This window comes from Rhinoderma darwinii, chromosome 3 (assembly GCF_050947455.1).
Source record: "Rhinoderma darwinii isolate aRhiDar2 chromosome 3, aRhiDar2.hap1, whole genome shotgun sequence".
Taxonomy (NCBI): domain Eukaryota; kingdom Metazoa; phylum Chordata; class Amphibia; order Anura; family Rhinodermatidae; genus Rhinoderma; species Rhinoderma darwinii.
This window is the reverse complement of record NC_134689.1, coordinates 301391704-301463792: the sequence shown is the minus strand read 5'-3', so window position 1 is coordinate 301463792 and position 72089 is coordinate 301391704. Positions and strand designations below refer to the sequence as shown.

At 46.1% G+C, this 72089-nt stretch overlaps 1 protein-coding gene across 1 annotated transcript; it reads right to left on the bottom strand.

Moving 5' to 3' along the window:
- Positions 1-32440: 32440 nt before the first annotated feature.
- On the bottom strand, positions 32441-54405 carry IDH2 (isocitrate dehydrogenase (NADP(+)) 2). Its single transcript, XM_075858143.1, has 11 exons — positions 54151-54405; positions 46171-46262; positions 39125-39290; positions 38074-38234; positions 37817-37960; positions 35698-35834; positions 35384-35535; positions 34639-34751; positions 33668-33765; positions 32888-32980; positions 32441-32790 (listed from the first exon to the last, which is right to left on the bottom strand). The coding sequence occupies exons 1-11, from the start codon at positions 54257-54259 to the stop codon at positions 32703-32705; spliced, it is 1353 nt and encodes a 450-aa protein (XP_075714258.1). The 5' UTR covers positions 54260-54405; the 3' UTR covers positions 32441-32702.
- Between the last annotated feature and the right edge of the window lie 17684 nt (positions 54406-72089).

Here is a 72089-nt window from a genome sequence, read left to right as displayed (position 1 = left end):
GCCGCTCCCTCCGGTCCGTCCGCTCCCGCTGCTCCAAGTGCACAAGTCCGGAAGCCGCGACCGGAAGTAAAATCAAACTGATGTAAAAAAAAAAATTTGGGTGACACTGTTCCTTTAAGCAAGACAACTTTATACCCATCTCTCTCAGAGGGGAATCTGTGAGCGAGCCAATACTAAGGAAACTTAATGGGCTCTGCATCCCAAGTTGCTGAATTTGGGAATGGAGGATATACGGCAAATCTGAATTTGCATATGACGCTTGGCAGGATATAACTTCTTTATTACCCGATGCAAGGACAAAGATATTCATCAGTAGGGTTACCCTATAGCAAACTAGTGGTGTTAGTGGTTTAGGAGGATAAAAACTGATAAGACTCCCTTTTGATGTTGTTTCAAGACTAGACCTGATCTAAATTTTAGATCTAGAAATTCCAATGCAGTTTCGAAGTCAGGAAGGTGTCTAAGAGCAGACTGCTGGAAAATCAATTCTGCAACTCTGCAGTGATAGCTAATTTAACATCATAGAATGAACTATGGGCGTTAGGCTTAAGATTTTTATCTTGTTAGAAATCCAAAATAAGGGACATATTTGGTTTATCGATAGGATCCTGATGTACCCCAGCAAATCTAAAAAATGCTTTCCATACCATAAGAAAGAAGTCAGATGAGACACTTTTTGCTGGCTAAGAGGGTAGTAATTACTAGATCAGAAAGCCCTCTATTTTTCAGAATAGCCTGTTCATCTCCAAACTGTTAGATTTAGGGCTTATTCAGATGAACGTACAATACGCCCGTGCAACGCGCGTGATTTTCACGCGCCTCGCACGGACCTATGTTAGTCAATGGGGCCATTCAGACTGTCCGTGATTTTCACGCAGCGTATGTCCGCTGCGTAAAACTCACGACATGTCCTATATTTGCCTGTTTTTCGCGCATCACGCACCCATTGATGGGTGCGTAAAAACCGCGCACGGCACACGGAAGCACTTCCGTGTGCCACACGCGATGTGCGTTACGGTAGTCAAAACTATGAATGAAAACAGAAAAGCACCACATGCTTTTCTGTTTACAAACATAGAAACAGAGTGTCATAATGATGGTGGCTGAGCGAAAATCACGCAGCCACGCATCATATGCTGCTGACACAAGGAGCTGTTATGGACCTTTGGCGTGCGCAAAATGCCGCGTTTTTTGCGCGCGCAAAACGCACACGCTCGTGTGAATCCGGCCTTAGACTGTGTACTGGAAGGAGCATTATTGGGCCCTAGGAAATTAGATCTAGCTGGGAGGATCCATGGTTGGTCTATAGACATTTTCCTCAGCCAGGTAAACCAGGGATGTCTTGCCCAGAATGGTGCTATGAGATTGAGGCTTTGTCTTCCCTGATTTTTCTTATTATCCACGGAATCAAACACACAATGGAGCAAAAGCTTAGCACCTCTCCAGAGTCCAACACTGGGCCAAGGCATCTATTTCTAAAGGATTGTCCTGCGGGTTGAGAGAGAAGAACACCTTGACCTTCCGGTTCTGTTTGGTAGCAAAGATCTATTGAGGGGAGTCCCTACTTAAATATTATCATTCGAAACACTTCTGAATTTAGCATCCATTCTGACTAGCTTATTTGCGCTCTGCTCAAGTAGTCTGCTACCTGGTTGCCCTGGTCTTTGAGGTGTACTGCCAAGAGCGATTATGTGTTTCTCTACTAGGAAAATATCCTGTTTGTAAGGCCCTTGATCTGGTTCTCCCTTGTTTGTTTATATCAGCTACGGCTGTGGTGTTGTCTGAATATATTTTCACATTGCAGGCCTGATAGGTTGGGAAGAGCTATCTGAATAGCTTGTAGTACCACATGAACCTTTTTGAAATTTGATGATTTATTTAACTGTGTACTTCAGAGTAATTGGTGGAAAGAGGCATTGAAGTGGGCTCCCAAGCCCCAAAGGCTTGCATCTGTAGTTATAGTTACTGCCTGAGAGGTTACCCAAGGAACTCCCTTCACTAGATTCTGTAGCCACTATATCAGAGATCAGCATGCATCTGAGGAGAAATATAATGGGCAATCCAGAGAACGCTTGCTTTTGTTCCAATTTGGGGGTATCCAATTGTAGGGGAGAAGAGCTGAATTGAGCCCATTTTATTGCCAGGCTACATGATGTTAGGAGTACCAGAATATACATTGCTTGTCTGAAAGATGTCAAACGGAAAAGGATTAATTCCAACACTTTCTCCCTCACCAGAAGAGCTTTTGTCATATCGAAGAAAGGACATCTGTAAAGGATCTGCCAGGCACAGCTTCGGGGTTAACGCCCATAGATAATCAGTCTGCACCTGCTTCTATGTCTGTGAGACTGACTCCATCTAGTGCCTATCACAGCCTGGCCAGACGGAGCTAGCTCCCGCCCTCTGTCTATTTATACCTGCCTTTCCTGTTCCTCCTTTGCTTGTGATTCTTCTCGTTTGGTTTCCTGGCCCTGCTGCAGCTTCTTGTACTATTGTCCTTGCTTCATATTGACCCCGGCTTGCTGACTACTCTCCTGCTCTGCGTTTGGTACCTCGTACACTCCTGGTTTGACTCGGCTTGTTTACTACTCTTCTGCTCTGTGTTTGGCACCTCGTACTCTCCTGGTTTGACTCGGCTTGTTCACTTCTCTTGTTGCTCGGTGTTGCCGTGGAAAACTGCCCCTTTCTCCCCCTAGCTCTGTGTACCCTTGTCTGTTTGTCTGTCGTGCACTTATTGAGCGTAGGGACCGTCGCCCAGTTGTACCCCGTCGCCTAGGGCAGGTCGTTGCAAGTAGGCAGGGACTGAGTGGCGGGTAGATTAGGGCTCACTTGTCTGTCTCCCCACCCCCATCATTACATAATCACAAGCCCATACCTAGTCTACCCTGTTCCCTGACACCACTATGGACCCCCTTGAGACCCTGGCTCAGCAAATGCAGGGTCTCTCCCTACAGGTCCAGGCCCTGGCTCAGAGGGTCAACCAGCCTGATGCTACCATCGTAGTCCCCCTCACCTCACCTCTTGAACCCCACCTCAAGTTGCCCGACCGGTTCTCAGGGGACCGGAAGACTTTTCTCTCCTTTCGGGAGAGTTGTAGGCTCTATTTTCGTTTAAAACCCCACTCCTCAGGTTCTGAGAGCCAGCGGGTGGGTATAATTATGTCCCGGCTCCAGGAAGGGCCCCAAGAATGGGCCTTCTCCTTGGCTCCTGACGCCCCTGAACTTTCCTCCGTTGATCTTTTCTTTTCTGCTCTCGGACTCATCTATGACGAGACTGACAAGACTGCTTTTGCCGAGAGTCAGCTGGTGACCTTACGTCAGGGTAAGAGACCTGTTGAGGAGTATTTCTCTGACTTTAGGAAGTGGTGCGTAGCTTCTCGGTGGAATGACCCTGCCTTAAGGTGCCAGTTTAGGTTGGGTCTGTCGAACGCCCTGAAAGATCTGCTAGTTAGTTATCCCTCTTCTGACTCCCTAGACCAGGTTATGGCTTTAGCGGTACGACTTGACCGACGTCTCAGGGAACGACGACTTGAACGTCTTGATGTTTTCTCCTCTGACTCCCCCATGATGCCTCCCGAGGTTCCGTTTCTTCGTTCCTCCCCGGAAGACTCGGAGGTACCTATGCAACTCGGGGCCTCCGTGTCCCCCCAACAACGTAGAGATTTCCGCAGGAAAAATGGTCTCTGCTTCTACCGTGGGGATGACAAGCATCAAGTGAACAACTGTCCTAAGCGTAAGAATGCAGCCGGAGAACTTCCGCGCCTAAGTGATCATCGGGGAGGTCACTTGGGCGCACAGGTATTTCCCGTAAATATGAAACGTAATCAAATCTTGCTTCCCTTTCAGTTCTCTTTTGGTGGTAGGTCTGCTACCGGCAGTGCCTTCGTGGATTCAGGGTCTTCTGCTAATATCATGTCTGTGGAATTTGCTATGTCTCTAGCTATGCCTTTGATTGATTTGCCTAAACCTGTCCCGGTAGTGGGTATCGACTCCACTCCTCTTGCTAATGGTTATTTTACACAGCATACCCCTGTTTTTGAACTCCTTGTTGGCTCCATGCATTTGGAGCAGTGCTCTGTACTGTTAATGCAGGGATTATCGTCTGATTTGGTTTTAGGCCTTCCCTGGTTGCAGTTGCATAATCCCACGTTTGACTGGAATTCTGGGGACCTTACCAAGTGGGGTAATGAATGCTTGACGTCATGTTTTTCTGTTAATTCTATTTCTCCCCCTGAGGAGGTGAACACGCTACCTGAGTTTGTTCAGGACTTCGCCGATGTTTTCTCTAAGAAGGCCTCCGAAGTGTTACCTCCTCATAGAAAATATGATTGCGCAATCAATTTGGTACCAGGAGCTAAGCTCCCTAAGGGTAGGATATTTAATCTCTCTTGTCCCGAACGTGAAGCCATGAGAGAGTATATCCAGGAATGCCTGGCCAAGGTTTACATTCACCCCTCTACTTCTCCGGTAGGTGCTGGCTTCTTCTTCGTAGGGAAGAGGGATGGTGGTCTTAGGCCATGTATTGACTACCGAAGCTTGAATAAGGTCACTGTAAGGAACCAGTATCCCCTTCCTCTGATTCCTGATCTCTTTAATCAGGTTCAGGGGGCCCAATGGTTCTCTAAGTTTGATCTACGGGGGGCGTATAACCTTATCCGCATCAAAGAGGGGGATGAGTGGAAGACTGCGTTTAACACGCCCGAAGGTCATTTCGAATACCTCGTCATGCCCTTTGGGTTGTGTAATGCTCCCGGGGTCTTCCAGAATTTCATAAATGAGATTTTAAGAGACTACCTGGGGGTATTTCTTGTAGTGTACCTTGATGACATACTTGTGTTTTCCAAGGACTGGTCCTCCCACATTGAGCATGTCAGGAAGGTGCTCCAGGTCCTTCGAGAAAACAAACTGTTTGCGAAGACCGAAAAATGTGTGTTTGGGGTGCAGGAGATACAATTTTTGGGCCAAATCCTCACTCCTCATGAATTCCGCATGGACCCTGCCAAGGTCCAGGCTGTGGCGGAATGGGTCCAACCTGCCTCCCTGAAGGCGTTACAGTGCATCCTGGGGTTCGCTAATTATTACAGGAGGTTTATTGCTAACTTCTCGGTCATCGCTAAGCCTCTTACGGATCTCACTCGCAAAGGTGATGATCTCCTCCACTGGCCTCCTGAGGCTGTCCAGGCTTTTGAAGTCCTTAAGAAGTGCTTTATCTCGGCCCCGGTGCTGGTTCAGCCCAACCAAATGGAGCCATTTATCGTGGAGGTTGACGCGTCCGAGGTGGGAGTGGGTGCTGTCTTGTCCCAGGGTACCAGGTCCCTCACCCATCTCCGTCCCTGTGCCTACTTCTCCAGGAAGTTTTCACCCACTGAGAGTAACTATGATATTGGCAACTGCGAACTCTTAGCCATTAAATGGGCATTTGAAGAGTGGCGCCACTTCCTGGAGGGGGCTAGGTACCAGGTCACGGTCCTTACCGACCACAAGAATCTGGTTTTCCTAGAATCTGCCCGGAGGCTAAACCCGAGACAAGCTCGTTGGGCGTTATTTTTTACCAGATTCAACTTTGTGGTTACCTATAGGGCTGGGTCTAAAAATGTTAAGGCTGATGCACTGTCACGTAGCTTCATGGCCAGCCCTCCTTCGGAGGAAGATCCTACTTGTATTTTGCCTCCAGGTATAATCATTTCCGCTATTGATTCTGATTTAGTCTCTGAAATTGCGGCTGATCAAGGTTCAGCTCCCGGGAGCCTTCCTGAGAACAAGCTGTTTGTTCCCCTGCAATTCCGGCTAAGGCTACTTAGGGAAAATCATGACTCTGCATTATCTGGCCATCCAGGCATCCTGGGTACCAAGCACATCATTGCCAGAAACTATTGGTGGCCTGGGTTGCCTAAAGATGTTAAGGCTTACGTCGCCGCTTGTGAAGTTTGTGCTAGGTCCAAGACTCCCAGGTCCCGACCTGCGGGCTTACTCTGTTCTTTGCCCATTCCCCAGAGACCTTGGACCCATATCTCCATGGATTTTATCACCGATTTGCCTCCATCTCAAGGAAAGTCGGTAGTGTGGGTTGTAGTAGACCGCTTCAGTAAGATGTGCCATTTTGTGCCCCTCAAGAAACTACCCAATGCTAAGACGTTAGCTACCTTGTTTGTCAAACACATCCTGCGTCTCCATGGGGTCCCTGTCAATATTGTTTCTGATAGAGGGGTACAATAATTTGTTTCATTGTTTTGGAGAGCCTTCTGTAAAAAGTTGGAGATTGATCTGTCCTTCTCCTCTGCCTTCCATCCTGAAACTAATGGCCAAACTGAGAGGACTAATCAGTCTCTAGAACAATATTTAAGGTGTTTTATCTCTGACTGTCAATATGATTGGGTCTCATTCATTCCTCTCGCCGAATTTTCCCTTAAGAACCGGGTCAGTAACTCGTCAGGGGTCTCCCCCTTTTTCTGTAATTTTGGGTTTAATCCACGGTTCTCTTCCGTTTCACCTGGTAGTTCCAACAATCCCGAGGTAGAGGTCGTTCATCGAGAACTGTGCACAGTCTGGGCTCAGGTTCAGAAGAACCTAGAGGCGTCCCAGAGCATACAAAAATCTCAGGCAGATAGAAAACGTTCTGCTAACCCCTTGTTTATGGTCGGGGATCTGGTGTGGCTATCGTCTAAAAATTTGCGCCTTAAGGTCCCGTCCAAGAAGTTTGCTCCCCGGTTTATAGGGCCGTACAAGGTCATTGAAGTCCTCAATCCTGTCTCCTTCCGACTGGAGTTGCCCCCATCTTTTCGAGTACACAACGTGTTCCATACCTCCCTCCTTAAACGCTGCTCCACGTCCTTGGCTCCCTCGAGGAAACCTCCGGTCCCTGTTCTCACCCCTGAGGGGGCAGAATTCGAGGTGGCCAAGATTGTGGACAGCAGGATGGTCCAAGGCTCCCTCCATTACCTGGTCCATTGGAGAGGATACGGGCCTGAGTAGAGGACTTGGGTACCCGCTCGGGATGTTCACGCTGGGATATTGGTCAGGAGGTTTCACCTTCGTTTCCCCAGTAAACCAGGTCCACTTAGAAAGGGTCCGGTGGCCCCTCATAAAAGGGGGGGTACTGTAAAGGATCTGCCAGGCACAGCTTCGGGGTTAACGCCCATAGATAATCAGTCTGCACCTGCTTCTATGTCTGTGAGACTGACTCCATCTTCCACCACTCAGGATGGCAAGCTTAGGAGTGGGAGAGCCTATCACAGCCTGGCCAGACAGAGCTAGCTCCCGCCCTCTGTCTATTTATACCTGCCTTTCCTGTTCCTCCTTTGCTTGTGATTCTTCTCGTTTGGTTTCCTGGCCCTGCTGCAGCTTCTTGTACTATTGTCCTTGCTTCATATTGACTCCGGCTTGCTGACTACTCTCCTGCTCTGCGTTTGGTACCTCGTACACTCCTGGTTTGACTCGGCTTGTTCACTTCTCTTGTTGCTCGGTGTTGCCGTGGGCAACTGCCCCTTTCTCCCCCTAGCTCTGTGTACCCTTGTCTGTTTGTCTGTCGTGCACTTATTGAGCGTAGGGACCGTCGCCCAGTTGTACCCCGTCGCCTAGGGCGGGTCGTTGCAAGTAGGCAGGGACTGAGTGGCGGGTAGATTAGGGCTCACTTGTCTGTCTCCCCACCCCCGTCATTACAACATCTGATTCGTTGAATTAAGAGGGATTCCCAGAAAAAAACATATTTTTGATGGTATGAGATTTGACTTCTTTAGATTTATGTTCCAACCAAAACTTGATAAGATTGAACAAACCGTCGGAAGGGGATTTTTCCACAGAATCTACAGAATTTCCCACTATCAAAAAAAAATCATCCAGGTATGGAATGAGCAGAATATCCTGTTTTCTGATAAATGTCATCTCTGCTATCAGTTTAGTGAAGATCCTTGGAGCCTAGGAAATCCCAAAAGGAAACGCTCTGAACTGAAGAGGAATTAGGACCTTGTTTACTACTACCGCTAACCTCAGGAACCCCTGATGGGGTTGGAATATTGGGAGATGGTAGTAGGTGCCTTCCAAGTTACCAGAGGCCATTATACAATTTGGAAAAAGGAGACTTACTGTGGAAGAGAGACTAAATACAGAATTTCTTTTGTAGAAGAGAAACATGTTTAGTGCTTTCCAATTTATTTGAAAAAAAAAAAAGGGGGGGGCTGGATAACCGTTGCCTTGTTCTACCAGAGGGACTTGAACCAAAACTACCTTCTCTACAAGTGTACGTTCACACGCAATGTCAAAAACAGCTGAAAATTACAGAGCTGTTTTTAGAGAAAACCGCCTCGGATTGCCAGCCGTTTTTGAACCTGAAAACTTTTGGAGCTGTTTTTGGAGTTTTTTTTCCATTGACGCAATGAAAAACAGCTAAAAATTTACAGATTTACAGCACAGCGAGATCTCGATGTAAATGACAGTTTACAGCAGTGGTCTCAAGCACACGGCCCCTGGGGCTGTCATCTGCGGCCTGCGGGACACAGAGACGCTAGTATCGGCTCTGCTCCGACACTCTGGAATTCCGTGACCGCTGTCCACATATGAACAGCGATGTCTAGGGCTTCCCCAGAGCCGGAGTCCCGTGCAGAGCACTAGTATCGGCTCTGATCCGGGACTTTGTGGAATTCCCTGACATCGCTGTCCATATATGGACAGTGTGTCAGGGTCTTCCCCAGAGCGGAGACCCGGGAAGAGCGCCAGTATCTGCTCTGCTCCGGGACTCTGTGGAATTCCCTGACATCACTGTCCATGTTTGGACACACGATGTCTGGGGCTTCCCTAGAGCCGGAGTCCCGGGCAGAGCACTAGTATAGGCTCTGCTCTGGGAAAGCCTCTGACATCGCTGTCCATACATCGACAATGATGTCAGGGGCTTCCCCAAAGCAGGAGTTCCAGTGATGTCAGGAGCACAGCTGGAGTCCCAGGAAGAGCCTACTAGCGCTCTGCCCAGGACTCCAGCTCTGGGGTTGCCCCTGACATCTCTGTCCATATATGGACAGTGATTTCAGGAGCAGAGCTGGAATCCCAGGCAGAGAAGCGGCTCTGCTCCGGGACTCCAGCTCTGGGCAAGCCCCTGACATCACTGTGGCAGCATCTGCGGAGGGCGCTGTGGCGGCATCTGCGGAGGGCGCTGTGGCGGCATCTGCGGAGGGCGCTGTGGCGGCATCTACGGAGAGCGCTGTGGCGGCATCTACGGAGGGCGCTGTGGCGGCATGTACGGAGGGCGCTGTGGCATTATCTATGGGTGTGTTGCATTATCTACAGAGGGCACTGTGGCATTATCTAGGAGTGTGTTGCATTATCTACAGAGAGCACTGTGGCAGCATCTACAGAGGGCACTGTGGCAGCATCTACAGAGGGCAATGTGGCAGCATCTACAGAGGGCACTGTGGCAGCATGTATAGAGGACACTGTGGCATTATCTAGGGGTGTGTTGCATTATCTACAGAGGGCACTGTGGCAGCATCCACAGAGGGCGCTGTGGCAGCATCTACAGAGGGCACTGTGGCAGCATCTACAGAGGGCACTGTGGCAGTATGTACAGAGGGCACTGTGGCAGTATGTACAGAGGGCACTGTGACTGTATGTACAGAGGACACTGGCATTATCTAGGGGTGTGTTGCATTATCTACAGAGGGCACTGTGGCATTATCTAGGGGTATGTTGCATTATCTGCAGAGGGCGCTGTGGCTGCATCTGCAGAGGGCGCTGTGGCTGCATCTGCAGAGGGCGCTGTGGCTGCATCTGCAGAGGGCGCTGTGGCTGCATCTGCAGAGGGCGCTGTGGCAGCATCTGCAGAGGGCGCTGTGGCAGCATCTGCAGAGGGCGCTGTGGCAGCAGCTACAGAGGGCGCTGTGGCAGCATCTACAGAGGGCGCTGTGGCAGCATCTACAGAGGGCGCTGTGGCAGCATCTACAGAGGGCGCTTTGGCAGCATCTACAAGGGGAACAGTGGCAGCATCTACAAGGAGAACAGTGGCAGCACCTACAGCGGGCACTGTGGCCGCTCCTACAGAGGGCACTGTGGCAGCATCTACAGAGCGCGCTCTGGCAGCATCTACAGAGGGCGCTCTGGCAGCATCTACAGAGGGCGCTCTGGCAGCATCTACAGAGGGCGCTCTGGCAGCATCTACAGAGGGCGCTCTGGCAGCATCTACAGAGGGCGCTGTGGCAGCATCTACAAGGGGAACAGTGGCAGCATCTACAAGGAGAACAGTGGCAGCACCTACAGAGGGCACTGTGGCAGCTCCTACAGAGGGCACTGTGGCAGCACCTACAGAGGGCACTGTGGCAGCACCTACAGAGGGCACTGTGGCAGTATGTACAGAGGACACTGTGGCATTATCTAGGGGTGTGTTGCATTATCTACAGAGGGCACTGTGGCAGCATCCACAGAGGGCACTGCAGCAGCATCCACAGAGGGCACTGTGGCACTATCTAAAAAGGGGCTGCCCAATCTTGACATGTGTGTCTGCCAAACGCTGCTAACTGAGCCACCGGACTGCATTTAGCGACACTTGAACTGGAAAACTGGATTGTTGAAATAAGCACATGGAGAAATATCTCAAATTTCAAACCTACCGGTATTATTATAGTAATGTATTATTATTATTATAGTAATATAGTGTTATAGTAGTTCAAATAACTAATTGATTAACAATAATTTTGTATTGTATCAAATTTGAAAGTAATGCGGCCCGTCAACTTCCCATTTTTTCTGTATGTGGCCCACTTACCCGGCCGAGTTTGAGACCCCTGGTTTACAGCGTAATCTCGCGGGACTACGCCTGCTGTGCTGTAAATCACAGAGAAGTGCAGTGAAGTGGTCAGGATTCTGAATACACATCCCGCCCTGGCTGGAGGTAATGTATATTGATTGTCATGACACTGCAGTAATGATAGTGTTTGTGTATGTGGCAGCACATAGCGATATAGCTATATCGCTATGTGCTGTATAAATGAATGGAGAGAAGTGTATGACGCTGATTGGTCAGCGTCATACACTTCTCTCCACAACGCCCACTTGGCCATATAGTAAAACACGCCCAGTTGTCCATTGAGAAACTCATTAGCATAAAGCTAATATAGGTCATAACTCCATCAAAAATGATAGTTTTTCTAAATAAAAATCACTGCTGTAATCTACATTACAGCACCGATCACTTTATGTACAATATAGGGAACTTATAATGTGGTGACAGAGCCTCTTTAAGCCATATAGCCTTTCTTGCGGAATGAGACAGGGGAGAAGCTTTAGCAGATAACCTGACCCCGCATCTGCCAGGAAATCCACCTCCCTGGCCAGGACCGGTATAGAGGGAAAAAATACAAAATGTACAAATGCAAGAAAGAAAAGCACATACAAACTGTGCACACCCAATGAGATATTTAGAAAAGAGGCAAAAAGCTATTTTTATTATGAATTCAATGCACACAATTAAAAAATACAAGCGCTAAATGTCCGTAAGGTAATACAGGACAAAAATCCACTGCCAGAAATTCATAGTCCCCAATAAGACACCCAGGGCAGGTTCTACACCACATCCTTATGATGTTTGTTGTTTTTTTTTTGCATACAAACAGTTTTATTTTTTTACTGCCACTTTGTGACACACATTAGGCCTCATTCACACGGCAGGGTTTCCCGTCCGGGTGCCGGCCGTTCATAAATCGGCCGGCACCCGGCTGCATTAGGAATGATAGACCCCTAATGGGGCTATTCACACGACCGATTTTTTGACGGCCGGAAAATCCGGCCGTCAAAAAATAGGACATGCTCTATCTTTGCCCGGGCACCCTGCCGCCCGGCTCCCATACAAGTCTATGGGGCCGGGTATTACACGGCCATCACCGGAATGTGTTCCGAGTGATGGCCGGGTTTCCCGGCGCTTGCGCTCTATCTCCTCCTCCTCACAGCGCAGAGTGCATGTGAGGAGGAGGAGTTGATGCCATTCTGACGAATGGCATCGCTGTACACTGTGTTGCAGGGCCGGGGTGTACAGCAGGTGGAAGGGAGCGCTGCGCTGGCTCCCTTCCCCTGCTTGTTAAAAGCACCCTGGCTCGGCGACACCTTCGATGGCGCCGCTAGTAGTAGTAGCAGCAGCAGCTGCTGCTGCGGCGGCTGCTACTACTACTGTAGCGACGCCACTATAGCAGAGCAGGGAGGTATCTCCCCGCTCTGCTATGTGCTAGCCGCACTTTAGCTCCTTGAAGGAGCGGAATCCCCGTGTTTTCGGGGATTCCGCTCCTGGACAGAGCGCTTGATGTCTCTGTCCATATCTGGGCAGTGACATCAGGGGAAACTCCTGAAGCGGAATCCCCGAACACATGGGGATTCCCCTTCAGGAGCTGCCGCTGATGTCACTGTCCGGATCTGCCCGGCCCGGCACGGATGCATAACTTTATGCAAACCGGCCGGGCAAAATGGCCGATTTTACCGGCCAACACTCGGGCTCGGGAACGACCCGGTCGTGTGAATCCCGCCTTAGTTAGGATAGCTTACACACAATAGCCTTTTCATATCATGCTTACTTTGCATACACATTGCTCTATCATCTTGTCACAGGAATTTGACTACTCTCTTGTAACAGTAGTGTGTACCTAGTACCAGTTTATTTTCTGATCATACAGCATTTATAGGTATAGTATATTTATACGGTTTTCATCTGCAGCAAGTTATGAGCTTGCTGATCTTTCCAGGTTATGCATTTTTCTTCAGAAAAATATATGAACCTGAACTGAAGAGACAACTCCGATAAACCAGACTAAATGTAGGCAGCTTCGTGCATTTATTGTATGACTTGGCTCTAGCATTGCGTCTTATTGGAGACTATGAATTTCTGGCAGTAGTTTAGTCCTGTAATCCCTTATGACATTTAGCTCTTGTACTTTGTTTTTTAAATGTGTGTGCATTGAATTCATAAGTCTTTTTCACAATATCGCATTGGGTGTGCACTGTTTGTATATGTGCTTTTCTCTTGTACCTTGGTCTTATCTCAGAATTTGGATCTCCCAAATGAGCTACATATCAAAAAGAATGGGCAACACAGGTGACACCTATGCAGGTCTTGAGGCTGGGTTCACACGACCATGTTACGTCCGTAATGTACGGAACGTATTTCGGCCGGAAGACCCGGACCGAACACAGTGCAGGGAGCCGGGCTCCTAGCATCATAGTGATGTACGATGCTAGGAGTCCCTGCCTCGCTGCAGGACAACTGTCCCGTACTGTAATCATGATTACAGTACGGGACAGTAGTTCCACGCAGAGGCAGGGACTCCTAGCATCGTACATAACTATGATGCTAGGAGCCCGGATCCCTGCACTGAGTTCGGTCCGGGTCTTCCGGCCGAAATACGTTCCGTACATTACGGACGTAACATGGTCGTGTGAACCCAGCCTCAAGGTTACTGCAGAGGCCTCCCACGTTTTTAAGGTACGGGTATGTGCACACGATAGCAGGCATTTACGTCTGAAAAGACAGACTGTTTTCAGGAGAAAACAGCTGCCTCGTTTCAGACGTAAATGCTCCTCCTCGCATTTTGCGAGGCTTCACTGACAGCCGTAAATTTTGAGCTGTGCTTTATTGAGTTCAATGAAGAACGGCTCAAATTACGTCTGAAAGAAGTGTCCTGCACTTCTTTTGCCGAGGCTGTATTTTTACGCGTCGTCGTTTGACAGCTGTCAAACGACGACGCGTAAATGACAGGTCGTCTGCACAGTACGTCGGCAAACCCATTCAAATGAATGGGCAGATGTTTACCGACGTATTGTAGCCCTATTTTCAGACATAAAACGAGGCATAATACGCCTCGTTTACGTCTGAAAATAGGTCGTGTGAATCCAGCCTACTAGTCATATTTTTTTGCCCAAAGGGTCAGACAAGGAGAGGGGAACTCTTTCTAGACATCTTTTGGATAAAGCCCCCAGAATAGATGGGCGTAGACCTTAGAGCATGACATCCTATATAGAACAGGATTCCCTAGAGTCTTCGATATTCATGGTTACCCTCACTACCTTTAGCAGTTGGGTCCATGTAATCGGTGAAAAATAGATTCTCTAGCGGGTTAGATGCTTTCTGGACGTACCGCGTAATCGGAAGTACACCTGTAATCTCTTGCCCCAGCCCCGTACCAAACATTCCAGCCAAGCAGCCTGTCCTGCAGGTGAAACGGCCAAGGCGCAAGGGGAATAACTCTACCAAAGGAGGTCAGAGCATGGCCCAACCTTCCATCTCTAAACAAGAAAAGCGCCGCCCAGGAAAGAAAGGAGGCCTGCCTTGGACTAAATGCTGCTCTCAAAATACTTACGCAAACCGAAAATTCCAATAAAAAAAAAAATTATAAAATTCCACGGGGGGGGGGGGGGGTCGGGGTCTGCAGCCCTACAAGTGTCCTTAGTTACTGGAATTTTAAACGGTTAACATGCTATCCCATTGGGAGGACGGGAAACTTAAAACTGGGTGTATGGAGAGGTGTCTACTTATCTTCAGATTTCCTGTCCATCAAACGGAATCTCCTCGCCTGGGGCACTGTCATGGGTTAGGGGTAAAATAAAGCAAGGGTCTCTATCTGGCAAGCTGGGCAAATTCCCTTGCGAAGTAAACCTATTTCATCTGAAGCAATACCCATGTGGGTCCTTTAAGAGTGCTTCCAGCGTGGCCAACCTGGTGTCCAGGGAAGCCAGGGGGCAAAGGCACTAGAAGGACCGACCGCCTCACTATAATAGCTGGGGTCCATGGGTGTTTGGCTTAAATGGATCACATTAATATTGTTGAAAACTTCATTAATCCACCCTGTTTGCAAACCTCTAACAAGGTATATGGGCATCTGACAACCTCCCATCAGTCAGACACTGATGGGAGCGTGTGGAAGAGAACTGTTCACAATAACCTAACATCCCCTCCCCCTACTATGTCCTCCTCAGAGGAGAACTGAAAGGAATAGACACAAGAATGTGTAGGAAAAAAGTTGGCAACTCATTTATCAATGTTTTCCACTACACTTTTTTTTTTTTTTTTTGACAATTTGGAAAACCATGGCCAGACCCACTCGCTCCATGTTTGCCAACAGGGCACACGCTGCACAGGGGAATACTTATCCACTGCTTGAATGGTGCACCAATATTAAAACTGATGCCAAATGGAGTCCCATACAATCTGTCAGGATGCATTTTTCCCCCTATTACTTTAAAAAAAAAAAATACCTATTTTAAGTTTGTGTATTTTCACATGTAAACTTTTAGCGCTTAGAAGTAGGGTTGTCACGATACCAGAATTTGGACTTCGATCCCGGTACTTTGTGTAGTATTGCGATTTCAATACCAAAACGATACTTTGCCAACAGTAATAAAAAAAATAAGTTCTTCCTTTTGCTGATGTGAGGCACAAGGTGCGATGAATTTTGAATGTGCCTTACATTAATAGTGATTAACCCCATCATGTTTCTCAGTCATAATGGGTTAATGTGTAAGGTACATGATTGGGTTAATTACTATTAATGTGAGGCACGAGGTTAAATTCATCACACCTCACAATAAGGGCAGATTCAGACGAACGTTTCATTTTTGCGCGCGCAAACAAGGCGGCGTTTTGCGCGCGCAAAAACCACTTGGTAGCTGCGTGTGTCATCCGTGTATGATGCGCGGCTGCATATTTTTCGCGCAGCCGCCATCATAGAGATGAGGCTAGTCGACGCCCGTCACTGTCCAAGGTGCTGAAAGAGCTAACTGATCGGCAGTAACTCTTTCAGCACCCTCGACAGTGAATGCCGAACACAATATCGAGAAACTTTAAAAAAAAAAAGAAAAAGTTTGTACTTACCGAGAACTTCCCTCCCGGCCGTTGCCTTGGTGACGCGGCCTTGGTGACGCGCCTCTCTTGACATCGGGCCCCACCTCCCTGGATGACACGGCAGTCCATGTGACCGCTGCAGCCTGTGCTTGGCCTGTGATTGGCTGGAGCTGTCATTTGGACTGAATTGTCATCCCGGGAGGTCAGACTGGAGGAAGAAGCCGGGAGTTATCGGTAAGTCAGAACTTCGTTTTTTTACAGGTTCATGTATATTGGGATCGGAAGTCACTGTCCATGGTGCTGAAACAGTTTAACTCTTTCAGCACCCTGGACAGTGACTATCTCCTGACGTCGCGTACCGGAAATTTTTTTGCCGGGTTCGGCAAAAACGAGTTCCGCCGAACCCGGTGAAGTTCGGTTCGGTTGTCCGGGTTCGCTCATCTCAAAGACACTCCGTTTGGATGTTTGGAAACAGAAAAGCACGTGGTGCTTTTCTGTTTACATTCATCCTTTTGACAGCTGGTGCGCTATTTCAGTCGGTTCGCACGGAAGTGCTTCCGTGCGACCTGCGTGGTTTTCACGCACCCATTGACTTCAATGGGTGCGTGATGCGCGAAATACACGGAGATATTGAACATGTCGCGCTTTTTGCGCAGCTGACAAACGCTGCGCAAAAAGCACAAACTGTCTGTACTGCCCCATAGACTTGTATTGGTCTGTGCGTGGCGCGTGAAAACCATGCGGCTCGCACGGACCCAATACACGTTCGTGTGAATCCCCCCTAAGGGTAGGGCCACACGGAGAAGCCCTGACACGGCCGCAACGCAGCTAACAACCGCGCCGGCACCATGTTCAGTGCAGCTGTCATACAGCTCGTTAGTAGCCACACGTTAACGCGGGTAAACAGTCTCTTTATCTGCACGATTTTGCAAATTACAACTTACCCCCTAGTCATTCTCTATGGCTGCGCCGGAAAAAGCCGAACACTGCACTCGGCTATCTCCGGCGCTCCCAGAGAATGAATGGAGCGGCAGTGCGCATGTAACCGGAATAACAAGGTATTTGACAGCCGCTCCTATAGTGCCAGCGCGGTTGTTAGCTGCGTTACGACCGTGTCAGTGCCGCTCCGTGTGGCCGCACCCTCAGTGAAAGAAAGCAGTTTATTTTATATTTTTACAGCATACACATCATAAATGACGCAAAAAAATCGTTGTGCAGGTTATTACGGCCGTGCCAATATTGTATGTGTATGTTGTATGTATGGAGACTCATTTTAATGTTTATTGTAAAAATGGTGTATGTGTATTTTTTTTAATTTAACATCACTTTGTTTTTACTTTATTTTTAGACTTTAATGTACTGGCATATATCTATATACTGATAGTACACAGGCATATATCTATATACTGACAGTACACAGGCAGTTAGAACATACCATATTTCCTGTTAGGGCATACTTGGGTAAGACAGCCCTGGGGTCCTTCAATGGACCCTGGGCTGTCTGCCCATATATTGCATGTCCCTCAAACGCGTCACAGGAATTCCCTGTGATGCGATCCCAGGGGCATCCCCCTTCTCATTTTCCCCTTGAATGCTGCGGTCAGCTTTGTTCGCAGCGTTCAGGGGAAGAGCGTCGGAGATGAGCGGTTTCTCTCATCTCCGCTGTTAGAGCCGGTCTGCGGCTGTGTAATACAACCATTGCCCAGGTCCTGACAATAAATGCACACGCAGTCAGCACGAGGCTGCAGCCGGCGCTAGACTAATGAGTGGCAGTGCAGGCACTGAAGACAGAACACGGGGGTGTTTTGCAGTGCGTCCGCCATGTTCGGTCTTCATTGCTGGCAATTAGTGCAGTGCCAGCCGCATCACATCATGCTGACTGCACACACTTGTCAGGACTCAGGAGCAGGGCAATGGCTGTATTACACAGCCACAGCCCCGCTCATACATTCATGAGTTACATTGCCAAGCTGTGCGGCCACAGAGCTAAGTATCGAAATACATGAAATAACGGTATCGAACCGTTTAAGGGTGCGCGGTATCGAAACCGTATCGAAGTTTTGATGCATCCCTACTTAGAAGTACTGGAAACATCCTGCTACTATCTCAAGTGAAAATGTTAGAGGGAGTTCACACTTTTTTTGACAGACAAAACGCACCAGAAAAATGGCCGAAAATGCCTAACATTGATTTCAATGGGAGGCAGAGGAGTTTCTTTCCCCGCGAGCGGAAAAACCGGCTTGCGGGAGAAAGGGACATGCCCTATCTTCGGGCGTTTACGCCTCTGACATCAATGGAAGGCCGAGAAAGCGTATTTTGCAGCGTTTTATGCCCGCAGCGCGCAATTGTCGCTGGCGAAAAGTGCTGCGAATATCGTCGTGCAGGCAGAAGAAAATCTGCCTCAAAAGTCGAAAAGGAATTTTGAGGCAGATTTTCCTCCTGCAAAAAACTCAGTGTGAACCCAGCCTAAGGCCTTATTCATAGACGTGTCCGTTTTGCGCAAAAAAACCGCTGCGTTTTGCACGCACAAAAGGTCCATGTGTCATCAGCATATGGTGCGTGGCTGCGTGATTTTCGCGGAGCCGGCATCATTTTGACACTGATTTTATGTTTACAAACAAAAGCACAAGGTGTTTTTCTGTTTTCATGCATTCATTTTACTACTGTAGCACGAATCACACGCGGCATACAGAAGTGCTTCCGTGTGCCGAGCGAGATTGGCACGCACCCATTGACTTCAATGGGTGCGTGCTGCGCGAAAAACGGCCAAATATAGGACATGTCGTGTGTTTCACGCAGCAGACATACGCTGCGTGAAATTCACTGACAGTCTGAACGGTCCCATCGAGTAACACCGTTTCGTGCGACGCGCGATTTCCACGTGTGTAGCACGGACATATTATACATTTGTGTGAATAAGGCCTTAGGCTGTGTTCACACAGTTTTTTTGCAGGAGAAAAATTGTGCCTCAAAATTCCATTTGGGATTTCGACCTTCCTGCAGTGTTTACCACGTTTTTCGCTCGCACCCATTAATTGCTACGGGCAAAAAAAAACTCTACGAAACACACTTTCTCTGCCTCCCATTGATGTCTATGGGTGGTCAGAGGCGTAACCGCGCAAAGATAGGGCATGTCCCTCCCTTCCTCCCGCAAGGCGGTTTTACCACTCGCGGGAGAAAACCGCCTGAAATCAATTTCGGCATTTTCGGCCGGTTTTTGACGTGTTTTGCGCATCGGTTTCCGCGCCAAAAAACTCGTCAAAATACTCAGTGTGAACAGAGCCTTAAAGTGAGCTATGGTGTTTACAAATTCAACCGTTAAATTTGTAGCATACGTTACTTTTCTAATCACTATAGCCGTATCCAATTATATTATATGTAAAAAAACAAGCAAAGTGTCAATACAACCTAGTGTGCTCGAAGCTGAGGAATGCCGCACAGCAGAATGTCCGTATTAGTAAATATGCCCCATTTGATTAGAATGAAGATGTAAAAACAGGTTAGTTTTTAACCAGTTAGTGACCGCCAATACGCCTTTTCACAGCGGCCACTAATGGGATTTATTTTGATGCATACGCCTTTTCACGGTGCTGCATCAGAATAAACAAAGTCGGGAGCCATTAAATCTCCCGGCTCTCAGCTACCAGAGGTAGCGGAGGGGTGGGTGCAGCCCTGCTCGAACGGGTGAGATCGATATCCGTATCGATCTCCCCCGTTTAACCCCTCATATGCAGCGCTCAATAGCGAGCGCCGCATCGGAGTGGTTTTGGAGTGAGGGAGGGAGTTACCTCTCTCATCGCACCGGCAATAAGATCGCCAGGTGTCGTGTCTTCTATGGCAGCTGGGGGCCTAATAAAGGCCCCCAGGTTTGCCTGTAGTAAAAGCCTGCTAGGCCATGCCAGATGCAGGCCGTAATACACTGCAATACAAAAGTAATTAGTATTGCCTAATCTTTGACTTCAGTAGCCGTATAAGCAGCACAAGGCCCTAGTTTCCTCATCTCCGCTGCATCTACTGGGTCCACCTATGGGGTCCAGCAAATGACGAATGTCGGGTATTTAGTGAAATTCTACTGGACCTAAAAAATTAGTCTGGGCCATCATTTATCATCATTGCGCTTGAGTCATAACGTGTTATTTTTCCGTTGACGGAGCTATGTGAGGGCTTGCTTTTTGTGGAACAAGCTGTATTTTTTATTTGTTCCATTTTGGGGTACATGTGTTTTGGTTTCCTAATCTCCCAAAAAATGAATAAATAGTGGTAAAAAATTAATCGCATCAATTCTAGCACGGTTAGGGTATGCTCACATGCGGAGTCAAAAACGTCTGAAAATACGGAGCTGTTTTCAAGGGAAAACAGCTCCTGATTTTCAGACGTTTTTTAGCAACTCGCGTTTTTCGAGCTGTTTTCAATAGAGCATGAAAAACGGCTGCAAAATCGTCCCAAGAAGTATCCTGCACTTCTTTGGACGAGCCGTCATTTTACGCGCCGTATTTTGACAGTGACGCGTAAAATTAAGGCTCATGGGAGCAGAACACCGTAAAACCCATTGAACGCAATGGGCAGATGTTTGTAGGCGTATTATGGGCGTTTTTTCAGGCGTAATTCGAGCATTAAAACGCCCAAATTACGTCTGAAAATAGGCTGTGTAAACATACCCTTACGGTTTTTTTTTTTACAGTGTTCACCATGCAGTATAAACATGTTAACTTTATTCTGTGGGTCGATACAATTACAGTGACACCAAATTTCTATAATATTTTTTTGTTACACTACGTTCCCACACTAAAAATACTCTTTTCTAAAAAAAAAAATCATGTTTTAGTGTCGCCATTTTCTGACTGTCATAACTTTATTTTTTAGTGGACATCGCTGCGGGAGGGCTTGTTTTATGCGTGACGAACTGTAGTTTCCATTGGTACCATTCTGCGTTACTTGCAACTTTATTACATTTTGTTTTGAGAAAAGAGGACCAAAAAATAAAATGCTGTCAGTTATTTTCATTAAAAATGTTACGGTGTTCACCATGCGGTAAAAATTATATTTTTATAGATCAGGCCATTCCAAAAGCAGTGATCCCTATTCTGTATAGTTTTTTTTTTTCATGTTTTCATTTTTTTCTAATTATAAAAAGGACTTTATCAGGGAAACAGGGCCATTGTTTTTATTGATTGAATATTTTTCTTTAACATTTTATTCTTCCTTTTTAACTTTTTTTTTTTACACTTACCTGGGGACTTGAAGATCTGATCATCTGATATTCTGCTCCCTAGTACAATACACTGCACTACTTATGTAGTGCAGTATATTGTAACGGTCATTCTTCATCTGACAGTTAGCCTATTAGGTCCTGCCTCAGGCAGGACCTAATAGGCTTCCCTACCTAGGCAACCAGGAAGCCTAGCAACGGCTTCCTGGTTGCCATAGCAAACATCGCGCCACCTGGGATAACTGCCATCGCCGCTGTTGCAGCGGGATGTCAGCTGTGTAAGACAGCTGCTGAAGATGACACGCGCACCACTCCTGTACCCGCTTCATCTACAGGGCGTGACTGTACGCCCTATTGCGGGAATGCACTGTAAATCAGGATGTACAGTCATGCCCAATAGGAAGGGATTAAGCTTTCAAATAGGCTGGTCATAAGGGGTTTAGTCAACAACACATGCCTGTGCAAGTAAACCCAAGCTAGATTCTTCCCAGTGATGGAGCCTTTTCTTAGAGTCCGGCTGCATTCTCTCACCTAGAAGTTACAGTGCTCATTACCAGAATCTGAACACTGATTACATGGAAGAATTCTGTCTGCCCATAGCACTTCAATAGATCACTACTGAAGTCTTCCAGCCAATTATACATTGCAGGTCTAAAGTACCTAGAGATACTAAAGAGCTGGATGCCAAAATGAAAGGGATCACCTAGAGACCAATACTTAACCCCTTCCCTCTTTAGCCACTTTTGACCTTCCTGATAGCACCTCATTTTTCAAATCTGACATGTGTCACTTTATGTGGTAATAACTCTGGAATGCTTTTACCTATCCAAGCAATTCTGAGATTGTTTTCTCGTGGCACATTGGACTTTGTTACTGCCAAAATTTGCCCGATACATTCAGTATTTAAATTGTGAAAGACACCAAAATTTAGCGAAAAATTGCAAAAATTAGCATTTTTCTCAATTTAAATGTATCTGCCTGTAAGACAGGCAGTTATAACACACAAAATTGTTGCTAATTAACATCCCCCATATGTCTACTTTAGTTTGGCATTGTTTTTTTGAACATCCTTTTCTTTTTCTAGGACGTTACAAGGCTTAGAACTTTAGCAGCAATTTCTCATATTTTCAAGAAAATTTCAAAATGCTATTTTTGCAGGGGCCAGTTCAGTTGTGAAGTGGCTTTGAGGTCCTTAGATATTAGAAATCCCCAATAAGTCACCCCATTTTAAAAACTGCACCCCTCAAAATATTCAAAACAGCATTTAGAAAGTTTCTTAACCCTTTAGACATTGCACAGGAATTAAGGCAAAGTAGAGGTGAAATTTACAAAGTTCATTATTTTTTTCCAGAAATTCATTTTGAATCAATTTTTTTTTGTACCACAGAAGGTTTTACCAGAGAAATGCAACTCAATATTTTTTTTCAAAATTGTTTTTATTAACATCTTCCAATAAGGGGTACAAAAAGTAGAAAGGGGAGGATGGGGGCTGAGAAATATACAAGACATTGAAAAAGATCAAATAATGGGATAAAACAATAAATAAAAAAGGGAGAAAAAAAAAAATATATATATATATATTAAATAAAATTAAAGAGAAGTAAACAAAAATAGGGGGGGCGGGGGGGGGGAACAAAAACATAACAGTCATAACCGTTACTATTAAGCTCATTATATCCATAATTCCAATAAGTCAGGTGAGGGGATCTACATATCAAGCAAATGCAGGGTCTCCCCTTCTCGTCGGGTTTTCAACCCCAGCGTGATGATAGCATGGGCATGGAACCAGCCAAATACCCTGTGCCAGTCTCACCGATATGTTATCCAAAAGCTTTCTCCGAGAAGCGAGATCGCCAATAAGCAGATCAGAGGCGTGACCCCCGCAGGCATCATAAGAATCCGAATCCCCGACAACTCATCATCTCGCAGTGAACACACGTTACATTATAGGTGCGTCCCCCATAAGTAGCTGCTCGTTAAACCATATAGTGGAGTCAAAGCAGTGTTTTATTTTAATTTGCACGTTCCGCGCGAGGAGTGAGATAAAGGATTCCCAAGTATTGAAAAATTGCTTGACCTTTTGCCCTTTGTGGAGAGAGGCCTCCATCCAATCCATCTTCATCAGATAGGAAAGCTTGTCAAGAAACATTTTGAGCGGCGGGGCCTGATCATGAAGCCAGGTTTGTAGGATAGCCTTTACCCCCGCTGCCGCCACGTAGTGCAATAGTCTGTGCGCCCCGGGGGAACAGTGGTGTGTATCAGGGTCCAGGTACCCAAAGATTGCCCATAACACTGTGTTAGGAACAAAGTTTGTGAGGTGTTCAGAGGTGAATACTTGTATTCTGGACCAGAAAGTTTGGATATTTGGGCAGGACCATAGACAATGATAGAGGTTAGCCTCCGGTGTGTGGCATTTGAAGCACTGCGATGTGGGATAGACGCCTATTTTGTGCCCTATATGCGGTGTTAGGTATGACCTAGGGGAGACTTTCAATCTCATCTCCAGGAAACGAGCCGAAGGGAGAAATTTATGTGCCTGTGTCAAGGCCGCTAAAATGGTTGTGTAGGTGAGCGTGTGGTCATCTGTTTGCCATTTGGTTAGGGGGGTTTGAGTTTGAGAATAATCTAAGGGAACGTGGATAAATTGATAATTACAAGTGATTTGACCCCTGAGGTAGTTTTGTTTTGAAAAATGATGTCGCAGGCATGGGTTCCATTCTTGGTCAGGTATCGGTGGTAGTATCTTTGTTAAGTAGCTTTTGACTTGCATATAGCTAAAGAGATCAATCGGGTGATCCGGAAACTTAGAACATAGCTCTGTAAAGGAGAACATCCTACGCTCTTCTATGTTCACAAATTGCCCCACAGAATTGAGCCCCAGCCTGTACCATCTGTGGAAGACGGCAGCAGGGTTACCACTCTGAAAGTCAGGGTTACATACCAAGGGCATATGAAGAGATAGCAGAGGAGAAAGATGAAAGAGAGATCTCATCTTCTGCCATGCCTTCCATGTAGTAAATAGTAAGGGGTTGGCCCTTGTTTCCCTCGTCAGGTTCCCATAAGGAAGATGCAAGAGTCCTGATAAAGCGTTCCCCATGAACAATGCCGAGTCTAGAGGTGAGGAGGTGTATACGGAGGTGTTGTGGATCCAATCAGAGATATACCGATATAAAGCTGCCAGATTGTAGTGTTTAATATTGGGGAAGTTGATCCCCCATTTACCCCTGGGCTGCTGCAGGATGATGTAGGCTATTCTGGATCTTTTCCCGCCCCAGATAAAGGTTCTATAGAGATAGTTGATTCTGCGCTCGTCTTTGGGTGTGAGGTAAATTGGGAGAGTGTGGAAGAGGTACAGGAGGCGTGGGAATTCTGTCATTTTGAGTAGGTTAGCCCTGCCCAGATAAGAGTGTAAAGTGTTTCCAGGAGAGGAGCGTCTTCTCCAGTTCCGTTATATAGTGGGATATGTTGGTGCTATAGAGTGCGGACGGGCGTTTCGTGATTCGAACTCCTAGATATGTGAGGGCCTGAGAGTTCCATTTAAATGGGAATTTCCGTGACCACAGGGGTGTGGAGGGGCCTTTCAGCAACATCGCTTCTGTCTTATCCAGGTTCAGAGTGTAACCGGACAGTCGCCCCACCCCCTCCAATTCACTCAAAAGAGGGTCTAGAACCTGTTTGGGGTTTGATACGGCCAACAAAATATCGTCAGCAAAAGCGGCCACTTTTAGTTCTATATTACGTAGTTTAATGCCCTGAAAAGTAGATGTCTGGGAGAGATGGCGCAAGACGGGGTCCAAGGCGAGATTAAAAAGGAGGGGGGATAGGGGACAACCCTGCTTGGTGCCCCTAAAAATGTCTATCGGAGCTGTGTTATGCCCAATGACAGTCACACTAGTTGCACACCCGACACGAAGAGATTGCAGGAATTGAGTAACAGTCGATCCAAGGTTCGTTCGCTCCATCACCTCATCGAGAAAAGGCCACGCGACAGTGTCGAAGGCCTTCTCAGCGTCAAGGCTCATCAGCATGTTAACTGGTTGATCCTGCTCCATGACTGTGGCAGCAACAGCTGATCTTATATTCTTGATACTAGTCCTGCCTTGTGTGAAACCCATTTGAGCTTCGCATAAAAGGTCGGGGAGAACAACCTGGAGTCTGTCAGCCAATATCCTTGCCAGTAATTTATAATCTTGATTGAGTAGGGAAATTGGCCGATAGGATTGGGCCAGAGACGGGTCTTTATTTGGTTTTGGTAAGAGAACTGTGCGAGACTCTGTGAATCGGTCAATGGGCATTTGGCGTATAAAGGCGTCGTTAAATAAATTAGTGAGAGTGGGAATTATTTGGGGGGCCAGTATTTTATAATATTCCGCCGGGAATCCGTGCGGACCCGGTGTTTTGCCATTGGAGGTCAGAGAGATGGCCCGTCGCACTTCCTCCTCCTGTATGTCCGAATTCAGCAAAGATTGCTGATCTTCAGATATGGAGGGCAGATTTATGGTGTCCAGAAAGGTATTGATATCTGGGAGGGATGCCGGGGCCGCTCTATAAAGGTCTTCATAATAGTCAGAGAAAATCTGCGCTATATCAGAAGCATCGGTGACAAGGGAGCCGGTGGTAGGGTGCCGCAGGGACAATATGGGTTTGAATGGACGTTTTTGCTTAGTGAGTGTGGCGAGTAATTTTCCAGTTCTATTTCCCCATCTATAAAATTTATTGTCTGTGTTTTTTTACCTGCCAATGGGATTCCTCGTGGACAAAAGTGTCTAGTAGATGCCTGGCCGTCTGATAAACTGTTTGGTTATACGCAGAGGAATCTGCTGCATATGTGCGCTGAGCGGTCAGTAAAGCCTTGTGTAAGGCGTCAAAGCGCTCCCTTCTCGTTTTCCGCCTACGGGACAGATAGCTGATGACATGACCTCTCATTACAGCCTTAGAAGTCGCCCACAACAAGGGGGAATCATCAGTATGAGAGATGTTGTCGTCCAAGAATTGACTCCAATATGTTTGGAGATACTGTTTAAAGTCATCAGAATCTGCCATGTACGCAGGAAACCTCCATATTCTAGTTCTCACATTGGATGGGGATAAGGATAATGACATTGTAATTGGAGCATGGTCTGATATGGTGATTGGATGTATACGTGAGGAGTAATGTGCCTCAAACAGGGGGGAGGATATCAGAAAGTAGTCAATACGGGAGAATGTTTTATGGGCTACAGAATGACACGTGTATTCTCTCGCCCCAGAATCCATCACCCTCCAGGGGTCGCACACATTGAGGGAGTCAATGAGAAGAGTGAGGGAGGCGGTCGCTACCTGGGACTGGGGTGTAGAAGGGGACCTGTCTAGTGTGGGGCATTGTACAAGATTGAAGTCACCTCCAATTATTAAGCGACAGTCGGGGAAGCTCGTTATGATTTGGAGAACCTCTGGGAAAAAGCTTTGTTGGTCGTGATTAGGGGCGTAAATGTTCACCAGTAAATATGCTATCCCGTCTATTAAGACCTGTAGTATTAGGTACCTGCCTTGAGGGTCTGCTATGGAGTTCTCTACAGTGTATTGAATGTCCCTTCTGAAAAGTGTCGCGACCCCCCGCGAAGAGGAAGAATGTGAGGCAGAAAGGCAATCCGCTAGCCACGGGGCTTTCAAGTTGCTTTGCGTGCCTGATCTCCAGTGAGTCTCCTGAAGAAAGATAATGTCAGGGGAGAGTCTTTTGAGATGATTCAGCACTTTTTTCCTCTTCAGGGGCGTGTTCAGTCCTGCTACATTCCAGGAAAGGAATTTAATATGAGGATGGTTACTAAAAGTGTCAGGGTGTAGTGTGTTTGGGGTACTCATCCTGTGTCGAGGTGGTAGATTCGGATCAAAGGTAGTGAAAGCCAGATGCTGCACCCCACGGTGCCAGCGAGCCGCGAGTACAGCCCCTTCCCACTGATGCCATTACAAGCGGGAGTCACGCCTCCCATCACCTGAAAAAGGATAAAATACATGAGCGAGCATAAGTAACACAAAAAAAACATAGAAACAACAAAAGGTATAGCGGCATTAACCAGTAACTGGTGTTCTGCTGTGAACACAACTGCCGCAGTTTGCGCTTTAATTCGCCAAGGTAAGCGAAGTAAGCACATGTCCATTAGTAGGAGGGCTAACTTTTCCTCTCAGAAAGTCTTCATTATCCTTCATCCCGCACTTCCAGATGGAGGCCTCTGCGGGCCAGGACCGGATCCTCAAACATCAGCGTACGGTCCCCCATTTGCACTTTCAGCTTGGCCGGGAAGAGGAGTTGAAATCGAGTGTTCTGTTCGTGCAGCAGGCGGCAGATTGGAGCGAAGGCTTTTCTCTTCTGGGTGACCATCGCCGAGTAATCTTGGAAAATCAGGATTTTGGAGTTATTCACGTGGAGGTTCCCCTGCTGCCTGTACGCTCTCAAGACTCTTTCTTTTATCGCCCAGTGTAGGTACTTGGCGATTACCGGACGTGGCCTATTGTCTCCCGCATTCCCCCTGGTTCTGGGCGGTCCCAGCCTGTGCACTCTCTCAATCATGAGGGGGTCGCGTCCCAGGTCAATGTTGAGGGCTGTGGGTAGATCTTTGGTGATGTAGTCCAGCAGCTGGTCGTTTGTCACGCTTTCAGGGATGCCCACGAAGCGCAAATTGCTGCGCCGATCCCTATTTTCTAGATCATCCAATTTATCTCTCAGGGCTTGGGATGTGGCTTGACTTTGCCTCAAGGCGACCTCCATTGTGGCGATAGAATCTTCCGCTGTATTAAACCGTGTTTCCATATCTGCTATTTTTTGTGAATTTGAAGTGATTTGCGCCAATGCAGAATTTATGGACGTGTGTAAGACATCCAGCCGCTTGTCGAAGAGAGGAAGCAGAAGTTTGGAGACCTCCTGTGCCACTAAGGTCGCCTGAAGTGAGTCAGTTTCCGAGTCATGCGAAGGACTGTTCTGTGGGGTTAGTCTGGGTGGCGTGACGTCGTCATCAGGAAGACGTTCTGGGCTGAACTGATGTTGAGAGCTGGAACCTCTGTTAGAAGATCTGGGAGTCTGTTTATCCCCCTTCATATGGGTTTTGGATTTCTGCATTTTGGAGGACGGGGGTATCCCGGGCGTCCGGGTGGCACAAGAGCGGGCAGGTTGATCTCTCAAAGATTTCGTCAAATATTTGACCATGTCACGCTCCCCTATCAGGGGGGTAGCACGAGAGATTTTACAGACAATGAACAGGCAGCAGAGGCAAATAGAAGGAAAGTAGCCCACAGCACGTTACATCATTACAGATCCATCAGCATGTGCAGGGGTTTGGAGGGATCTTTATAACGAAACATAGTGGGTTCAGCAAACAATGTCCCGTGCAAACGATGAAGTGAACCAAGGCGGGTCAAAGGGGGAGTTTCTGACGCGCAATAAATCCTCGATTCTTCCTACAATGTTGACGTAGTGCACACAGTTAGGAGAGTCGCGCTGAGTAGTCCCTGGCTGGGGGTTACACCGGGGTTCTCCCCCCGTGCGATGTGTATACCAGTCCCTGGGCAGTAAGAATGGACGTCAGGCCCAGCAGTGCCACCCGCGAGATCGTGCCCGGGTGTTTTCACGTGGGTATTGCCCCACACAAGATATTGGTCTGGGTCACAACTTTGCTATTTGGGGGTCCTCACCTGGGGTCTGCCCCACTTCTCCCTTTCCCAGCACTTTTCCTATCAGGCTGCAGTTGCCTTTATCCGCCACAAGATGGCAGCAGAGTAGTGGCTTTTCAAGATGGCGGCCAGGGCTTGGCTTCTCTCAGGTTTGCCTCGCGCAAGATGGTGGCCGGGATCTTCCCCTGCCAGATTAGCAATGCCCTTCGGGGTACAATGATGGCCAATCGGGGGGTCACGCAGCAGTCCACAGGGAAGATCTCCCTCCCCCTTATGTCCTCTTCCTCCCTTCTCCTTACCGGCCTGTTTGGTGTAGGTGCTGCTCAGCCACAGTCCGGCCTCGCCTCCTCCAAGATGGCCACCAGAAGGATCTTCTTCTGCAGGAGACCCAGGTAGGATGATTTGTGCCAGCTGTAATATCACTTTTGATGGCGGGTCACCCTGATCCACTGTCTCCCCTAGCAGGGGGGATCCCCAATCCAGGGCTCTTCTCCCGCTGGGCGTTTGTCTTCAGCCGCGTGACTGGGCCAGGGACACCCGCACTTCTTTCGGCGTTCCACCGCCCACGACTCCGGGGCGATTCAAATCGGAGCTTCTCTGGGGTCTCTCCGAGCCCGTGTCAGGGGAATTGCCTGCAACGTCCCCCGAGGCAGGATGGCCAGGATACAGCCCGGATGGTCTCAGGGTACAGAGGAGCTCTCTCTAAAAGCCGCAACTCAATATTTATTGCTCAGGTTCTGCAGTTTTAGGAAATATCCCACATGTGGCTCTAGTGTGCTACTGGACTGAAGCACCAGCCTCTGAAGCAAAAGTAGCACCTAGTGGATTTTGGGCCTCCTTTTTATTAGAATATATTTTAGGCACCATGGTCAGCTTTGTAGAGGTCTTGTGGAACTAAAAACAGTGGAATAGTACTGTTTGGGGTTTTGCAGGTATTTCAGTTTATAATGTGGTGGCATACGTAATGTGTGCAGAGAATATCAGGACATTATAAGGGGGGTATATAATAATTGGGTAAATAATACAATTATCCATAGATATGTGTTACGCTGTGAAGCGATCCGTTATGCACAGGCCGGTGTCGCGCTGATAAACGGTTTTCTTTCTTATCCCCTTTTGTAACGCTCTGCACCTTTTGAGGACTTCTCCTTCATTGTTTGGGAAATATTGCTGGGAAAGTTTTGCGCTGGTATAATACGGGCGACCCTCGCTTCCAGGGATGTGCTATGTCCCTTCCTAGTTCCTAAATACTAGGGCCCTGAAACTGAATGAATGTGCTCCTACGGCCTGCGCATTGAGATGTTTTTTTATCACCGCATTACTAGTGCCATAACTTGGTACCATTTTAGAACACATACGACTTTTTGATCACTATTTAATTTTTTGGTTAAGGAAATTACCAAAAACAAGCAATTCTGGAATAGTTTTTTTTATTATTTTTTTTTCGGCATCCACAGTGCGCCCTAAATTACATGTTAGCTTTATTCTGCGGGTCGATACGATTACGGCGATACCGAATCTATATAGTTTTTTTAATGTATTGCAGCTTTTGCACAATAAAATCACTTTTTTTATAAAATCGTTTTCTGTGTTGCCATATTCTAAGACCCATAACTTTTTTATTCTTGCGTGCACAAAGCTGTGTCGGATTATTTTTTGCGGGACGAATTGTCGTTTTTATTAGTACTATTTTGGAGTAAATGTGACTTTTTGATCGCTTTTTATAGCATTTTTTTGGAAGGAGATGTGACCTAAAAACAAAGAATCTGGCATTGTTTTTCATGGTTTTTTTTACGGCGTTCACCGTGCGGGATAAATTACATAATAGTTTTGTAGTGTGGGTCGTTACGGACGCGGCGATACCAATTATGTATAGTCTTTTTAATTTTTACGGTTTTTCCCATAATAAGACTTACTATGGGAAAAAAGTCAGCTTAGCTTTTTTATTTTAAACGTGTGTTTTTATTGTTTTACGACATTTTTATTAACTTTTTTGACTTGTCCCACTAGGGCACTTGAGGGCCTGATGCTCCGATCGCTACTCTAATACACTCCACTACATACGTAGTGCAGTGTATTAGCGCTGTCAGTTATTCACTGACAGCAAGCCTATGAGGACACGCCGAAGGCGGGTCCTCATCGGCTTCCGTACAAGGCAGACTTGGACACCATTATCTGGCCTCCGATTGCCACAGCAACCCAGCGATTACGTCTATGGGTTACCAGTCAGGTTAAAACTTATGAGATGCTGCGCAATATCGAGCGCAGCAACTGAGGGGTTAATCAGCCGGATCGGAGAGTAGCTCCGGTCCTGGCAGTTACAGGAGGGTGCCAGCTGTATAATACAGCGGTCACCCCGTGGTGATGGTGCCGGCTCTGCTACTGAGCCCGCACCATCACTGCGACGTACTGCGGTTTGCGTGAACACCTTCCCGGCAGCGCCGTATATGTACGGCGGATGTCGGGAAGGGGTTAATCTAACAGACCCAGGGAAGCAGGGTGATAAGAAGTTAGCTGGTAAGATCAGAAATCTTGTACATACTATAGTATTAAGGCCAGGATCACACCGTTTTAGGCTAAACTTTGAGCCAAAGCCAGGAGTGGATCCAAAAAGATGGAAAGGCAGAGGAAATACTGATGCATCTCTAAGTTTGTCTACTTCTGCGTTTGGCTCAAAATAAAACTGCAAAGCTTTTTTGCTCAGTGATCCAAACCTAATAGAGAATGCAAAATAAGTAGTCTATATGACTGAAGTCCAATTTCACAAGGCGATAAATGCAAATCCCATATTGACAATCCCTTCTTTAAATTAAGACCCAATGAGCCTTGCACTTCTGTATATTTTCAAAATGCAATATCCTACTATGCTTTGAGGTGCAAATATGCACGTTTACTTTACTTGTCATGTTTGTTTTAAAATTGGAAAATCTTTGTGAAAAATAATTTTGAAAAAAAAAAACAAAAAACTTAAGACGCGATGGCAATTACCTTAAACCCTTGGCTATAAGCAGTTATTGCTAGGGGAAGCAGCAAGGGGGCAGTGCAGGAGAATTGTGGCATTACAAACCGGCCATTCAAATGACTGCGCCCAGGTAATACATTGATCCTACTGATCAGGAGCCTCTTGGCAGCCCTCTGCCTAATAAAGCAGTCTGAGCTAGCCCCATCCCCCATGCTATTACTGTGCCTCAATAGAGCACATTGACAGGGACCATGTCAATGGGATAACCATTTAAATCAAAACTGCAGGTATATTAAAGGCTTCCAACCTCCAAGGAAGTCACTGTATATTCTGCTATCATATTTTTTCTGCAGTATGAGGCACTCACTAAACACATCTAAAAGCAACACCCTTACAGACTTCGGAAGGCAAGCATGCAATGCCCGCTCTTTGCGCACATAGCAGATTTTCCATCCTGCAGCGGAAAACTATTGCAGACAAGTGAAGGACATTTAAAAAAAAATCTCATCTACATGCTGCTTAACATTTTTTCCACACCAAAATCAGGGCATGCTGTGAATTGTCAAATCTGCAGCAAACATCCAGAACAATGTAGAAGGGATGAAATCGGAAGCAAAATCTGCACATAACATGCAGCTTTTGCAGCAGAATCGCTGTTGAAAATCTACTACATGTGGTGGTTAACCTTAAGTGTCCAGTTGGGCTCATGAGCAACCAATGGGAATTTACAAAAAAAAAAAAAAAACAAAGCAAAATACCTTCATGCTTCCATGAGTTTAGCATGGCAAAATGCCATGACAAAATTCTCAACCAATTTACAAGGAGAAGTTTGTGAAGGTTTTAATTGCTATACATGGCACCATCAGAGCAAGATGACAGATACAAAAGGTGCGGTAAACTGGAGTCCAGCACTAAACACAGGTGACTAAGACCTGTCCCGAATCTGCAGCGGTGCAGGGTGTTTAATACAACCAGCATTATACGGGTTAAAAAAAGTTTGTTCAAATGTCACTCTAAAGGAGACTTCCTATATTGAAGAGGTTAAAAATGAGGTAAAACTGTCTGGCCATTGAACTAGTGCGAGCTTCATTTCTTCCCCAGTGCTTTGTCCAGGTTGTTCTTTATAGCGTCCAGGAAGTCTGTGGTGTTCACGTAATGCTCGTTTATTCGGACGCTGCAGAGAAAACAAAGAACAGCAATGAAATGGAAGTTCAATGTCAATTTTTCTTTGGCCTAAAAAACCCCTAAGTGTTGAATGAGCAGCCACTTACTTGCTTAAACCATGAATACAGCCTGCCAAATCCTTTGTCATTACACCACTCTCAACCGTCTCAACACAAACCTTCTCTAGCTTCAAGGCAAAGCTGTAAGAAAGGAACATTCAAAACTGCAATAAGTAAAACAAAGGCTGGAGATATTACAGATTCTAGTCAATCAGCTGATATCCTGAGGACTATCTGGACTCCTGCAGAAATTCTGCCAAGGTACAGAAATTAATACTTCCCCTTCAAGCATAAACTTTATTCCTTGTATAGTGATTAGTTCTGTAGCGAATAGTTATGAGTTTTAATTTTGCACGATTTTAAGATCTCTGCTTCCTGCCAGTGCTGGGTCTGTAACACAAGGTCCTCATTCATCAGGCTTACTACAATGTATCCGGTCTTTCTTTCCTTCACTAACATTAAGAGGCGTACAGGCTGAATAGTAAGTCTATGAGTCCGTACACCGATTGCTCATCTTTCCGAGGAAAGCCAAACAGAGGCGATCCGAAACAAAGCGCTCACCTGAGCACTTCTGCACGTTTGTCTTAGCAATAGTGGTGGGTCCCAGCGCTAAGACCCCCACTGATCAAAACATCTGATACGTCACTATGTCACTATGACAAGACCAAGGTTTGATGAAAGTTTAGTTACGCTTTAAGTGACAACCCCCCCCCCCACCCCCCCAAAAAAAAAAATCCTTCTAGAAAGAGTTGCTGCTTTAGTTTAAATAGTCTAGGCTTTGACTGGTATGAACAATTCACAAACAACAATTTTTTATAAAAGACTTACTCAATCAGATCCGGATTTCCATCCAACTTTCCTCGGTGTTCCAAGCCCCGGGTCCATGCAAAGATGCTGGCAATGGGATTTGTACTTGTGGGACGACCCTTTGTGTAGCAGGAAAAATCCAAATGGATGATTTTGTAGAATCAGAAGGGATAACTTGTGCACATGTTTCTAGTCTCCAGTAGGAATTATATTTTATAATCATAAAGGGTAGACTACATCAGGTAGTGCCGGATTTACAAGCTCCAGACAGTAGGGAAAACATGCAGATAAGCGATATTAGTCTCACCACTCCATGTGGGTTATGTCCAGCACAATCCGCCTGGTCTTTACCCACAAGGAGGATAGTGCAGGACATAACCCACATGGAGTGGCGAGACTAATATTGCTTCTCTGCATATTCCTAGTGTGTGGATTTATATATACAGAACTACCTGATGTGAAGCTCCAAGTCTACCCTTGATTAGATTTGTTTATGGTTGAAAAACAAAATATATAAAGCAAGCAGGAACTGGATGAGGGACTTGTTTGAGCAGTTTTAGTCACTGCTCTGTCCAGTAACAGCCTGTTCACACCTGCGTCTGTTTCCATTCTGCCCAGTCAGAGAAGCAGAACAAAAATTACCAGAAGCGCCAGGTCTGTTGTATGACGGACACATCAGCGCCCAATGGAACCCATTGACTTTAATGGGTTCCGTCGGGCTTCCATGGCCAGAAATAGCGCGGCATGCTACGCTACTGTTCCAGTATTTTTGGCTGTTCGCTCCAATGAAGACGTAAACAGACACTTAACTGTTTTAACATTAAATGGACTAATCAAGCAGAGACATGAAAGTGCTACAAAAGGAAACACCCAGTGTAAAAGCAACCACCTCAACTACAGGCATGAAATGTGCTCACATAATGAACCGAAGAATCTTACTAAGTTATATATGCTGCCTGGATATGGAGTAAAGTAAGATTATGGAATGGCACCTTTTGATGTTCCCGGTAATGACGTGTAACGGTTCCATGAGCAGCTTCTGCCTCAATGGTTTTTCCATCTGGGCACACCAGGACAGATGTCATCAATCCAAGGGAACCAAATCCTGGGAGAGAAATGTCAAGACATTCAGTATTATACATTGAAACCATGATGGAACCTTCCTCTGGACCCTGTTGCCAGTGTCCGAGTAATCTTGGGTACTGTGGCAGCATTTACTACAGATGCATAGACCACGTAATGTAAAAAAATGGCTCCACTCCCAACATAAGACAGGAGCAGGGTGGCAGGAATTCTGATGTAAGGGCTGAGCCTTGGCTGCAATATTTACATGCAGCCAGCAAACGGGGGAGGGGGAAGTAGGAAACAATTGACAGACAAATTTGTATATTCTTTTAAGATGACCTGCTTCTCCAGCTCTGATAGTTACATGGTCCCCTGCCACTCTGCATCAATGACATACCATACCAGTGACTGTTGCAGCTAATCACTGTGGCATGTTATTGCCTAGTGTAAAGGTCTCACATTTACCTATTCTGCCTCATTTAACTAATTTTACAGTGACTATCCTGCTGGCTCAAAAATAAGTTTCAGCATTATTATTAAAAAAAAAATTCTACCGTCACAACGACCAATTTTAGTTTAAGCGAACGGAGCTATAACATTTTAAGTAGAAATGACAGTCTGATTTGGTCTTCGTCTCATGTCAGATTGAGTCAAGCACAAACGCAAGCCTACCTTGAGCAAGAATATCAGATTGGACATCTCCATCATAATTCTTGCAAGCCCAAACGAAGCCTCCAGAGGACTTGAGAACCTGAGCTACCATGTCATCAATCAGTCTGTGCTCGTACCAGATCTTCAGTTTATCATACTGTGGTTTATAATGCCTAGAAGTGAAACCAGGTACCTTTTAAATTACAATGGATATAAGTTGTACCTTAGGTTGGCAAATAAAAAATAAATAAATTAAAAATTAGGAACTGCCCAGTAGTAGAACAATGACTTTTTTCAAAAAACAATGCGTCCATTTTTTAGATTTTTATACATACTTCTCATAGATCTCCTGGAAGATGTCCTTGAACCTGCCATCATAAGCCTTCAATATGGTGTTCTTTGTGCTCAAGTACAGAGGCCATTTCTTCTGAATAGAATACTGGAAGCAGCTGTGTGCAAAGCCAGAGATAGACTGCAGAAAAAGCGCACGTTCAAAACAAAGATATTACTACAAAGTTTATATAGCTCATTTGAAATACAGATGAGGGATTAAATGTCTAAGGGTATGTTCACACGGCTTAGCAAAATACAACTGAAATTACGGCGCTGTGTTCAGGCGAAAACAGCTCCTGATTCAGACGTTTTTGGAACAACTCACGTTTTTCGCGGTGTATTTTTCGGACGTTATTGGAGCGGTTTTTCAATGGAGTCAATGAAAACCGGCTCCAAAAACGTCCCAAGTAGTGACATGCACTTTTTTCACGGCCGTCTTTTGACAGCGAAGCATAAAATTACACCTAGTGGGAACAGAACATTGTAAAACCCATTGAAAGCAACGGGCAGATGTTTGTAGGCGTAATGGAGCGTAAAACGCCCAAATTAAGTCTGAAAACAGAGCGTGTGAACATACCCTTATTCTTAACTTAGCCTACACTAGCGGCGTTACAAATAGGCTGTTATTCGGCAAGATACGCCATGCCTGACGACCAGCACATTATCCCTCCACGTATTACACATAGTACTGACACCCCATGTACTATTCACAGCACTGACCCCTATTCATCACACTTATTTATTATTTATTTTTATTACATTACACAGTTCTGACACTTTCATACATACATATTTATTTTTTACCATCCATTCACACCCTAGCACTACACTGACACTCTTTATCGCACACCTTTGAGCACTTAGTTCGCCACTCCCCTCAAGACTAGTGGGAGGGGCTATCACTATTTAATGTACACTCCTTCTGCAGCATTCTTTGACCCGTCTGCGTCCTGATGGGAACGGGTTTTCACCCACCCACCTACCTAGTAAGTTTGGCCTTTTCTGTGGTTTTGACCTTATTCTTAACAAGTTTGGATCGGACACCAGCTTTGAGACAAATGTGCTAATATCAGTAAAATCAGATTCTCAGCTCCTCTAACTTTCAAACTAACCCACCAACATATCTATGCGTGCAGTGCAGCATGGGCCACTGTACAAAGACACTGAAAAGCCACCTACAACCCACATGAATTTAGGGCTTGTTCACTTCAGCCCTACTTTCATAGGTTCCGTTGTCTGAGGAACCCACGACCGGAAAGGCAAACGGAAATCAGTTTTTTTGAATTACCATTGATTAAGGCTTCCATTGAAATTTGTTTCCGTTCTGTAAGGTTTTCATTTGTTTTTTTAGCAGAAACAATAGCGTAGTCGACTATGCTATAGTTCCTGCTAAAAACCGGAAGCCAATTGCAATGATTTCAATGGTAATGCAAACGGAAGCCATTGTTTTGGTTTGTCTTCCCATACATGGGTTCCTCTGATGGAAAGGTCTAATGGAACCCACGAACGAAAGTCCAACTCTGATGTGAACACAGCCTTACACATGCCAAAATTGTATGAAGCTCTTCTTCAGCTAAACACAGTAGTGGATACAAAAGTGTTGAAGTATCAGTCGGTCCTTTAAACTTATTTTTGTATTCACTTTTGGCTTAAAAAAAATTAAAAAATCCAGGGTTTTAAAGCACTATAAAGAGTGCTATAGACTTGAACCTTTAAATCTATACTGACCCATTTCCATCAATGCCAATATCTATATTACACATCTGTACCAGTTGTATGATCTGTAATACACCTAATGGTCTCTATACCTCCATTTGACACTATTTTGGGCAGTTTTTTTTTTAAACATACAGTCCAGTGCCACTGTGGTACAGTTTGTGCAACCGTTTAGAGTGCCATATGCTACCATATCTTGCATTTGGTTATGTGAATGAGGCCTTTAGTCAACAGGGAAATCTCAATCTTTAATGAATATCAGGAGTAGTGCATATCACTTGTTAAATCACAAAAAAATGCTTATATGCAGACGATGTGAATCATTTTAACCCTTGTAGTATGATACAGTCTCAGAAGATCATTGACCTTATTCTATATACAAAAAAAAAAAAAAAAAATCATTACCTCATCGGTGTTGTACATTCCCATGCCTACACCTCCTGCTGGAAAGTCAAATACTTCCCATTCCTTAGCTGCGGAGCCATCAGCTGGATTGAACACCATCTTGAATTTTCCAGCTTGATCAACAACAAAGTCTGTGGCCTTGTACTAAAAAAAAAAAAAAAAAAAAAAAAAAAAAGAAGAAAGAAAAAAAAAAAAGGAAGGTAGTTAAAAAAGGACAAACACCAAAGTTAATAGTCCACGAACAAAGCCAATCTTACCTGATCACCAAATGCATGTCTACCAATTGTGATGGCCTGTGTCCATCCAGGAACCAGTCGTGGAATGTTCTTACAAATAATTGGATCACGGAAGACTGTTCCACCCAAGATATTCCTGATTGTGCCATTGGGACTCTTCCACATCTTCTTCAAGTTAAACTCTAACATTTAAGACATTTGTAATTTTAATTCTAGTGCCATTTGCAAGATATTTTGGTGGAGAATAAATTAGGATCAGCCGTTTGTGGTCATACACCAGACATACCACTGGATGGCAGTCCGTACCTTAGCATGGCAGTCAATGGCTCACACCAGAATACACATTTAGGGAAATTTCGGAAGGGAAAACTTTAAAACCTCAAAGCAGTATTCATCTCTAGCCTTGTGAAATACTCAAGATACTGCATTAAAGAGAAAAACCTTTCAAGCAAATCCAACCCTGGATGAAAGCTGCTTTGAAACCTCAAAAGTCAACCACAGCATATACATGGGCCATGTCAGTAGACTGAATGATTTGAAACGCTCATCTTTTGATGAAATTAACACATGCCCGACTTAAAGGGTTATTCCCACCTTAGACACTTCTGGCATATCCACAGCGTATGCCATAAATGTCTGATAGATGCAGGTCCAGCTCGGCTGTTTCCGCAACTCCCATAGAAATAAATGGAATCAAGTGCGACTATCTCCATTCGTTCTCCACCTGAATGCAGCGGTGGCTGCCTCACCAGGTGGGATGGAGGTTCAGTAAGCCCTGTTCCATGGATAGGTGGACAGAGCTGGGACACTCACCCATCAGACATTTATGTCATATCCTCTAACATCGTAAGGACTAAATAAAATGCAAATTCTGGACCTTCAGAAAAGACTGTTTTGTTCATTACTATACTATTATATATATATATATATATATATATATATATATATATATATATATATATATATATATATATATATGCAAAAAAAACAGAATTGTAAGATTGAAAAATCATAAAAATGCCTTCTAGAAGTGAACAGGTGGCATAACAAAGACATGTATTACAGTGAATACCTTCTACTCGAGCCTCATCGGGAGTGATTGTAGCGCACTTTACAGCAACACTGTACTTCTTAGTGGCCAGAGCAGAGTCTATGGTAACCTGGTCATTGGTTTGGTCACGATATGGAAGGCCAAGATCAAAATATTTTAGCTCCACATCAACATTAGACAGGATCAACTGAAAGGAAAAGAAAACAAAGTTACTATAAATCTGGATAAAATGGTCTTGGGGGAACGCTGAAATTAATGCCTGACAAGATCTATCAAAATGGTCAGCATAGAATAAACGGGCTGATGTGTGAAATTGTCACGACATAAACCAAAGGCATAGGTAAAGCACCTGAGTCAGGGGACAAAGGCACTTAGATTGTCAAATAAGGTGTGCCCTGCCTACCACAAGACCTCTACTTTATTTGGACTGCGCAAATCTGGTTTGGGGAGGGGCTTTATAGTCATTTATTTAAGATGTATTAGGGCCTGTTCACATCACCGTTCATTTCAGTTCCGGGTTTCCGTCGGAGGTGTCGACTCCGCTATTGATTCAGTCGGAAAACCGGAAACCTGCCGGAATGGTGACGAACGGAAACCATTAGCGATGTTTCCATCACCATTGAGATCAATGGTGACTGAAACGGAAGCTGTGCTTTCACTTTGCGTTCACCCGACGGAAACCTCCGACGGAACCCCAGAACGGAAAGCGAATGGTGATGTGAACAGGCCCTCACACTGTCACCCAGAAATATCCACATAAAATATGTGAGGGCAGGACATATACACGCGATTACTGTACATAAAAATGATTGCATTTTCTTCACTGACATTGTCTGACAAATTGGAAGGATTTTTAACCACCACAATCTAGTTATAAAGACAAATGGTCCAAATTGGAGCAATTTGTCTTTTAGACAAGGTCGCAGTCAAAATAAAAATACTTTCAATTTAATAAAGGTGCTAGTCAATAAAAATAGGCTGCTTACCATCTACTTCCACACTACAGGAGACTTCAGGTATGTTCACACGCAGTGTTTTTCAGCCATTTTTCGGCCCGTAAACCTCCCGAAAAACCGGAAGCAGAACGCCGCCAAACATGTGCCGATTGATTTCAATCGGAAAAACAGCGTTCGGTTCTGACTGGGCGTTCATAAAAACGGCATGTCACTTCTGCCTTTTTGGAGCCGTTTCTCCAGACTCTATAGGAAAACAGCTCTAAAGCCGGCTGTAAAAACACTGCGAAAACCGTTAGTGGCTTAAAAAAAAAAAAAAGGAGTCTGAAAATCAGGAGCCATTCTCCCATGAAAACTATTTTCAGACGTTTTTTATTTTGTGTGTGCACATACCCTTAGGGCTCATTCAGAAGAGTATTCTTCGTCCGTGTGCTGTCCGTTGCAATAACTGACAGCACACAGACCCATTCATTTCAATGGGGGCTATTCAGACATGCGCGTGTTTTCATGCAGCGAGTGTCCGTTGCGTGAAACTCACTGCATGTCCTATATTGGTGCGCACCTTGTTGCCCTTTGAAGTCTATGGGTGCTTGAAAAACACGGACGACATCTGTGTGCTGTCAGTGTTTCACTCATCAGTTACAAAGAAGTGGAGAATTTTTTTTTTAAAAGTTCTTGCATGGACGAGAAAAACACATGCCATACGCAGCGCACGATGGCACACAGACACGAACTTCTGGAAATAAGCTGCGCTTTTATGCACGTGAAAATCTGACACGCTCGTGCAAATGTAGCCTGTCTGGGCACGGCAGCATTCACAAGCCACTCAGAGGCTGTGCTGCACATACTCCGGCAGCCTGCACAAACGGCTGCTTGGAAATAAGCTCCTTACTCGCAGCAAACAGGGACTCATTGGCTCCCCAGCACACATGCTGCATCCAAGTGTAGTGCTACCCCTCAGTATTGGCTCTCCTGCACAGGTGTGCATACAATTATAGCAATGCAGCGATCCTCTCCAATTCCAGTAAGGCCTGTACCAAAGAGCAAGATTACCACCGCAGGGCTATACTTGCATGCAGCACCTGTGCAGTAGGTCAAGCGGTTCAGTTTCACGCTTGACCGTTTTAAAGTGTGAAATTGCCCGTACAGGCGTTATTGCCACCTCTGCATGAATGTGACGTATTCCATTTAGTAGTCATAGTACACTTTTTAATGGGATTACATAATATGGAATAGCATAGTCTACTGCACTATCCCATACCAAGAAAAAAAGTATACAAAAGTATTAGCTTGATGAAGGCCAAAAGGATACCATTTTGGCCTAAATTGGGCTAGTTGAGCCCTACGTACATGTTTATTGTGCATGCAGGGAGCCATCACGGAACGCACTCGAAAACTAGGTGAAAACCATGATGTGAAGGGGGCCTTACATAACATTTATGGCTAGAGTTAAAGGGGTTGTCCGAGATACCAAAATTATTTCAAAAACTCTGTCATACATTACCCCTTATACAGACAACCTAAATAAAGCATCATTTAAAAAAAATAATTCTACTTAGCACATTTCTTCTTTGAATTCAGCACAGCTTGTTTACATGCAGTTCAGGTCTGGTTTGTTGAGGTTTCCTTGTCATGAAACTTATTTTACATGCACGCTCATTGCAGGCTGCAATGAGCGTGCACGTACCTTCCAAGAGTTCACGTGAGCTGTCCTTGCTCCTCCCCGCTGACCTCCTTCACTGGACTTGTCTCCTTGCTGACATTTTTGAAGGATGGTGACCGTTCTCCCCCCATTATGTTTTTCATATTTATGCTTTCTCTCTCTTTTCATGTCTATAAACCTCTTCGTGTCTACCCTAACCCTCGTCCACCCTCTTCTATCTCATGTCTCGCTCCACTAAGGCTATGTTCACACAGAGTTTATTTGCAGGAGGAATATCTGCCTCAAAATTCCATTGCAGCAGATTTACCTCTCCCTGCACGTTGATTTTTGCGTAGTTTTTACCCAGCGTTTTTTGTTGAGTTGTTTGCGGCGTTTTTCGCTTTTTTTTGCGTATTTTTTTTGCTGCATTTTTCGTTGCGTTTATTGTAGCCTTTTTCGCGGCGTTTATAGCTTTTTTTGCTGCGTTTTTCGCGTCGTTTTCCGTGGTGTTTTTTGCTTGCGGCAATTGAGCGTCGCTGGCAACAACGCGAAATACGCTTTCTCTGCCTCCCATTGAAGTCAATGGGAGGTCAGAGGCGTAAACGCCCAAAGATAGAGCATATCGCTTCTTTTTCCCGCAAGGCAGTTTTACTGCTCGCGGGAAAAAGACGCCCACGCCTCCCATTGAAATCAACGGTACGCATTTTCGGGCCATTTTTGACGAGTTTTGCGACGCTGTTTCCGCTTAAAAAAAACTCGTCAAAATACTCTGTGTGAACTTAGCCTAATGCTGCCTCCGTTATTGTACTTAATGTACCATTCCTCCTCCTCACATGCACTTTGTGCTGTGAGGAGGAGTAATTTTATTACATAGATGACACTACCCCTCCCCCACCTGTACCTAGCGCTATTGTGCGTAGCGCTATTGTAACTTATCGGAGTAGTGGAATCCCACTATGGTCGGGGATTCCGCTCCTGCACGCTTTGCTTGGACATAGACCTAGGCAGAGACATGAAGCAATCCGTTGTGGACCGGAATCATAGTGGCGCTGTCTACCTAAGGGCGGATTTACACGATCGCCATATACGTCCGTGCAACCCGCGTGTTTTTCACACGTGTGGCACGGACGTATGCAAGTCTATGGAGAAGTGCAGACTGTCCGTGATTGTTGTGCAGCGAGAGTCCGCAGCGTGAAACATACTGCATGTCCTCTATTGGTGCGTTATCATGCACCTACACTCACATTGAAGTCAATGCATGCGTGAAAACCACACACCGCACACGCGTGTTTGGTGCGTGATTTACACAGCAATTTTTTGTAAAAAAGAAAAAAATGGGCTGGCTTTGTTAGTGCATGAATAATGCATGACAATCGAAAAGCACACTGATGCATAAGGGCGGATTTACACGAGCGTGTGCGTTTTGCGCACGCAAAAACCGTGGCGTTTTGCGTGCGCAAAATGCACTTGACAGCTCCGTGTGCCCTGTTCATATGATGCGTGGCTGCGTGATTCCGTTTGGATGTTTGTAAACAGAAAAGCACGTGGTGCTTTTGTTTACATTCATTCTTTTACAGCTGTTGCGCGAATAACGCGTGTCCCACGGAAGTGCTTCCATGGGGTGCGCCTGATTTTCACACACCCATTGACTTCAATGGGTGCGTGATGCGCGAAAAACGCAGAAATATAGAACATGTCGCGAGTTTTACGCAGCGGACTCTCGCTGAGCAAAACTCACAGTCTGCACTTCCCCATAGGTCCATGTGTAATCTTAGGGTATGTTCACACGGCAGCGTCCGTAACGGCCGAAATTACGGGGCTGTTTCCAGGAGAAAACAGCCCCGTCATTTCAGCCGTAACGGCATGTGCAGGCGCTTGAACGCCGCGTCCATTATGGACGTAACTGGAGCTAGTTTTCCATGGAGTCCATGGAAAACGGCTCCATTTACGTCTGAAGAAGTGACATGACACTTCTTTGGCGCGGGCGTCTATTTACGCGCCGTCTTTTGACAGCGACGCGTAAACATACGCCTCGTGTGAACAGACAAACGTCAGCCCATTGCTTTCAAGCCGTAATTTCGGACGTAATTCGGGGGTTAATACGCCCGAATTACGTCCATAAATAGGCCGTGTGAACATACCCTTATAAAGGAATAAAAAGAATGTCATCTGGGGTCCTGTATCTAAGCCTACATTGTGTTAGGCTTAGATACAGGCTCCATGTGTGACACTGTTTGTTAGACCCTGTATCTAAGCCTAACAATGTAGGCTTAGATACAGGACCCCAGAAGATCTTATCCAGTTCAGGACCGGGCTATTTTGCGCCTTCAGGACCAGACACCGTTTAGCCATTTATAGCACGTGTTAGTTAAATGGCTATAACTTTTTTATTTGTTGGGCTAACTACGTGATTTTTGCGAAGTTTTTTCCGTAGACCTTGGAGGTTTATTTTTTTAGTTTTTATACACACCTTTTTTGCCATTTTAGAATTTTTATTCATAAAGTTTGAAAATAGTAAAAAAATAAGTTTTTATGTTTCAGCTATTTTTTGGGGTAATCACATAGTTTTACCCTAAAATAGACCTTTTATTTGTGATCGTCATTGTCTACCGTAAATTTTAATATATTACATGTCTATATTAGGGTAATTGGGTCAGCGCTAGCGTTACAACAATGATTGGCGGGGGGGGGGGGGGACGGGACGACTTTTTTTGGGGTGGGTATTTTATGTGTATTTATTATTTACATTTTTTTTGCACTTTACTTTATTATTTTTTTATTACTATGGTCTGTCCCTCAAAGGTCAAAGAAGACCTTTGGGGAACTTTATATATATTTTTCCTCTCTTTTACACCAGGCTTTTCCCCTGTAACTGGAGCTGCACAGCAGCCCCAGTTACAGGGGAAATCAGCCCTCTCATAGTGACGATTGTCACTAATAGGGCTGTGCTGGGTCTTGTAAGACCCAGCCGCAGTCTGTCAGTAACGGCACCCGGCGATCATGTGACCAGTCACATGATCACCGGGAGGAATAGAGACAGCGCTGCTGCTGCTGTCTCTATTCCTATACACAGCATTCATTGAACGCTGTGTAAAAACACATCGGAGAAGACAGAAGCAGCGAAAGCTGCTTCTATCCTCTCCTCAGGGTCCCCGGCAGTCACTGACAGCCGGAGACCCGACATTCAGCTGCCCGATCGCGCGGGCAGCAAGTTAAAACCCGAGCCGTAAAAAGTCTATGGCTCGGGTTTTAAGGACCCGTCCCTGACCGCTGGCCGTAAAAACACAGCCAGCGGTCGGGAACAGTTGTTAAACAGTGTACTATTATAGGCTCTGCTCCGGGACTCGCCTGACATCGGAGCAGAGCCTATACTAGCGTAGTGCGGCTCCTCCTTGGGCCTGCTCGGTCCTACGGCGCAACGGTGTCCCACGGGCCGCAGATAACAGCCTCAAGGGCTGCATCGTGTTGTATAATCCCCTATCAAAGCCTACTATGTGTAGGCTTTGATAGGGTAAGAACTAAAAGTACAGATGCCACTGTACCTCGTCGACTGGGCTAGTCCGCAGGTGCCGTCCCTTTTCACTTTTTTCACTGAACACGCATAGGTGCGCTCACAGTGAAAAGCTGCATAGGCTGGGCGGGCAGTCATGAACGAGCACCCGCAGAAACGACACGTCACCAGTGACGTGTCGTATCCCATCCGATGTCTCGCTGGGACGAGACCATGTGATCGGGATACGACACGACAGTGGACGAGGAAGAAAAAGTGATGTCAGAAGACAGGTGATCGGAAGAAAAGAGCTGCCAGAACGGAGAACAGAAGCAAGATTGCACAGGTAAGTATATTATTCAATAGTTAATATGTGCATTGTGGGTTTAAATTTAAAGTAAAAATATATCTCGGACAACCCCTTTAATCTAATACACATCTACAGCTTCCCAGCGAGGTATTGAGACATGTAGACAAGTTTTTGGAAAAACATAAGCTTTATAGATAATTAGTTTAAGGTTAAGATCCACTACACAGCTTCCACATCCACAGTTAGGGGATCTGTACACTGCCTGGCATCCAGCTAAAAAGGAAACTTGGTATGAGCAGTGTGATAAGCGCAGTCAAATGGAGGCTCTCAGCATTGCACATAATCATCGCTGGGAGAAAAGTAGTATGGTCCAGTGATCCATTTGATCGTGTAAGGGATTGTATTCATCATTTCAACACTGGGCACAGTGAGGTGAAAATACATGACACGCTTATGCGTTTCAAACGTCAACTCCATACTTAAGTCATGGTGCTATGACTAAGAACGCAGTTGGCGTTTCAAACGCATAAGCGTGTCATGTATTTTCACCTCACTATGCCGGTTGTTTTAGGAAATAAAAGTATTTACACTGAATGGTCAAGTCAGTGTACCGAACCACTGACAACTGGATACCGGTGAGCTGGTAAACGTTCTCACTTTACATCATCATACCTTTTCCTTGATGAACTCCCAGATGATGCGGGTCATCTCATCCCCATCCATCTCCACCACTGGGTTAGCCACCTTGATACGTTTGTCTGCATCTGCAAATTGAGGGGGAAAAAAAAGGGACAAAATAAGCAGCCAACCAAGGCTGAAGCAGAAGGGACACTGTACAAAGTATTTATTTAACCAGTTCAGGACCGGGCTATTTTGCGCCATCAGGACCGGGCTATTTTGCGCCATCAGGACCAGACACCGTTTAGCCATTTTTAGCACATGTTAGTTAAATGGCTATAACTTTTTTATTTGTTGGGCTAACAACGTTATTTTTGCGACGTTTTTTCCGTAGACAATGCTTTTCTCTTTTTTTTTTTAATCGTTCTTATACACATCTTTTTTGCTATTTTAGAATTTATTTATTTGTGATAGTCATTGTCTACTGTAAATTTTAATATATTACATGTCTATATTAGGGTAATTATACCCCCCCCCCCCCCCGTGTCTCCCTTGTTCCTGCTGCTAATCTGTTCTGCTAGAGGAGGGGCTCTGCATCAAGAGGAAGGGGAATGATTATGCTCCGACCATATAGACTCTTCTTCCGTCCCCTGCAGGAGACTTCAGATATACTGCAGTCTCTGCTCCTTACCTGACAAGCAGGGAAGAAGCAAATTCTATTAGCTGCTTTGCAGTGAACAGAGGATTACTATGCGGAGACCTGGCAGTAGGGATACTGACTAGGGGCGTAGCTAAAGGCTCATGGGCCCTGATGCAATAATTTAACTCATGAGCCCCCTACCCCTCCCCCACCAGACCCCTGCGCACGACTATGCTCTGCAGCCTTGCCCGACAGCTCCCATAGCTGCCCCCCTTACAGTATGCCTCCCATATATATGCCCCCACACAGTATAATGCTCCCCATAGCCAACCACCACACAGTATAATGTTCCCCATAGCTGACCACCACAGTATAATGTTCCCCATAGCGGACCACCACACAGTATGTTCCCAATAGCGGACCACCACTACAGTATAATGCTCCCCATAGCAGACCACCACTACAGTATAATGCTCCCCATAGCTGACCACCACCACAGTATAATGCTCCCCATAGCTGATCACCACCACAGTATAATGCTCCCCATAGCTGACCACCCACCACAGTATAATGCTCCCCATAGCTGACCACCCACCACAGTATAATGCTCCCCATAGCCGACCACCCACCACAGTATAATGCTCCCCATAGCCGACCACCCACCACAGTATAATGCTCCCCATAGCCGACCACCCATCACAGTATAATGCTCCCCATAGCTGACCACCCACCACAGTATAATGCTCCCCATAGCTGACCACCCACCACAGTATAATGCTCCCCATAGCCGACCACCCACCACAGTATAATGCTCGCCATAGCCGACCACCCACCACAGTATAATGCTCCCCATAGCCGACCACCCATCACAGTATAATGCTCCCCATAGCTGACCACCCACCACAGTATAATGCTCCCCATAGTTGACCACCCACCACAGTATAATGCTCCCCATAGCCGACCACCCACCACAGTATAATGCTCCCCATAGCCGACCACCTACCACAGTATAATGCTCCCCATAGCCGACCACCTACCACAGTATAATGCTCCCCATAGCTGACCACACCACAGTATAATGTTCCCCATAGCTGAGAAAACTGAGGATAGTACTGCCCATCCCAGTATAATGCTCCCCATATCTGACCACCCCAGTATAATTCTCCCCATAGCTGACCACCCCAGTATAATGCTCCCGATAGCGGACCACCATCCCAGTTTAATGCTCCCCATAGAAGACCACCCCAGTATAATGCTCCCCATAGCCGACCACCACCCCAGTATAATGCTCCCCATAGCTGACCACCCACCACAGTATAATGCTCCCCATAGCCGACCACCACCCCAGTATAATGCTCCCCATAGCGGACCACCACCCCAGTATAATGCTCCCCATAGCCGACCACCACCCCAGTATAATGCTCCCCATAGCGGACCACCACGGTGTTGTGAATATAGCATGTTTTAGATCATGATCATTCAACCAGCATGACTAAGAAAGGGAGGTTGTGTCAAACCAATTTACTATTTACAAGTTACACAAAGGATCTACCTGTTATCCATCACATCTAAATTCATAACTTGTGATAGATTATAGGTAGATCCTGCATATCAGACACGCAGGACCCGCTGACATTAAACCTGTCAGGTCTGCGGGACTGACATTCAGGTCATAACGAATGATACAGCTGCTCTGTATCGAGAATACACAGAGCTGCAGCTCCAAAGCAAACTAATTTTTAATAAAAACGATTTAGAAAGTTGCACCAATCACACTGATTGCCCTTTTTATTTTAAAAGAAATTGCCCTCCAATGGTGTACATAGCCAATGGTGTACGAAGGCTTTGATAGTCTGCTAAAACCAAAGACTAATTCCCAGCACAAAAAAATATATATTTAGGAAATTTCGGCAGCAGAGGGGACAGCACCTTCAGCTCCATAGTATGACATTTAATCCGATCAGATCCTCAGAAGAGGACAATCTCTGGTAAAAATAGACTTTAGCATGTTAAGCCTGGCAAACAGCTGCAGCCTTTCAGAAGTCTGTACTAGATCGAAGGTGCTTTTTGTAGTGTCCTACAGTAAAATGCCATTTCTAGTCCTGCATGGCAGTGACTACTAGCAAACAGTAACAGTTTACAGTTATTAAAATGGCCTGGGAGGAACATAACAGTACACAAGTTCTGTACTCCATCAAGGAAGCCAGTCTAACCACATTCCTGGCTTCAAGACCGACGCTGTCACCATGTAAGCCTCCCGCCTGACCTCCACATCAACCTTCAATATCCCTTCCAAGTAAAAGTTTAACTAGGCCTGTCCAGATATTCTGAACTGTAAATTGCCAAAATAAGTGCTTTGTGCAGAAAGTTTAGAAGACATGTGACTGCAGTGAGCAGGTTGACCCGAGGCGCAAGCGCTGTCATTCTGCCCCAATCTATGAGCGGTCAAAACTCAAAAAACACAACTGCAGCAGGTTAATAGATCTATTTTACACATGAATCCTTTTACCAATAGATCCAAGTTCTTCTTAAGCAGGACCACAAAGCCCAGGAGCCATTTAACCAGTATGCCAAAAACTCTTCTACAGCACAACTAAGTGTGATGGTCAAGGAAACCAAGAGTGGCTCCTAAAGTCTCTAGTGTTGCCCACTGCCTTAGGCCCCATGCACATGACCGTGCCCGCAATCACGGCCGGCGATTGCGGGCACGGCCGGCCGCTGACAGCCGCATTTTCGGGCCGTGCTCCCATACAAAGTATGGGAGCACGGCCCGCAAAATGCAAAAGAACGGACATGTTCCATAATTCCCGGAACATTTCCACGGCACGGACACCCTTCCGTAGTGCTACGGAAAGGTGTCAGTGTTCAATGAAAGTGAATGGCTCCGTTTTTGCGGACCGCAATTGCGGTCCGCAAAAACGGAGGTTTTTTGCTGTCGTGTGCATGGGGCCTTACTAGTTCGAAACCTCAATTAGGTTTTTTCAAAAGAGAACGGGTCCGCTTAATACTGGATCTAGGACATACTGTCCCAGCGGTGGAAAATTCAGTTACCAGCGGTATTATTGACCTTATGTCAGTAAGTTGCGCACACAAACCGTAGAGGCAGCGCCTGTTCAGTCCATGCGTTTCTCTGCTGTTTGTATTGGTAGTTGCCACAGTAATGTTGTGTAAAGAAGAACCTGCAGGACAGCACAGTCCCCATGGTGCCAGCCAGCTTGTTAGTATTCTAGAGATACTATAGAAATCCCCAGCATTAGAGCCAAAGGCACCCACACAGCCGCCAACACAAGTCTAGCTGTCAGACAACTTCATATTTGTTTCCACCACAGAATAAATCATAAAAAGTGTAAAGTGTCAGTGCTACGTCTAATAGTCCTCCAGACAGACATCTAAAGTCACAAGGGCATCCGAATTGTTCCATTAAAGGGAACCCCGTCACATAAGGGCATCTTTGATTTGGGATTGATTTAGTGGTTGCTGTGTGTTTTTTGCTTGTTGAACACTTTGCGGGGTCGAGAAGGTTCTCGTAACATGTCCCTCCATGCTTTTCCTAAATTTCCAGACTGGCACTTTATGCGGCCATATATTGATTGTAATAGTGCCCTCAAGTTCAGCCTCTGTAGGACCTAGAACACATCCGAAATGTTAAAATGAGCCTCATCCAATGACTGGTCTTTAAAACAAACTGGAGTTACAGTGACAATCCCTACACAGCAAACTTTCCATACAATTCAATCGATTATAACAAACTAACATGGCTAGATACTAAATTGCAATCTGTCACTTGTAACATTACCACTTTGCAAAGCATTAGTGAGGCCTCATCTAGAATATGCAGTCCAGTTCTGGGCTCCAGTTCATAGAAAGGATGCCCTGGAGTTAGAAAAAAATACAAAGAAGAGCAACAAAGCTAATAAGGGGCATGGAGAATCTAAGTTATGAGGAAAGATTAAAAGAACTAAACCTATTTAGCCTTGAGAAAAGACGACTAAGGGGGGACATGATTAACTTATATAAATATATTAATGGCACATACAAAAAAAATGGTGAAATCCTGTTCCTTGTAAAACCCCCTCAAAAAACAAGGGGGCACTCCCTCCGTCTGGAGAAAGAAAGGTTCAAGCTGCAGAGGCGACAAGCCTTCTTTACTGTGAGAACTGTGAATCTATGGAATAGTCACCGCAGGAGCTGGTCACAGCAGGGACAGTAGATGGATTTAAAAAAGGCCTAGATCATTTCCTAGAACAAAAAATATATTAGCTCCTATGTGTAGAAATGTTTCCCTTCACTTTTCCTGTCCCTTTGTTAAACTTGATGGACATGTGTCTTTTTTCAACCATACGAATGATGTAACTTCAAGCAGTTTGACTCGGCCACATGATACATTGTTTAAAGCGGTCAGGCTCAGGCCATGTCTGCACTTTTCCTGCCCATGTCTGTCACCCCTGGTCAGGCCTCAGCACAACCATATGGGCAGAGTGGCTCTGAAGGTCAAATAGATAATGTGACATTACTGCTGGAAGTGATAAACCACATGAAGCAACCAGTAGGAACCTCCCTGCACCTGCATAGAGTAGTATTCTGTTCAGCGGTGACCAGATCTGCACTGTATAAACTTGGAATATTTTCCACTTGACGTTTAGTCATGTGTTCTAAGCAGACGCCGCTCTGCATTTTAGCACAGGGAAGAGACAACTGCTTCTAGCTGCCAACAGCGCAACAAACTGCGAACAGCTAGAAGAACTTAGTGGAATAGTGAATCAGGAGGCAGAGAAAGTAGCGACAGAACAGCTGCCATTTTGATTTTCACTTAGAAACCCCCAGAGATAATCTGCCAAGAAGAACTCCGAACTTGACAAGGGCACAAGGACTTGTAAGTCCCATGCCTAATTATCAGGATATTCTCTAACAGCTGAATATATTAGATACTAAAATCCCTCCTGAACCCTGCCTGTGTAACCCTATAAAAGACGACTTCTGAAGGGACAATAATCGTCAGACACCAAACATGGGGCCTCAAACTCATAGCAACCAATTACTTGTTCCCACAACCGTAGTGAAAAATTCAAGGAATTCAGTTATGATCAACTCCTTCATTTTGTCTAGATGAATTACTACCACCTAGGCCCAATTCCATATTTCTGACATACATCTCTGGAGCTGCAGAGGGTTGTGGTTTTCCAGTGATCTTGCTTCATAGTTATTTGCCATCTTTCTGCACAGTAAACGACCAGGCATTGCCCATACAGATAAGGGCATTCAGCAGACAATCTTATTCCCAGACAGAGCTGGGCCTAACCACTGCACAGTGCCCCCTATTACAGAGCTGGGCCTAACCACTGCACAGTGCCCCCTACTACGGAGCTGGGCCTAACCACTGCACAGTGCCCCCTATTACGGAGCTGGGCCTAACCACTGCACAGTGCCCCCTATTACAGAGCTGGGCCTAACCACTGCACAGTGCCCCCTATTACAGAGCTGGGCCTAACCACTGCACAGTGCCCCCTATTACAGAGCTGGGCCTAACCACTGCACACTGCCCCCTATTACAGAGCTGGGCCTAACCACTGCACAGTGCCCCCTATTACAGAGCTGGGCCTAACCACTGCACAGTGCCCCCTATTACAGAGCTGGGCCTAACCACTGCACAGTGCCCCCTATTACAGAGCTGGGCCTAACCACTGCACAGTGCCCCCTATTACAGAGCTGGGCCTAACCACTGCACAGTGCCCCCTATTACAGAGCTGGGCCTAACCACTGCACAGTGCCCCCTATTACAGAGCTGGGCCTAACCACTGCACAGTGCCCCCTACTACAGAGCTCAGCATTATAGCTGCAGAAAACCTGCTATTTACAGACCAGGGCCCAACATCGGCAGACTGCGCCCTACTAACAAGCATGGGGCAACATCTGCAGCGTTCCCCCTAATATGGAGCTGGGCCCACCATGTACAGAGTGCCCCCTATTACAGATCAGGACCTAACATCTGCAGAGTGCCCCCATATTACAGAGCTGGGCCTAACATCTGCAGAGTGCCTGCCATTTACAGAGCTGGGCCTAACATTGGCAGAGTGCCCCCTATTAATGTGACAGCTGCAGTGTGCCACCTATTACAGAGCTTGGCCCAACATCCACAGAGTACCCAACCTCCATTAGGGCCAGTTGTTTTTTTGGCGCCGATTTTGACGCAAAAATCACGTCAGAATCAGCCGAAACCAACTCCAATTGAGTTTAATGGGAGGCTGAGGCGCTTTTCTTCCATGGCAGCTTTTATCTGTTCGCGGGGAAAAAAGCGCCAAGTTCTTTCTTGATGTGGTTCCGCCTCGGACCTACCATTGAAATAAACGGGATGCCGAGAAGGCGGTTTTTGCTGCGTTTTCTTGCCCACAGCACTCAATGGCCATGGACGAAAAATGCCACGAGTAGTGTGGCAAGAAAGTGCAGACAGGTCAAAGAGGCAGGTTTTTTTTCTGCCTACAAATTCCTCTCTGTACAAGGCCTTACATCTGCAGAGCGCCCCCTATTATAAAGCTGGGCATAACATCTGCAGACTGCCCCCTATTATACAGCTGGGTATAACATCTGCAGAGCACCCCCTATTATAAAGCTGGGCATAACATCTGCAGAGTGCCCCCTATTATACAGCTGGGTATAACATCTGCAGACTGCCCCCTATTATACAGCTGGGTATAACATCTGCAGAGCGCCCCCTATAATAGAGCTGGGCATAACATCTGCAGATTGCCCCCTATAATAGAGCTGAGTATAACATCTGCAGAGCACACCCTATCAAACAGCTGGGCCTAACTACAGAGTGGCATTATCCCAGCTTTACCGAGTGTGCCAGGATCACACAGCCCCCACATATAGACCCTCTAATTAGACACTCCCATAGGCGGGGACTCCGGCAGCTCCTCGCCTCACTTCCCTTATCTAGGACGGTACATGCACATTTATAGGTTACTGTCCCCGAAAGAAGGTCAAACAGCTCCTAGATGACCTTAGCGTCCGGTCACACGGCCACCCCGCTTATACCGTCCGGTCACCCCGCTTATTCACGCAGCATCCTCTGCATAATATGAGAAGAGGTGCAGAGCAGGGAGGCCACGGACAATAGAAGCGTCCCCGCAATCACCATATGCCGTATCCCATCCTGTACACTAGGTGCTGCGCCGCCAGTCACAGGACGGGTATTTTAGGAAGCAGACAGATGGCCATAAAGGGGATAATTCAGACACTACAGAGAGGGAGCAGCGCCCAGATAACGATGCAGACAATGGACGCCGGGCATCTCCTGTGGGAGCGCTCGGACAGTGACTTTAAATTCAGTCTTGCCTCCCGATCGCGGCTGCAGAGAGCAAACCCCAGAAAACAAACAGAGCGGGCGCACTCACAGTTCCTCTGCTGCTGGGTGAGAGCGGGGGCGAGGGCACCGGGATTTTTGCCCAGCACTGCTGCGGAAGACTTGCAGATAGAGGTGACAGCTCGGAGGTAGCCGGCCATGTTTCCGTAGAATAGGGAGAGACGGGAAGATGGTCACAAGCTTGGGGTGTCCCGGAGAAATCGCAGATTCTATACTTCGCGCCGCACTTCACCCCAAGCCTCCCGGCTTCAAGGGCGCACACGTCAGCATAGCGGCAATTTATAGTTGCAGTGACGTCACGCCCGGTGGTGGCAGGAGAAGGGGCGGGGCCCGCCGGGGAGCGAGCATGCTCTACTTTTCATTCATTTATTTCTCACGCGCGCCAAGTAGAGGCGCTGTAACCCCTTCACGGCCGGCAAAGAATTCTAGCCCCACCCCTTGTAGCTGGTCCGCTCTGTAACCACTCCACTGCTGGACACAAAGGCCCATTTACATCAAATTCCGTATTTGTATCAGTCGTTTTGTCGTTTGGACTTCTGCTCTAGAGAACTACAGTTTTCTTATTTATGGAGAACTATTTTGCACAACAAATCTAGGATTCGTGTGAAACAGATCAAGAGTACAGTGGTAATGCATTCCTATGGAGGCTTACATACTTTCATACAGTAGTCTGCAAAGGGCTCTATCATATATGCACCATTGGATACAGTATATCAGCCCATGTTGTTGTACTGATCCATAATATAGCACCAATAGCCTACCAACAGTCCATATACATACCTCATGCACAACCGATGCAGCACAGCAATTTTTTTATCTTTTAGACCACGCCTCTAATCCCACCCAATCCTCGCCCATACACACCTGGTTCAGCCCACGCAGTTTCATGCTCCCATAGCGCCTCCCACACAGTACAATACCAAATAGTTGCCCCCATACAGTATAATGCCCCCATAGCTGCCACTATACAGTATAATGCCCCCATAGCTGCCACCATACAGTATACTGCCCCATAGATGCACCCATACAGTATAAAGCCAAGACAGATGCCCCCATGCAGTATAATGCCCATACAGATGCACACATACAGTATAATGCCTATACAGATGCTCCCATGCAGCATAATGCCCCCATAGATGCCCCATACAGTATAATGCCCCCTTAGCTGCCCCTAGTGCCTGTGCCCTTGTACATAGTAACACAATGCCCATGTAGGTAGTGCCCATGTACATAGCGCCACAGTTTCCCCTGTAGATAGTGCCCTTATATAGTGCCACAGTGTCAACATAGACAGTGCCACACCCCCCTTGAAGATAGTGCCCTCTGTAGATAGTGCCACACAGTTCCCCTCCCAGGTAGTGCCACACAGCCCCCCTCCCAGGTAGCGCCACAGAGCACCTCCCCCCTGTAGATAGCGCCATTGGGACTCCCTCTAGGAGCGGAATCCCCAGCCAGAGCATAGGCCGGGGATTCCGCTCCAGGAGAAGCCCCTGACGTCAATGTCCATATATGGACAGTAAGCTCATAGGTTTCCTCTAGGAGCGGAATCCCCGGCCAGATCATTCAGGGTAAGCCAAGGAGTAGCCACTAATTCTGAAACAGGGAACCATCCGCTCCCTTCTTCAGAATTAGTTCAGAGCAGAGGGAGCTCTTCCGCTCGCCGAAGACTCCCCGGGCACAGCGCTATTTTAAAGGAACAGTGTCATGGCAAATAATTTTTTTTATATGTTAAAGATGTTAGTGCTTTAATAAAAACGTTTTTATTCATTTGTGTGTTTGTGTTTTACTTTTTCTTATTTTTTCACTTTTTCTTCCCTATGGGGGCTGCCATTTTTTGTTCCATTTCTGTGTGTGTCGATTAACGACACACACAGACATGGAGTACGGCAGCCACAGTCCCATAGGGACTGTGAACGGCTCCCGTCCCATTCACGTCCGTGTACGGCGTCTGTGTGGGAACTGCGCATGCGCCGCTCCCACACAGTCCTATTCGAAATTGGCACCGTCCGGCGCCATTTTCCTGTGGACCGGAAGTCGCGGCCGGACTGTAATATTACTACTTCCGGTCGCGGCTTCCGGACTTGTGCACATGGAACAGCGACAGCAAAGGGAGCGGACGGGCCGGAGGGAGCCGCGGCGGCAGGAGCAGGTAAGCGATTTCAATGTATGTTAGTGTTTGTGTGTGTTTACTACTGTATGTAAACCTACTACACTGTGGGTTACCTCAAAAAATGGCGACACACAGTGTAGGAGGTTAAACCTTTCAAACCCCTCGTTTATCCCGGCACTAGCTAGGATAAAGGAGGGGGGATGCAGAGAGCTCACTAGAGCGAGAGCTTTTAACCCAATGTTGCAATGCTGCAATTTTGGGAACTAGCTCCAACTAGCTCCATCTAGTGACCAAAAATGGGTAGTATTATAAATTTTGAAAAATTTGAAAAAATTTATAATATTTCCTGACTCGCGAAAAAAATAAAAAAAATTTGAACAATGTTTAATCACCCACACACTAAATGTTTTAATTTTAAAAAAAAAACATGTTTTTGGGGCGACACCATGCCTTTAAGCTCTGTTCTCGAGGAAGCCCTTGACGTTACTGTCCATATATGGACAGTGACTACTCCTTAAGCGGAATACCCATTGCTGATGATCTGGCAGGGAATTCCGCTCCTAGAGGAAACCACTGAGGACACTGTCCATATATAAACATTGACGTCAGGGGCTTCCCCTGGAGTGGAATCCCCAGCCAGAGTTGGCAACGGGGTTTCCGCTCAACGAGTATCCACTGACGTCACTGTCCATATATGGACAGTAACGTCAAGGGCTTCCCCGAGCACATCGCTTAAAGTAGCACTGTGCCCGGGGAGACCTCGGCGAGCGGAGGAGCTCCCTCTGCTCCTCCACTCTGAACTAATTCTGAAGCAGGGTGCTGATGGTTCCCTGCTTAAGAATTGGCTTCAACTGTATCTGCAGGACATACCCCCGGCCGCCCAGGACAGCGGGACATCGCCCGGAGTCCGGGACTGTCCCGCTGAAGGTATGCATATACTGTGCTTTAATATGCTTCTAATTTTACGAGGAATACACAAAACTGAACCATACAAGTGTCATCATATGTCATGGCGGCAGTCACATAACCAGAGGCGTAGCTAAAGGCTCATGGGCTACAGTGCCAAAGTTCTTCTTGGGCCCTCCCTACTTTTCTTCATGGCTGACGGCCTGCAGTATTCAGTTGCATCGCTGGGTCTCCTAAGTGTGTGTATATATATATATATATATATACATACATATATATATACATACATATATATATATACATACATATATATACATATATATATATATATATATATACATATACATATACATACATATATATATATATACATATATACATATACATACATATATACATACATATACATACGTATATACATACATACGTATATACATACATATACATACGTTACACCGGTCCTACTCCCGGGATTATGGTGTCAGTGGCCTAAAGTACGGTAGCTGGACCCCTCTAGTCTTCATTTCAGGTACACTAAAAGCTTGGTGTTACATTGGTTAGGTCATGGAACCAGTGGTACGGCCATTTCTCCAATGTGTCCTAGAAGCCGTTTTTTACAGGACAACGCCAGGCCGCATGCTGCTCATGCTACTGTGAGCAGCCCGCGTGACCTAAATGTGGTACCATGGCCTGCATCGTCTACGGACTGGTCTTCTATCGAGCACATCTGGGTCGTCAATGGTCGGCAATTGCAAAGGGAGCCGCCAGCATCCAATCTTGACGATTTACGTGAAAAAGTGCATTCAGCATGGCATCACATTCCTCAGACAACAATTAATAACCTCATTAATAGCATGCCAAGGTGTGTAAGTGCGTGTATTTCTGCGTGTGGCGTTCATGCGCGATACTGAATACATCAACGTTTGGAATATTTTGTTTCCATTTTTTTACCATTTGCATATCATTAACCCCTTCAGGACTGAGCCTGTTTTGGCCTTCAGGACAAAGCCGATTTTTTCAAGTCTGACATGTGTTACTTTATGTGGAAATAACTTTGGAATGCTTTTACCTATCCAAGTGATTCTGAGATTGTTTTCTCGTGACATATTGTACTTTATGCTAGTCAAAAAAATTGGTCGATAAATTCAATATTTATTTGTGAAACACACCAAGATTTAAAGAAAATTTGCAACAAATTAGCATTTTTCTAAATTTAAATGTATAATGCTTGTAAAACAGATCGTAATACCACACAAAATAGTTACTAGTTAACATTTCCCATATGTCTACTTTATGTTTGCATCGTGCTTTGAACATCCTTTTATTTTTCTAGGACGTTACAAGGCTTAGAACTTTAGCAGCAATTTCTCATATTGTCAAAAAAAATTCAAAAGGCTATTTTTTCAGGGACCAGTTCAGGTCTGAAGTGGCTTTGATGGCCTTATATATTAGAAACCCCAGATAAATCACCCCATTTTGAAAACTGCACCCCTCAAAGTATTCAAAAGAGCATTCAGAAAGTATTTTAATCCTTTAGGCGTTTCTCAGGAATTAAAGCAATGTAGAGGTGAAGTTTGCAAATTTCATTTATTTTTTTTTTTTGCCAAAATTCATTTGTAATATATCTTTTTCTGTACCACAGAAGGTTTTACCAGAGAAACGCAACTGAATATTTATTGCCAAGATTCTGCCGTTTTTAGAAATATCCCACATGTGGCCCTAGTGTGCTAGTGGACTGAAACACAGGCCTCAGCAGCAAAGGAGCACCCAGTGGATTTTGGGCCTCCTTTTTTTTTTAGAATATATTTTAGGCACCAGCTTTGAAGAGGTCTTGTGGTGTCAAAACAGTAAAGACCCCCAAAAAGTGAAACCATTTTGGAAACTACACCCCTCAAGGAATTTATTTAGGAGTATAGTGAGCATTTTAAACCCAAAGTTTTTTTTGCTACATTTATTTGAATTAGGGTATGTGCACACGATAGCTGCCTTTTACGTCTGAAATTACGTCTGAAATTACAGCTCCGTAGTTTCAGACGTAATTGCTCCTCGCATTATGCGAGGCGTCATTGACGGCCGTAAATTTGAGCTGTTCTTCATTGAATTCAATGAAAAACGTCTCAAATTACGTCCAAAGAAGTGTCCTGCACTTCTTTTGACGAGGCAGTCATTTTACGCGTCGTCGTTTGACAGCTGTCAAACGACGACACGTAAATTACAGGTCGTCGGCACAGTACGTCGGCAAACCCATTCAAATGAATGGGCAGATGTTTGCTGACGTATTGTAGCCGTATTTTCAGGCGTAAATCGAGGCATAATACGCCTCGTTTAAGCCTGAAAATAGGTCGTGTGAACCCAGCCTTAGGCCTCATTTACACGAGCGTGTGCGTTTTGCGCACGCAAAAAAACGCTGCGTTTTGCGTGCGCAAAAGGCAATTGACAGCTCCGTGTGTCATCCGTGTATGATGCGCGGCTGCGTGATTTTCGCGCAGCCGCCATCATAGAGATGAGGTAGTCGACGCCCGTCACTGTCCAAGGTGCTGAAAGAGCTAACTGATCGGCAGTAACTCTTTCAGCACCCTCGACAGTGAATGCCGATCACAATCTACACCAACCTGTGAATAAAAAAAGACGTTCACACTTACCATGAACTGCCTGCTTCCTCCAGTCCGGTCTCCCGGCCGTTGCCTTGGTGACGCGTCCCTCTCTTGTCATCCGGCCCCACCTCCCAGGATGACGCGGCAGGCCATGAGACCGCTGCAGCCTGTGATTGGCTGCAGCCTGTGCTTGGCCTGTGATTGGCTGCAGCTGTCACTTGGCCTGAATTGTCATCCCGGGAGGTCGGACTGGAGGAAGAAGCCGGGAGTTATCGGTAAGTCAGAACTTCTTTTTTTTTTTACACGTATATGTATATTGTGATCGAAAGTCACTGTCCATGGTGCTGAAACAGTTTAAGTCTTTCAGCACCGTGGGCAGTGACTGTCTCCTGACGTCGCGTACCCGAACATTTTTTGCCGGGTTCGGTTAAAACGAGTTCGGCCGAACCCGGTGAAGTTCGGTGCGCTCATCTCTAATTTGACACTCCGTTTGGATGTTTGTAACCAGAAAAGCACGTGGTGCTTTTCTGTTTACATTCATCCTTTTGACAGCTCTTGCGTGATTTTCGCGCATGCAACGCAGGACCGTCAGTGTGGCATGCGTTGTTTTCACGCACCCATTGAAGTCAATGGGTGCGTGTTGCGTGAAAAACGCAAGAATATAGAACATGTCGTGAGTTTTACGCAACGCACTCACGCTGCGCAAAATTCACGCATCGTCTAAACAGCCCCATAGACTATTATAGGTGCGTACGACACGCGTGAAAAGCACGCGCGTCGCACGCGCGTATAATACGCTCGTGTAAATGAGGCCTTAGTATGTGAAGATGAAAATATTCCAACTTTATTCCAAATATATTAAAAAGTCCATATGCAAAGTGGTGGATGCATCAGATAGCAGGCCTGCTATCTGATACATCCACCCCTTTGTATATTGACTTTTTAATATATTTGGAATAAAGTTGGAATATTACTTCCTTTTAAACCCAGCGCTGGATCAAGTTTGTCTTTTTCTGCGTTAAAAAAATTAGTTTGGTTTCACCATATTCCATATTTTTATTGGTACAATTTTTTTGGGTACATACAACTTTTTATTACATTTTTTGGTAGAGCGAAGGTGACCAAAAAACAGCGATTTTTGCCGTTTTAAATTCTTTATTTTTAACAGTGTTCACCGTGCAAGTTAAATAATGGTATATTGTAATATTCTGACTTTTACAGACATAGCGATACCAATTTTGTGTATGTTTTTTAATTTTTTTTTATATTACTTGACAGAAAAAAAAAATGGGAAAAGGTTTTTTTTTGGACTTTAAATATTTATTTATTTTTTTTACTAATAATAACTATTTACTTTTGTTTTTACAAATTTTATTAGTCCCCCTAAGGGACTTGAACCAGCAATTAGTAGATAGCTGGTACAATACACTGCAATACTAATGTATTGCAGTATATTATCATTTTTACAGGCTCCTGTAACAGCGCGATCGCTGTTCCTGTCCATTAATCCAGGGTGTCAGCTGTAATACACAGCTGACACCCACAGCGTGTGGCACGGGCTCAGCGCGTGAGCCCGCTCCATACATCACAGCCCACACCACGACATGCTATTAAGTCGTGGTGCGCGAAAGGTTTAATGCGTGCGGGTGGTGCGGAATGAAAATTACAATTTTCCACTGATATGCCATTTCAGTGCACAATATGTTGTTCCCAGTTTGTGCCATTGAAGAAACGTACCTCATAAAATATTAACCGGGTTCTCCCGGGTATGGCGATGCCATATCTGTGGACGTAAAATGCTGTTTGGGCTCAGAACGGAGGGAGCGCCATTTGGCTTTTGGAGTGCAGGTTTTGCTTGGTAGTTCTGTTTGGTGTTTTACTGGTATTTCAGTTTATAATGTGGGGGCATATGTAGGCTCTGCAGAGTACATCAGGGCATAATAAGAGGGTATAATAATGCGGGAAATAAATAATAATTCATATATGTGTGGCCGATGATAAATGGCGCCCGATCTCATCTAATTTTGGACACTCTGCACATTTTGCATCGCCATATTCTGAGAGCCAGAACTTCTTTATTTTTTCTTCACTGGAGCGGTGTGTTGGCTTATTTGTTGCGGGACAATCTGTAGTTTTCATTTGTACCATTTTGGGGTACATGCGATTTTTTTTGATCACTTATTACAATTTTTGGCAAGCAAGGTGACCAAAAACGATAAATTCTGACAATGTTTTTTATTCTTTTTTTTTTTTTTACGGCGTTCACCCTTGTGCTATAAATGCCAATTTTACTTTATTCTGCTGGTCGTTACGATTACGGTGATACCATATGTATATAGTTTTTTTTATGTTTAGCAGCGTTTTCCGCAATAAAATCACTTATTTATAAAATTATTTATTTTTTGTGTCACCATATTCTAAGAGCCATAACTTTTTTATTTTTTAGTCAAAAAAGCTGTGTAAGGGCTTGTGTTTTGCAGGACAAGTTGTAGATTTTATTGGTACTGTTTTGGCATACATGCGACTTTTTGATCACTTTTTATTCTATATTTTGGGAGGGGTGGTGACCAAAAAAAGTGATTCTAGCATTGTTATTTTACTTATTTTTTTTTGCAGTGTTCACGGTGTGGGAAAAATAATAGTATAGTTTTATAGTTTGGGTCGTTACGAACCCGGTGATGCCAAATATGTGTACTTTCTACGCGTTCATTTTTTTCCTATAATAGACTTATTATAGGAAAAAAAGCATTTTTTGTTTCTGTAACTTATAACTTATTTTTACACTTTTTTCTTCTTGTCCCACTAAGGGCTTATTTACACGAACGTATAATATGTCCGTGCAACGCACATGATTTTCACGCGCCTCGCACGGACCTATGTTAGTCTATGGGGGCGTTCAGACAGACCGTGATTTTCACGCAGCGTATGTCCGCTGTGTGAAACGCACGAGATGTCCTATATTTGTGCGTTGTTCGCTCATCACGCACCCATTGAAGTCAATGTGTGCGTGAAAATCACGCGCAGCACACGGAAGCACTTCCGTGTGACACACGTGATTTGCACAACAGCAGTCAAAACTATGATTGAAAACAGAAAAGCACCACGTGCTTTTCTGTTTACAAACATACAAACAGTGTCATAATGATGGCGGCTGCGCGAAAATCACGCAGCAACGCATCATATGGTGATGACACACGGAGCTGTTAAGTGCCTTTTGCGCACGCAAAACGCAGCGTTTTTTGCGCGCGCAAAATGCACACGCTCGTGTAAATCCTGCCTAAGGGACATGAAGACTTGCAGCACTGAATTGCTGCTAGAATACATTACACTACCTATGTAGTGTAATGTATTCTATGGGTATGTGCACACGAGAACTGGCTTTTACGTCTGAAAAGACAGACTGTTTCAGGAGAAAACAGCTGCATCGTTTCAGACGTAAAAGCTCCTCGCATTTTGCAGGTCGTCGGCACAGTACGTCGGCAAACCCATTCAAATGAATGGGCAGATGTTTGCTGACGTATTGTAGCCCTATTTTCAGGCGTAAATCGAGGCATAATACGCCTCGTTTACGCCTGAAAATAGGTCGTGTGAACCCAGCCTTAGTATGTGAAGATGAAAATATTTTCAGGTGTAAAACAAGGCATATTACGCCTCGTTTAGGCCTGAAAATAGGTCCTGTGAACCCATCCTAACTGTCATTGTGACGTGACAGTCACTCTAGCAGGAAGCCTACGAGGACCAGCCTCTGGCTTCTGTACATGGCAGCCCGGAGGCCATTGTCTGGCCTCTAGTTGCCGTGATAAACATTAAACATCGCCAGCCCCCGTAAATACATGTGGGGGCTGCGGATCTGCTCTAAACCTCTTAAATTTGGCAATCGCAATCAACCACCGCATCTAAGGGGTTAATTGCCGAAGTCAGAGGCGATGGGCCACTGATCGGCAACACGGAGAGCAGGGCAGACACCCTGCACAGTTAACCGTTAACTGTTAAAGCGCGGACATTACTGCACCCGGGGCAAAGATTCAGTTTGGCGCCCCCCCCCAACCTCTTTCCCGACATCTCCTTCCCCCTCGCCGTGTTTGTTTTCTCTGCCAATCGACGTGTCATTGCTTTTTATGTAACACATTTGTACATCTTACAAGCAATATGGTTCTATACACAACACCAGAACCAAGCTCAGTACATAAATACAACACCAGCACAAATACAGCTCAATTTAGTGCAACCCCTGCTGTATAGGTGTGTACGGCGTAAAACTACAGCTCCCACCATGGCCCGAACAATGGTAAGGATATGCTGGGAGATGCTGTTTCACAAAAATAAATCCTATCATAATCATCTCACTGCAGATCATACAGTGACTACATTACTGATTAGAGGCAGAATAAACATTTACATTAAATGACTCACCGGTGACGTCTCAGATTCTAGTTCTTTTTCTCCATCCGGTCCAGACCTCTATGATGAATTCTCCCGGTCACAGCCCATTTCTGCAGTTTGCCGCTCAGATGTCTTCAGCTTCTCACTTTTCCAACATTTCTACACCTATAAATAAAGATAAAGTTCTCATTATACCACACACTACGCCCCTAAACATAATAGCGCCATACACTGCACCTCTAATTATAATAGCACCATGCACCGTGTCCCACACACACACTGTGCCCCCTGTAGATAGCGCCTGCCATAGAGCCCCATGTAGATAGTGCCCCCATATAGCCCACCCCTGTATATAGTGTCCCACAAATAACTCCCCCTATAGTGCTCTACAGATAGCCCACCCCTGTATATAGCCCCCTGTAGATATAGCCCAGCCCTGTATATAGTGCTCCATGTATAGCCCAACCCTGTATATAGCCCCCTGTAGATATAGCCCACCCCTGTATATAGTGCTCTACAGATAGCCCACCCCTGTATATAGCCCCCCTGTAGGTATAGCCAACCCCTGTATATAGCTCCCCTGTAGATATAGCCCACCCCTGTATATAGTGCTCCACAGATAGCCCAACCATGTATGTAGCCCACCTGTACATATAGCCCACCTGTAATGATGGGGGTAGGGAAACAGACAAGTGAGCCCTAATCTACCCGCCACTCAGTCCCTGCCTACTTGCAACGACACGCCCTAGGCGACGGGGTACAACTGGGCGACGGTCCCTACACTCAGTAAGTGCACGACAGACAAACAGAAAAGGGTACACAAAGCTAAGGGAAATGGGGCCGTTGCCCACGCCAACACCGTGAGCAACAAGAGTGGTGAACGAGCCTAGTCAAACCAGGAGTGTACGAGGTACCAAACGCTGAGCAGGAGAGTAGTGAACAAGCCGAGTCAAATCAGGAGTGTACGAGGTACCAAACGCAGAGCAGGAGAGTAGTCAGTAAGCCAGGGTCAGTATGAAGCAGGGTCAAATAGTTAGAAGCTGCAGCAGGGCCAGGAAACCACACGAGAAGAATCACAAGCAAGGAGGAACAGGAAAGGCAGGTATAAATAGACAGAGGGCGGGAGCTAGCTCCGTCTGGCCAGGCTGTGACAGGCTCTCCCACTCCTAAGCCTGCCATCCTGAGTGGTGGAAGATGGAGTCAGTCTCACAGACACAGAAGCAGGTGCAGACTGATTACCTATGGGCGTATACACAGAAGCTGTGCCTGGCAGATCCTTTACACCACCCCTGTATATAATGCTCCACATATAGTCCACCCCTGTATATAGTGCTCCACATATAGCCCACCCCGGTATATAGTGCTCCACATATAGCCCACCCCTGTATATAGCCTCCCTGTACATATAGTGCTCCACTAGATAGTCCACCCCTGTATATAGTGCTCCACAGATAGCCCACCCCTGTATATAGTGCTCCACATATAGCCCACCCCTACATATAGTCCACCCCTGTATATAGTGCTCCACTAGATAGTCCACCATATAGTGCTCCACAGATAGCCCACCCCTGTATATACTATATACAGGGGTGGGCTATCTGGAGCACTATATACAGGGGTTCACTATATGTACAAGGGGGCTATATACAGGGGTGGGCTTTCTGTGGAGCATTATAGGGGGAGATATTTGTGGGATACTATATACAGGGGTGGGCTATATCTACAGGGGGACTATATCTACAGGGGGACTATATCTACAGGGGTGGGCTATAGACAGGGGTGGGCTATAGACAGGGGGGACTATATCTACAGGGGGGGACTATATCTACAGGGGGTGGACTATATCTACAGGGGGGCTATATCAACAGGGGTGGGCTATATAAACAGGGTTGGGCTATATCTACAGGGGTGGTCTATATCTATAGGGGGGGCTATATATTATATAGCCCACCCGGTAGCTATAGCCCACCCGTGTATATGGTGCTCCATAGATAGCCCACCCCAGTATATAGCCCCCCCTGTAGATAAAGCCCCCCGCGTGTAGATAAAGCCCCCCCCCCCGTAAAGTCCCCCTTGTAGATGAAGGCCCCCCCATGAAGAAAAAGTCCCCCCCGTAGATAAAGTCCCCCCCGTAGACAAAGTCGTCCCCCCTGTAGATATAGCCGCACACTTTTATTACAATTACAAAAAAAAAACAATTCAAACTCACCTTATTCCCGCTCCCACGCCGTCCGGCAGCCATGGAGACCTGCTCTCTTCTGCGCAGGTCTCCTGGGGGTTGAACGCAGCGTCTATGAAAGGCGCTGATTGGCTGGGCAGGAAGACTTTCCCTGTCAGTCAGTCAGCGCCTTTCATCGACGGAAGCGTCACTGGTACAAAAGGTACCAGTCGCTTCATTCGTGGAAAGGCGATGAATGGCCGGGCACGGAACGTGCCCGGTCATTCATTGCTTCTAATTATACCTGTTTCCTTGTGACACAGGTACAATTATAGTGCAGGAGGAGGTGGCGAAGGTGCCCCCATCTAAGCTGCGCCCGGGGCACATGCCCCGCTTGCACCCCCCTAGCTACGCCCCTGCCCAACCATATAGTCAGTGTAAAGGATCTGCCATGCACTACGTCTGTGGATACTCCCAGGATTAATCAGTCGACACCTGAGGCCAGACCTCTTAGACTGACACCGGCTCCCACCAATCAGGGTGGCAGGCTCAGGAGTGGGAGAGCCTATCGCGGCCTGGTCAGTCGGAGTTAGCTCCGCCCCCTGTCCATTTATACCTGCCGTTTTCTCTTCCTCATTGCTTGTTATTCTTCTTGGATTCCTGGCCCCACTGCTGCCTTGCTCCAGCCTGCTTCTGCCGTGCTTCTGCCTTGCTTCAGTTCCCGCTTATCCTGCTTCGCTCTGCCCCTGGCTTGCTTCCTGCTCCGTGCTCTGCGTTTGTATACTCCACTACATTCCGATCCTGACTGGCTCGTTCACCACTCCGTTTCCTCACGGTGTTCCGTGGGCTACTGCCCCTTCCCTTGCTTGTTCCCTGTTTGTATCCCCTTGCACTTAGTCAGCGTAGGGACCGCCGCCAAGTTGTACCCCGTCGCCTAGGGCGGGTCGTTGCAAGTAGGCAGGGACAGGACGGTGGGTAGATTAGGGCTCACTTGTTCCCTTCACCTCCTTCCTGCCATAACAGTCAGGAAGTGGCTGGGAGGCAGCTGCAGCAGAAAAAGGTAGAACAGGGTTTAGGGGGCCCCGTTCTAGAGATAGGTGCGGGTCCCAGAGGTGGGACCCGCATCTATCTGACATTTATGATATATCCGGTGGATGTGTCATAAATGTCCCTGATCGGAAAACCCCTTTAACATGTCTATCGATCTTCTGATTTCCACAACTCCAAAACTTTTCCTTCTTGGTGTTGCAATAAAACAGGAAAGCAGCACTGTGATGAAAAAGGATGACACCTGGGTGGAAGACCTTGAATGCCGATCCAGCATCCAAATTGTCAAGGAATCACTACTTCAGCAATTCGCCAGAGTGAAAGTTTATGGAATTGCTATATGAGCAATTACCCAAAGGCAGCTGAAGACTGTCTGTATCTAGCGTTCAGGTAAATCAGCTACCTCAAGTCCATCACCACTCTGGTCAGCAGAGTCTAAGGGTATGTTCACACGGAATATTTTAGGCTGTTTTTCGGGTTGTAAACGCACGAAAAACGTCCGAAAATCGGAAGCAGAAGGCCTCCAAACATCTGCCTATTGATTGCAATGGGAAAAACTGCGTTCTGTTTCGATGGGCCGTGCAGGACACTTCTTGGGACGTTTTTGGAGCCGTTTTTCATTGACTATTGAAAACAGCTCCAAAAACGTCCGTAAAAAATGCAGCGAAAAACGCGAGTTGCTCAAAAAACGTCTGAAAATCAGGAGCGGTTTTCCCCTGAAAACAGCTCCGTATTTTCAGACGTTTTTTGTTAAGCCTGTGAACATACCCTTAGGCTACTCTATGGTCTTCACCAGAGCCCGTGACAAGGCAGGTTGGATAGCAGCATAGAACTCAAGTTGCTTTCACAGAATAAGGTGTTGGACAGGAGGTGCACTTGCATGCAATACCAGAACGGATAACCAAATGAGCCACAGGGGTGATCAACAAGCAGAGATCAAGCCAGGAGAGACTAAAAGTCCAAATCGCAAAACAGAAGAATACCAGGAGTTCCCGAGGTCAAAACCGGCCGTGAGCAGAATATCCAAATCAGTGAGCAGAGGGTAAAGACAAAGCCGATGTCCAGTTCAAAGAGTCCAAGTAGTCAAGGTGATTCAGGGTGTAACCAGGAGCTTGATCAGATGCATTCTCAAGAAAATCACAAGCAACAATGAGAAAACTGAACAGATACAAATACTCCACCTTTGGCCCTGATAGGTTGCAGATAGAGAGATAAGATTGGCTCTGCATCTCAAACCAGGGCCACTCAAAAGCTTGGCTAGTAGTCAAGACAGCCTAAAAGTGACGCACGTTTCCTAACACAAATCACATATAAAAAATAAAATAATGGCAGCACTCCAAGGGATATTGGTGAAGAAGGTGGACTTTATTCATCCTGCAACTTTTCAGCTGACATTGCAGCTCCAGCACTGGACCAAGGAAAGGTAAGTATAATAATTGTTTTGCTTTTTTATGTGTTACATATTTTTTTTCGTGTTTGTATTTTTTTTCAAGTTCAGTTATTGGTCTACTTCGGATTCGAGGGCTACTTCGATGACGGTGTTTTTTTTATTCTCAATAAAATGGTTAACAAAGGTTGTGTATTTTTTTCTTATTTCAAAAAAATATTTTTTCTATGTCTTAGTATTTTTTTTAACTTTATTACTACTACCTTAGTAACGGCTGCTGGTTGATTGACAGCATCCATTACTGAGATGAGGCTTAGTGTTAGCCGGTGAAGAGGCTAACGCTAACCCTACATTATACCTCAGGTACCCACCGCCACTAGGGGTACCGGGAAGAGCCGGGTACTAGCCAGTACCCGACTATCTGCAGTGATGGTCGAGTATGGCGGAGCTGCAGACTGACATTATTAGGCTTAGAAAGGCTAAAAACTGTGGCCCTTCCCACCCTGTTAATGCTAGCCTGCTGCTTTGCTGTATCTGGCTGGTTATGAAACATTGGGTGGACCCCACAACGTTTTTTTAATTATTTTTTTTTTTAATTACGTCCCTCCTATTTTTCATAACCAGTCAGATACAACAAAGCAGCAGCACGCTAGCATTACCAGGGTGGGAAAGGACACAGATTTTGGTCTTTCCCAGGCTAATAATACCAGACTACGGCTATCCCAGTGCCCGATCATTACTACAGATGGTCAAGTACTGGATTATACCCAGCCCTTCCTGGTAACCTGGGTAATAATTGGGGGGGGGGGGGTGTTAGTGTTAGCCTTGTCACTCAGCCAGCAGCCATTACTAAGGCAGTAGTAATAAAGTTAAAAAAATCACATAGAAAAAATGTTTTATTGAAATAAAAAAAACACAACACTCATTATTGCGAATAAAAGAAACGCCATCATCGAAGTAGTCCTCGAATCCGAAGTAGTCCAACAACCGAGCCTGTAAAAAGAACACACAAACCCTATGAAAAACTATTATATTACCTATCCTGGGTCCGTAACAGTAAACTAAGCCGTAACAGCTCTAAGATGTCATAGGTTAGTTTACATCACGTGGTCCCAGGTTACCTCAGGTTATGGGCTTACTTCTAAACTTAGGGCAATGAACTGAGGTAACCTGGCACCACGTGATGTAAACTAGCCAATGACAGCTTAGAGCTGTCACTTCTTCGTTTACACTGATGCTTGTAAGGGGCGCAGGATCACCTAAGATGTGCCAGAATTTTGACGCATCTCGGGTGCGTGCGCCACTAAAAATACATAGTGCGGGGGCTCCTTCACATACAAAGGAGTCCATGCACTAGGAGTTATTAGCGATCTTTCACCTACTTTCACATGTAGATGAATGATCGCTAGTAACCAGGTAAGGCCCTGTTCACATCTGCATTCGGCACTCGGTTGTTCTGCTCCCTCACATAGTGCTACACAGCCCCCTGTAGATAGTTCCACACAGCTCCTTTATATATTGACACACAGCCCCATATAGATAGTGCCACAGTGCCCCATATAGATAGTGCCACACAGCCCCCTGTAGATAGTGACACACACCCCCTTGTAGACAGTGCCCTACACACACACCATTGTAGATAGTGCCACACACACCCTTGTAGATAGTGCCACACAAACCGCCTTGTAGATAGTGCCACACACCCCCTTGTAGATAGTGCCACACCCCCCCCCCCCCGTAGATAGCGCGACACCCCCTCTGTATATTGTGCCATATACACCCCACCCTCTAGATAGCCGCACACACCCCTCCCTGTGGATAGCACCTTTGGGGCTCCCTCTAGAAATGGAATCCTCAGCCAGAGCGTTACAGACGCTCTGGCCAGGGGTTCCACTCCTGGTGGAGCCCCTGACGTCACTGTTCTCATACGGACAGTGACGTCAGGGGCTCCCTCTATAAGCGGAATCTCCAGTCAGAGCGATGGCAACACTCTGGCCGGGGATTCTGCTTCAGAAGGAGCCCCTGAAGTCACTGTACATATATATGGATAGTGAAGTCAGAGGCTTCTCCAGGAGAAGAATCCCCGGCCAGAGCATCGGCAACGCTCTTGCCAGGGATTCCGGTCCAGGAGAAGCCCCTGATGTCCCTGTCCATATATGGACAGGGACGCCAGGGGCTCCCTCTAGGAGCAGAAACCCCAGCCAGAACATCGGCAACGCTCTAGCCGGGGATTCTGCTCCTGCAGGACCCCCTGGTGTCACTGTGCATATATGAATAAAGTGTAAAAAGATCAACAGCACACTCCAAATCCTCGATTACAACAGTCACCGGACTGGAAGAGGAAAAAATATAATTGTTATACCAAACAAATATGCACGCCACTTCACCACCAATCCCTGTGGGGCCTCAGTATTCACAGTCCATCCAGAAACAATGACAGCATCAAGGCAGTTGTATGCAAAAGAATGTCCTTCATTTATTATTCCCAGCAGATCATAGAAAAAAAGCAACGTTTCAACTCGCACAGGAGTCTTTATCAAGCCATATATGGATGGTGACGCCAGGGTCTCCTCCAGGCGCGGAATCCCTAGCCTAAGCGTGGACAACGCTCTGGCCGGGGATTCCGCTCCAGGAGGAGCCCCTGACTTCATGGTCCATATATAGACAGTGATGTCAGGGGTTCCCTCTATGAGTGGAATCTACGGCCAGAGCATCGGCAGCGCTCTTGCCGAGGATTCCGCTCCAGAAGGATCCCCTGACGTCACTGTCCATATATGAATAGTGATGTTTGGCGCTCTGGCCTTGGATTTCGCTACAGGAGGAGTGAATGGCAGAGCAAAGAGCGGAAAGTTTCCTGAGGATGCAGATACAATTGAATATGGCAGTTGCCGGGACACGTCTTGGACAATAATTTGCCAGGACTGCCTCTGTAAATTCGGGACTGTTGGCAACTATGGATACTGTTTGCTGGGCCCTGTATCTAAGCCTACCACAAGGTAGGTTCAGATACAAAGCCCAGCAGACAGTGTCACACCATGTGTGATACTGTCTGCTGGGCCCTGTATCTAAGCCTACCACATTATAGGCTTAGATACAGGGACCCAGTGAACAGTGAAATCTTACAATTACCCTCCTCTTCAGCTCCGGGTGCGGCGCAGGTCTTGACGCCATACAGTGTCATGACTTTGTGCCCGGTGCACATAGCGTCGTGATGTCATGATGTTGAAAGATGTCCGGACCAGCGCTGCACCCGAACACAAGGAGGGTAAGCATACTGTTACTATAGTAACAGGAGCCCGTGTAGTTTATTACATATGCCCAGTGGCGTAACTACCGCTGTGGCAGCCATAGCGATTGCTACAGAGCCCGCGGCATGAGGGGGGCT

What these genes read in the sequence shown, in the direction of transcription:
- IDH2 (XM_075858143.1), bottom strand. Translation starts at nt 54,259, where the DNA reads ATGGCCGGCTACCTCCGAGCTGTCACCTCTATCTGCAAGTCTTCCGCA. An exon ending in GGGAGTTCATCAAGGAAAAG is followed by an intron (nt 39,291 to 46,170) that starts GTATGATGATGT and finishes TTTTCCTTTCAG; the next exon opens with TTGATCCTGTCTAATGTTGA. An exon ending in TTCCAGGAGATCTATGAGAA is followed by an intron (nt 35,536 to 35,697) that starts GTATGTATAAAA and finishes TTTCACTTCTAG; the next exon opens with GCATTATAAACCACAGTATG.